Source organism: Patagioenas fasciata, chromosome Z (genome assembly GCF_037038585.1).
Source record: "Patagioenas fasciata isolate bPatFas1 chromosome Z, bPatFas1.hap1, whole genome shotgun sequence".
Lineage (NCBI taxonomy): Eukaryota > Metazoa > Chordata > Aves > Columbiformes > Columbidae > Patagioenas > Patagioenas fasciata.
In genome coordinates, this window is record NC_092560.1 from 60,515,710 (window position 1) to 60,587,798 (window position 72,089).

At 39.5% G+C, this 72,089-nt stretch overlaps 1 protein-coding gene and 1 long non-coding RNA gene across 5 annotated transcripts; one reads left to right on the forward strand and one right to left on the reverse strand.

Moving 5' to 3' along the window:
- Window positions 1–552: 552 nt before the first annotated feature.
- Window positions 553–9,113, reverse strand: LOC139826492 (uncharacterized). Its single transcript, XR_011736586.1, has 6 exons — window positions 8,839–9,113; window positions 7,352–7,551; window positions 6,709–6,809; window positions 5,911–6,099; window positions 5,007–5,111; window positions 553–651 (listed from the first exon to the last, which is right to left on the reverse strand). It is a non-coding gene; the product is annotated as an uncharacterized lncRNA (long non-coding RNA).
- A 3,482-nt stretch (window positions 9,114–12,595) lies between these two features.
- On the forward strand, window positions 12,596–38,090 carry EMB (embigin). Of its 4 annotated transcripts, none has more exons than XM_071802219.1 (11): window positions 12,596–13,142; window positions 18,226–18,309; window positions 20,450–20,539; window positions 21,793–21,891; window positions 24,096–24,267; window positions 25,442–25,530; window positions 28,264–28,391; window positions 29,491–29,770; window positions 30,525–30,558; window positions 33,387–33,461; window positions 36,009–38,090. In XM_071802219.1, the coding sequence occupies exons 1-10, from the start codon at window positions 13,043–13,045 to the stop codon at window positions 33,454–33,456; spliced, it is 1,146 nt and encodes a 381-aa protein (XP_071658320.1). In that variant the 5' UTR covers window positions 12,596–13,042; the 3' UTR covers window positions 33,457–33,461; window positions 36,009–38,090. The 4 variants fall into 4 exon arrangements, with proteins under 4 accessions (XP_071658320.1, XP_065717867.1, XP_065717868.1 ...); XM_065861795.2 differs by having other exon boundaries at window positions 12,597–13,142; window positions 34,636–38,090; XM_065861796.2 differs by lacking the exon at window positions 36,009–38,090 and adding an exon at window positions 34,037–34,612 and having other exon boundaries at window positions 12,597–13,142.
- Window positions 38,091–72,089: the final 33,999 nt, after the last annotated feature.

A 72,089-nucleotide genomic window follows, 5' to 3' on the forward strand; every position in this document is an offset into this window, starting at 1 on the left:
GATATGCATCATCTTGCAGCTTGCTATCAAGAGCAAATGGGACATTCTCAGATGCAATCCAGCATATTTACAATGTCCATTTCTCTTGACTGAAAAAAAAAGTGGGGTTATGATACGCACTGCTTGGTGACAGTTGAAAATCTTTCAACTTTTCAAACTTCTTTTGAAAATCCCCTGTTTAACCAAGCTTGTTTTGTTTCTTCATGGCGGTACTAGTTCTTCAAAACCATGGTATTTCACAGTATCACAGTATGTTTGGGATTGGAAGGGACCTCAAAAGATCATCTAGTCCAATCCCCCTGCTGGAGCAGGAACGCCTAGGTGAGGTCGCACAGGAATGTGTCCAGGCGGGCTTTGAATGTCTCCAGGGAAGGAGACTCCACAACCTCCCTGGGCAGCCTGTTCCAGTGCTCTGTTACCCTCACTGAGAAGAAGTTCTTTCTCAAATTTAAGTGGAACCTCTTGTGTTCCAGCTTGATCCCATTGCCCCTTGTCCTATCATTGTTTGCCACTGAGAAGAGCCTGACTCCATTCTCGTGGCACTCACCCTTTCTGATGCTGATTTGGAATTCTCTGTAGGGTTCAGTGTCAGTTCTGTTCCTTTATTAGACCTCACTGTGAAAGTTATCAATGTTGAAATGGTGTTCACACCTAGGAATAAAGAACCCCAATAAGCACACAGAGCTCATTTCTTATTCTAGCCTTTTCCCTCTGTTTTGACCATAAACTCTGCATACCTCTTTTCAAACCACCCATACAATAAAGTGCTCATTTTTAAAATGTCTTGTACAGTGTATCACAGCTTTATTTCTTATGCAATACTCAGCAGAACAATGTAATGCAAGTCAGAAAACTGACACTTCAATGGTTCAATACTATGAGTAAAATTCAGTTATGAGGAACATTCATGTTACGACTATGACATTTCACTAAATACATGATTTATCATAACCAGTCTCACCTGACTCCTGATTCAAAAAACCCAAAGATCTCCCAAAACAACTGAATGTGCAGTATCTTCTAGCAAGGATCAATGCCTTTTTTTACATTTAAAACTATACAGTTGTTCAGGTATCTTCAGAGAATGATCACCTCTCCTTTTGTCTTACAGGTCAGCAGTTCAAAACTAGCTTGTCTCAGCAGTAAGTGAATGCTGTTACCTTCAGAAAAGTATTCACTGCTCTATATAATGTACTATCAAGTCTTGTTGCATTCTGAGATTTTTACACCAATACATTATTGTGGTATATGGAGTGCAACCATATTGCATTATGTATAGATAATTTTGTCACATTTTAAAACTACTGGAATATTCCCTTTTAGATATGCCCTGTCTAAAAGAAGAAACAGTAAGCTCAGAAAAAGGAAAACAGGCATAGGCTGCTCATATATATTTGAAAGAAGATGGCTTTAAAATGAAAGGATAATGGGACTAAATGTATGAATGTCCAATGCGATAACAAAACACAGTTTTTTCTGCAGTATCGAAGACAAACACAGACAAGGGAACTGCCGTTCAGAAGTGCATTCACAGTGCCTGCTAACAGGGACCAGTGAGGATGGCTCAGCTCCCAGCATCCCAGTGTCCTGTGTCCAGCCACAGTCAGGCTGCAGGGATGTTTGCTGCAAGGCAATGTACCTCTGTTGTTTGGAGCTGGCATTCAGGAGATTCACAATTTACACTGAATATTAGGGGAAGATCAAGCTCCCTTGAGAGTGCTGGCTGTACTCTGAGAAGATTTCTAGTCATAAATAGAGAGGAAACTAGATGGCGTGCCAGGAGCAGGATATTTCTCTAGCTCATTAGAGCTCATGTTCAGACATGCACTTGCCTAGTCAGACAGCGTAAATGTGCCCAATGTAAAGTGCAACAGAAAGTGCAAACCAGTCATAACAAATCCAGTTTTCTAATTTATCCTTCTAATGATAAATTCTTGTAACAAGAATTGAAGAGAAGTCAGAGAATAGCAGATACTACATGATTTTTAGATGAGTGTTACTCTCAGTTGTTTTAGAAGGGAAAGTTTTTTCTTAGGATGTAGTAGTGATTTCTATTATAGTTAACACACCATTTAATTCATGGAATCATAGAATATCTCAAGTTGGAAGGGACCCATAAGGATCAATGGTTCCAGATATGTACACTTTTCCTCTTGTTAGCTCAACAGAGCTTGCGGATTTGAAAAACACAAACTATGATTCAAAGGTATGTTTAGTAGATATTATACTGTGATAAAAGTCACTATTTCCCAGCTGAGCAGAGATCATAATCTTCCTCAAAACATCATAGCTGCCACCACCCATCTACTCTCTCAACTCCACTGAATCCAGTGGAGTGGCAACTCAGTACGTAGCTATCAGCAGTGATGTTGCCTAAGGATAATGAGGCAGAACCTAGAAAGAGGAAGTTTTCTTTCCTGCAGAGTTGTGCCCCAGGGCAGATTACTGTTGTATGTGAAGGGAAACTAATGACTTGTCATTATCATACAGAAAGTTCAGGTTTCTTGTTTTGCTTTAAGCTTGATTTGCATATTCCTCATTAGTTTATTTTATATAAACATTGCTTGTTTTGGATATGTCTACACTATCTTGCAGATACAGACCCAAACCTGCACTCAAGTCCAAGCTCACCCACGCCAGAAATGCCTGGACGTTGGCCTAGATTAGACCATTCCTAATAGGACACTGAATCACATGCTGCCATTAAGATGCCAACCACATTCATGATGGCTCTCTGATTGGTGCATACTGACAGTGGGAAGAACTTCATACATGTTTCCTACAAGCAAGTTTTTTGTGCCTGTAGTTCATGATCTGAGAATATTCTCCAGACAGTACGTTCCCTCTATGTCTATGTAGGAAGATGAGTGAAAAAAAAAATACTATATAAACTTAGCATAAAGGATGTGATAGTCACACTCCTTATCTCCTCTTCTCCAATAAGAAATACAACAGATGATTGTACTTCTTCATTCAAATTATACTCAAATGCATACACACACAAAAAGGCAAAAGCTGTTGCAGGTAGGTAACACCGAGAAACAAACATGCAGATGATAAACATTATTTTCTAGTTTCTGCTGTTAGAGGGAAAAAGTAGCAAACACTGTACAAAGGTATTATCTGTATAAGAGACATAGAAGTGCTACTTGATAGCACTGCTGCTCTCAGTAGAAATCTTCTGGAAAAATGATTGCTCAGTTCCCAGAGAAATTCAGTCCTTTTGTGAGATCTTGCCCTTTTGTACTTTTCTTCCTTTTTAAAAGCACAGAAGTTTAATTTTTTGAAATACAGTGGATGCCTGTTCAGGACTAAATGTGAACAGTCATACTGTGAATCAGATAGGCTGCATACTTGGCATACACACAAAGAATTGGAAACGGTGATGTTTCCGGCTTCAGTTGACTTCAGGTTGCCATTACAAGATCCTGTCTCTTTTGAAAAGCTCCTCTTTTGAAAAGCTCTGAGTGTGTTTTTTATTTTTTTCGTGTTACAAAATGTTACACAGTATGTGCTTTAGGGAAACGTGGACAGGAAAAATGCCCCACTTTCTTCTGACACCACCAAAAAGCACTCAAAAAAAGATTCATTTTAGCAATTTGAAAAAAAAAAATAGTGTGAAATGAGGTAATTGAACGGTCATGACTCAATCTGTTAGTGAGATTACATTAAGTGTTGTATGAACAGTATCATATTCCTCGTTACAAGCCCCCCTACAGATGGGCTTTCTTTGCAAGGATCTTTGTGTTTCAAGTAGTAACACCTGTATTGCTTCTACCCAAGATATCACAGGACATACTTTAAAGATCTGCTAAAGAGTGCAAAGGTTTTCAAGAATAAGTATGTATCTGAAAGGGGAAACTGACAAAAAAAAAAAAAAGAAGCAATAAATGCACACTTTTTTTCCTACTAGAAAGGAAAGATATGATTCATGGAGTTTCATTAGACAGCACAATTTCTGCAGCACACAACAGCTGCAAGAATTAATGTACTGTAATTAGAGCTGCCTTAGAACTGGTTTCTCTTCCAGTGTTCAAGGATAGGGCTCCAGAGAAGCTGTAGAAATAGTGATGAATTATGCTGCACTGATAAACTGGGATGTATTAGATGATGCAGGAGCTTCTTCCATACCTATATAGGATCATCGAATGTTTTTTGTTGGAAGAGATATTTAAAGGTCATCTAGTCCAACCCCCCTTATCAAGATTAAGTAGAACAGTGACTAAGAAATGTGTATGAAAAGAGGATCATGTCATTTCCAAACACTCTAGTCACAGATTTCTGACAATGACTTCTGCAATCTGGATTTGTTAACTTATTTTTCTATTACTAAGTTCAATTGAAAACTTACTGCATGGAGGTTGTGGTCTCTGTGTGAAGTACAAGCTATTTAATGATTACTTTAAAATAAGTAATTAACACCTGCACCACCCCTGGCTTGATGCATTGTAACAGTGAGGCACCATCATCCTCAAGGGTGTATTATCAAGAGAAGAAAAAAAGCCTTAAAGTATTTTAGAATTAATAAGCTTTGTTTTAGCATCTTTGTGAGAAGCTTTAAATAATTTTATGAAACCTTCAAGCATGTTTAGAAGTGTGTACCAACAAGGAACTGTAACTGAATTTTTGTTTCCAGTTTGAATACCCCAGGATAGTTCAAATGTAGGAGTGAGCACAGCACTTTTACAGGAAAGCTGGGCAATATTTATCCGTAAAGCGCAGAAAAGACACCTCTGTAAGAAGCTTCAGTTTAAAAAAATCACGTTTGTCCTAGCCAATATACTACACTAACTGTTAAGACCAGGATGCCTATAACCATCAAGGCCTAGAGATTTACATGAAATTCCTTGCAGAAGACAGAAGATAATGAATCTGTTGCTCAACAGCAAATTTTCAGGCCACTTGTACTTGGAATCTAATTTCCAACATAATGCCAATGTGTAAAAGTGCTCAAACGTTTCCTTGCATCAAAATCACCATGGTCACACAGCTGTCTGCAGTCTTACATGCTCACTTTGCAACCTATGCTGGGTGTTAGAGGTGGCAACTCAAATTCTTCCCAAGCCAAGTCCAAACATGCTGTCTGTACAAAGGGCATGGCTTGCTCTCTCCTAAAACAAAGAAGAGCAATAAAATAGGTCAGCAGGGAACACCTCTGACTTTTTCAGTGCACCCCCAAGTATCCCTTTCTATCAACCCAGCTTTATCCTGAGGAATCAAAAGGAACCTGGCACAGGGCAGAAAAAGCTAGAAAAGGAACAGTCAAGTATAACACTTTTCCTGGGTTATCTCAGGTGAACCACTGAGTGTCTCACTGGAGTTAGTAATACCCACAAGGCTGATGTGAGGACAAACACATTACATGTTGCCAAGCATGGGAATAATGTCCACATGGAAAGATTACATTTTCCTCTGACAGACTTGTTTCAAACTCTCTAAGTCAGTCAGAGGAATAAATGCCTTCTAAACAGTCAGAATGACCCAACATCCTCAGAGCAGACTGATTTACATTTTTCTCTGGAACCTCATTTTCCAGTAAATAATTATGCAACCCTTAGCAAAATTATTACTTATTCTTCTTACCTGATTTATTTAAAAACCAAACAAAATGATTTTTTTCTTCTAAAACCCTCTCTTAGCATTACTAAATAAAGCTTGTGGCTGAATTAATCAAAATGCAAGAATTAAACTAATTCTTATACAATAAACTGAAATTCTACAATACAGTTTACTATTGGTTCCAGTAACTCTCATAACCAAAAGGTGAAACAAGCTGCAGAGGAATCTGCAACAATGAAGAATGAAAATATGCTTTTTTCCCTGGCATTTTTAAGGTTTCTAAAACCTGAAATTAACTTCATAGATCAGCCATGATAAGTTGATATCAGTTATTTTTGAAAAAAAAATTACCTTTGTAGATTTTTCACTACTGGTGTGTTCTCCACAGTCTTTATAAGGAAGCCTTTTTTTTTTTTTTTTTTTTTAATTGTTGTACTGAAAGGTAAAACTCAAAGAGGATAAATTATCTTTGCATGATACTCCCCCATCTGATTGAGTGCAGAAATACTTGGAAATACATTAAAAATTGCTGAATCACACCTAAAAGCAAAAACTACTTATTAGCATACCTTCTCACTTTGAAATTCACATTCTACACACTAATATATTTTAGGCTTCTTTCACTTAAAAATGTATTTTTAATGTATTTTTTTCCTGGAAATGTATTTTTTCCTGGATATATTTTTTTTCCTGGAAATACTGATAACATTGTACAAGTTATAATATAGCTCTGATGAATTCTTTGTGGAAATGCCTCGCAGTACAAATCTGCCGTTATAAAGTCACCTCCAGAAGTTCATCTTTGAACCCTTCTGCTGTGACATAAGCTCCACTGAAAAAAGCATTTAAACTCCATTCTTACTAGTACCAAACAAAATTTATGTATTAATTGGTCCAAGAAGATGGCAGTCTCATACCCTGGCAGTTCCTCTCTCACAAATCCCAGTGGACACTTCTGACGGGGCAGTTCACAGCTCTGGATGAAAATGTTTCCTGTGTAGCAGTTACGTGAATAACATTTTAGGCATCAGAGAAGTGACAGGATTATAATGCCTAGTCAGACTGAAAAAGCCTATCAGGGAAAATGTTTTTGTACAAATAAATATTCCACAAATTCTAGACATGCAAAGCCTGACTCTGGATACTTACTGCAGACAAGTTTCTGTTGGAGTTCTGGTGGCTTTCCTTCCTTCATATGAACTCCATTTGCTACATGTTGTTTCCGCTTCTCCAAACAAAATGTTTGCAGACTGGAAAACAAATCAATTTCTGAAAGAAACTCTGCCACATGTGAAGAACTAGAAAGGTTTGCATGCTCTTTTGTTTTACAATAGTGTTTTCTTTTCCACTCAAAGAAAACTATCCCAGACCACCTCTCTCTGGTTTGACATACTTTACTTTTTTTTTTTTTAAGTACTAAGCTATTCAGTTCTTAGTTTGCATAATTTCAGAGAGTATTTAAATGGTTTTGTACATGTTACATAAATGTTACATTTGAGTGCGTTAAAAGGTGTGAGACTTACCATTGTGGTAAATCCCGACAGTGAATTTTCTTTTTAACAGAAATAGTATGGTACAAGAAACATGGACCCATTCCTGTACTGTGCAGATTCCAGGGTACATGTGCTTACACTGTCTTGGATGGCACAGTTCTGCCAATGTGTATGCAGGTTCTTAAGTTTTAGGAGAGTGAATATTCATATTCACTCAGAGTCACTACCGTTGGGTATTCCCAATGCACATGGACTGAAGTCTCTACCTCTGTGCTGATGAGGACAGGGATGTTTCTTACCTGCATTCCACAAAGTTATGAAGTGATCAAATAACAGCATGGTTCTTCCCACTGCAGTTCTTCAGTTTTGGCTATGCAGCCAGTGAAAGTGCTGAAGATAGTATCACAGCTTTTGCAATATTTTTTCTTCTTTTCTTTTTCCTTATCCCTTCCACACAGTTCCCATTTCTGGAGTTCTTCTATTTCAGTAAAATTAATAGCTTTCATTTAAGACATAAAAGAATTAAAAAGAAAAACACCAGTAAAAACTGTTTAAAACCTCACAATTTCAAAATTACAAATAGCAGTTTTAGTTACATAGCTTTCCCCACTTTTTTTCCTGAACCCCTCTTTTCTATTTCTAAAATAATACATAAAGACTAAGGGAAAAACAATGTTGAAAGTGAAAGGATGCTGTTAGAGGCAGAGTTTCTAAATTTTACTGAAGTTGACTAATAAATACATGGAGTAGTGTTTAACTTGAATGACTCCCTCCACCAGGAATACAATCAATACAGCTTAGGCTACTTTACTTATTACTTATTTTACACTGTCTTATCTTTAGTTCTTATCTTTAGCATTACAAACATATTTCAAAAAAACAAAAATTCAGATAAACTAATTTTGTACCAACTACCTGAAAACAAAACAAAACAACCACAGCAGAGGAAAACCATAGAACAGGTCACTTGAATAAGACAAAGTCTACACTCTGTCACCACACCCACAAAAAAATGGAAAAGCATCATTTCATGTAGCACATGCATTACTTCTCCCATAAGAGCCTCACATAGCCAAATCTCACTAATGTAAACAAGGCCTGTTCCACCAGATGACTTAGTGCTCCCATGTGCTGCTGCAAATAATTCAGCAAATAATAATTCAGCACACTGGAGAAAAATTTTCTGGTATAGTTTATTCTATACAAGGCTTTTCATGATTTTTTATCTTTGCAACAAATGAGGAACTATTTTTAGAAGTTTGAAAGGTTGGAAAATGGAGAAATCATTGGGGGGGGTGGAGGGGGGGGAAGACTTTCAAATGTGATCTTCCTCCTGATATTAAAGCAGTAGGTGAGACTGCATGTCCTCAGCATAATCACAATTACACAGAGTAATTGTTCTCACATTGTATTCACATCAGAGACTGGCTTACTTTTTCCAGGTACATTACTGTAATGAAGATACTGCCTCCCTCAAAATCTGATCCTGCTTGAGACATTTAAAAATGTTTTCTGCACATTTTGAAGCAACAGCTTGCAAAACAAACCCTGTGATGGGGTGGCATGCATTCGCATCACAGTGAACTTTATTTCTACATTAAACTAACAGATTGTAGAAAATTATTTAGATGCATGTACAGAAGGTTTCAATCGAAACTGTGTCTTAAACACAACACTGTTTATTCATCATATTTTCCATTAAAAATGTCAATTTTGTTCAAGCTTCTGAGGAGCTGGGGGGCGGGAGGGTAGAAAGGCAAAAAGAATTGTTTGCCAAAAATCTTACCTTACTGATGTTCAGCTTGCCACTTCTTGATGATGGTGTGTTTCCTGTGTGAACAAAGTCTTTCCTGAGCAGAGCCATACCACATAATCTGAAAGCCTGCACAAAATCAAATCCTACACAATACCAACTGATATTTTATCTTGTATGATCAGCATTGCCAATCTCAATAATTGGTATTGACCTAAGATTTTTAAGAAATATATTTCTAAATCACTACAGCCCAAATTTTTATTTCATCTACAGCTCAAATCTTAGCAAGCAACATTAAACATTTGATAAATGGCAGAATTCTCAATAGAGATCATAGGCTTATTTTTGTAAATTGCCTCCAATGAGGTGGGAGGAGATAGTGGGATTTACAGCCATGAATCAGTATGCAGACATCACACAGCAGGCAATTGCAGAGTATGCAGATTGCATAATCTGGCATGTAATTTTAAATCCACTCAAGAGGCCAGTTTAGTTAAATTCTTCAAAGAGAGCAAGCAGAAGATAAATGTTTGGGGAAGACAACAGAATTCCATTTTGTAGTCTTGTACTAGCATTCAATATATCGCTTTGGTTTTCACAAACCCGTGCATTCTGCATTGTTCTTTTATTTTATTATAACCTGTTACAGTAGAATGAGGAACCCACGTAGACGTCGTATAGCCATGTTTTCTGGCACACCTTTTTGATAGTGGTCTACCAATTAGTAACACATTATCTCCAGCCTTGCAAAATTATTTCCTGGCTATGCTTGCAAGACTTATATTCTACATTGTTTCTCATATTTCCCACTGTTTATTTTCATACTTTTCCACTTAAAAAATTCAAAAGCATAAGCAAATGTTGTCTCCTTGCTAAAGTTCCTTGAATGTTAAAAAAATCTAGCCAGTGTCTAATAAGGTCTTAATGATTCAGCTTCAGATCCTGAAAGCTATGAAACACCATCCTTAAAACATATTTGAACTGGCACCTCAAGAGTTTTTGGTCCCTTTTGACCGCTTCTTCCTTTTCTCTGTTCTTCTCAAATACACGTTAGTTTCTGTTTCACAATTTGAGTGGATTTCATAAAAGCAAGCCTCCAGCCAAGGAAACTGCTGGATCAGGTATATCCTTTGGTTATTTTACTGTTTTAGTTATTAACAGAAATATTAGAATGTCAGAGACTGGGCTTTGAGAACATACACTTGGTTGCCGGAGAAAAGGAGCTGTAAAAGCATGAATTACCATCCAGAATTTTCTTCAGCCAAAAATCAACATCTCATGGCAATTCTGCATTTACTTCCCTTCTGCCATTAAAACTTTTGGCAAAGATCTTTCAGGTGAATAAACCAAAAATTCCCAGTATCAGAAGTTTTATTAAATACAAAAGTTATCTTATAAACCAAAGTATGGTTCAACACATGAATCCTTGTTTCAAAACAACTGTCACATTTGCCAAGTAATTATTATCACGTGAGAATGTCCAAGCTGCTCTCTGGAAGTGAGGAAAAAGGATTAGCTCTAGGGAAGAAGAAAAAATGCTGGATGTTAATAGATGGAGCAGATTAGTCTTAGTATGTGAAGTTTAAATAGAGATATTTTTCCTTAAATTCCTGGTTACTCACCAGTCAGTGTTTCTAAATGCAAGCAAATATGATAGCTCTTGTTGTTGTTTGTTTTTAAATATCCAACATTCTGGTTTTTATAGTTTGTGATCACTAAACTTTTAATCTCTTAAATCTCACTTCTACACTTTCAATGATATACAAAATCCAGAAGTAGTACCTGGGAAATAATTTAGTACTAGCATATTGTGATAGTAAGGCAAAATTTGGAGCACTGAAACCCTTAAAGGCTGTTTGGTTTCTTTGTTCCATTGGTTACTCTAAATTCTGCTTCCTCTTTTCCTTTCCTCCTTCTGCTGCATTGTGACTTCTGTATCTCATACCATGAGTATAGGAAACATCAGCTCCCTCTGGAGTAGTTTAATTATTGTTTATTCCCATTCAGCATTAGATAGGTGGGGGATGTACCATTAGCAGATGACAAGTCCTGAAGAAGAGTTGAGAAGGAATCCTGCAAAGGAATTAATTGTGTCTTCAGACTGCTTTGATGCTCTATCCAAGATGACTTGGTGGAAAACAGAAGCCAGTCCTACACAGGATATAATGCCAAGTCACTCAAAGCAGTCTCCATCAGAACCTCTACGATTTCCACTGAGCAAGGACTGATAAAGCTACAGCTAGGTCCCAGATCAAAATGTCCTAGCAGCTTCACTCCCACCAGCTGGCAGAGTTTAGCCATAGGCTTGTACACAGACTTACCCAGCACTAATCCATCCATGTGGTTTCCAGGTGGATAAAATATGTCTTACCAAAAGGTGCTGTAGACCCACCTGCTGAACATAGGGGTTTATAGTCACCCATTCCAGTAAGAGCTACCTGCAACTACAAACCAGCCCCTTAATATCTTAAGGCAGTTGATGTGCTCTTTTCTTACCCACCCCCAAGATAAGTCTTTTCAGGCCTAACTGGTTCAGACAAAATGGATTTCAAACTCCAGCCCATTTATTTCCCATTAAAAGCTGAAGATACTCTGCCATTCCTAAAGACCCTATCTCAATTGGATTTTCTCTCAGAACACCATTGCTCTGTGCATTCTAGCAGGCTAACAAAACCGTTCAGCCTCTCGTTACAGCACACTAGTACTGTCTATTAAAATCACACCACAGAATCACAGGTTGCAGCTAAATTTCAAAAGCAGTGGATTTACAGCTGTATAGGCATCACTGTGCATTGATTACTCATATATATGACTCCCTACTTTTTGTACATAAGCTAAGCAACTTCACAGCTGGAGCACAGGAAAGTTAATCTCATTGCTACAAATATATGAGTATTTATTTTTTCAACATCAGAAAAAGCTCCTGTCTATACATGGTCCCATTTAACCAGCAGGATCCCGAGCCTTCCTGTGACGTGCAGCAAGGGCTTAACAAAACAATTCTGTTCCCAGTCTTTTGCCATTGGCTATATTTACTGAGAGATCTTATGATGGAAAATTTTAATCTGAAGTGCACAATACTGGTACTGGAGGACATGGATGGCCACATGGATGTCTACAGTGCTGGAAAATCAATGTGCAATGGATTTGACGTGTTCCTGCTCTGCATAAACTCCTACAACTCTGCCAGCATGGGAGAGTAAGATGATGTAAAGGCTTAACTGCAGTGACCTTTTTGTATTATTAATGCAAAACTTATACACAATTCAACTTTTTCATTAACTGAAGTAATCATTCATACCTTGATAGAAGGAAGAAGCAGCAAGTAGCCCATCCTGGAGACTCTCCTTCAGAGAATGACACCCTACCAGATTTCATACTGCAAAATCTAAATTTAGTTATTTATCAAGTAACAAACAGAAACGCAGACATACTTTTATATATGAGTGGTTTTACCATCCATGTACACATATATATATATATATAGGTGAAATCAGTCTAAGCAATTATATTGTGATTTTAAAGGCACCAAGCAGTAGTCAAAGTCCTGGCAAGAGTTTGCAAGAAATGGTGCTCCTCCAGCATTACTACACAAGCCAAGAGATTTAGAGAAGTAGCTGTGAAACGCTGCAGCTCTCATACAAATACACTGGAGCCACTAAGCCTCCAAGCGGGGCTCCCCAGAAAACCACCAGGCAAAGGGCAGTGCCAGCCCCGCTCTGCCCGGAGCAAACCCTGACGAGCCAGTTGCCTCAGGGCTGCTCGGGCAGAGGCGCTCCTGCGGCACCAGCCGCTGCCGCCGACAGCGAGACACAACGCACCCTCCCTGCGGTTACTGCGTACTCGCAGCCGCCCCAGCCAGACTCCCCACCCGGCCAGGTGCGAGGGCCCGTCTCCAATTAGCCCCGGTGCCACCCACCCTTCCGCCCGCCACATAAAGCCGGCGGGGCCGCGCGGGCGGGCGGTGTGGAGTGGTGTCCGTTTCCTGTTAACGGCTTCCCAGCTTTTTCCTAACGGCCGCTGCCTGGCGCTTGCCCTGTTCGTGGCTTCGCGGCTGCTTCGCTTTAGTTTTGATCCCTGTCGCAACGGCAGCAGCCGGCTCTCCCGCAGACCCGGTCCGGCCCGCTTGAGGTTTCCTGAGCCGCCGCCTGCGCGGTGAGAGGCCGAGTCCAGCCCGCTGCCTGAGAGCGGCCGCGGGGAGCGGCAGTGGGAGTGCGGCGGCGGCTGAGACACCATGCCTGCTGCCTTCTGTGGGAAGCGTCCGGGGCGGCTGCTGTGGCTGCTGCTGTGGCTGCTGCTGGTTTGCCCCAGCCTCTCGGGCACAAGCCCCGCAGGTAAACGCTCCCTCATCACCCGGCCCGGGCTGGGCTGCTGTCCATCAGCGTCAGGGTGGGCCGGGGGGGCAGTGGTACCGCTCCGGAGCTGCGGCTGAGTAAAGGGCCTCCCTGCCCCAAAGAGTCCCCCGAGCTCCCCATGGGGGATGGAGTGGTGGCCCGGCAAGGTGGCTGCCTCTCGGCTCTGCCTATTTAAACGACCGGGCGCGCATCTCTACCTCAGCGGCCTCGACCCTCGCCGGGGTCGGAAGCCCCCAGCGCTGCCTCCTCGTGGGCAGACGCTGCGGGGCACCTGCCGCCCTGGCCTCCCTCTGCGCTTCCCTCTTCAGTTTCAGAAAAGCGTTAGGGTTTTTCGTAGACTTGCTGGAAATCAGGGATCCGTTCTCTGCTGTGTTTTAAGGAACGATGTGCTGGTCGTTAGCGTTGCCTTCCCGTGTGTGTGTTCTGGTAGGCAGGTGGGCTGGCTGCAGTCCATGAGTATGTCCAGTCATGTTCAGCCTTGTGGTCTAATATCACCTTCTACTTTCTGCCTCACAAACGGGAGGATTTGCTAGTTCACAGGTGTAGGACTCTGAGGTGTAGTGTTTTATTGCTGCCCTCTCTGTATCAAATAAAGTATTATTTAAGTCCTGAAAGAACTGAAGTTGATAAGTTGAATTACTGAAATATTGGTATGCTTAGCAGGTTCTGAGGAATGTTCATTGCAGGATTTAATACTGCATTTTAAATGTGACATTTAAGGAAGAGGGACTTCAGCCTTCTGGGCCCTATTCTTCCTCTGCTGGTTTTCAGCAGTTCAGGAGCAGGCCAGCTACTTCTGAGGAAGCAGGGGCTTATTTTTAAAACTACTGGATTTCTGTTTTTAATCCTTGTTTTTTCAAGCATCACAGGGTATTAGAGAATGGTAATGGAAGGAAATACCAGGTTGCTGATATTTGCTGTGCAAGATGTGATTGTTAGTGTGTCTTGCCAAGACTGAAAGTTCTGCCAGTACATATATGTGAACATTATTGCTGTGCCTTTAATTAACCATTAAGGCTTTAGCTGTGCTTTCAGTGTGTGATATGTAAATGGTTGTATGTTTGTGCCTCTCTTGATCTTCCTGAGAGGAGCAATACAGCTTCCTGTGTGATAACTTCTGTAAAATTTGCAGTAGTTTCACATAATGTGAAAGGACAGAAAATGTGTTTTGCAGGTCTCAAGGCTTGTTTAAAATACAAAAATATATGTATGCACACAGAGGAGAATCTGCTTTGTACTTCTTAAAGCTTATTTAAAGTATGTGCAGTTATATACACATTCATAAAACTTAAAGTCCTTTCTAACAGTTGATTTCACTAATAAAAAAGTTTTGTGACTGCAAATGGCCTGAAATTTGTACGGATATGTGAATCACATTATGGCAAGTTAGCCACATGGTGTTTTTTTGACTATTACTGCAAAAAACTGTGTGTACTGTTTGTTGAAGTCATTTGCAGTTCATGTAAAGCCATTAGGGAAATTATATCCTCTTCTGGAGAGGGGAAAACCAAATATAACTTAAAACCACAAAAAAACCCACAAAACAAACAAAAAACAACAACAACAAAATGAGCAAAATCCTGTTTGGTTTCCCAAAGTTTGGATAGATCTACAGTCTTCTTGAAGTCATGAATATCAGTGTTTGGTTTTGAACCAACATCAGAAATGAGCCACTGGCTTTAGCACTTTTTATCTGTACAAAGTGAGGCTGCTGTTTTTCAGACTTCTATTAAATGTTTTTATATTTGTATGAACTAGGTATGGAGGCTTCATACTGTGATTTCCATGATGATTTAAATGTGAGAAAAGTGTATTTTATGCTTCCATTGGTTAATAACCAAATGTGCAAAAAGCTACTCAAGCACATGGACTACATGTACAGGTGAAGCAAAGGGAAGTTCATGTTCCCTTGGAGGGGGAGGAGAACTAACAGAGTCTTCTAGTGAAGTCCAGAAACAGGGTGTGCTCTGGGGATGTGGAGGTTCACTGGAGGTTCTTCAATCAAAATAAGTGCTTGCAGTAAAAGCAGCTGGAGGGAGTACTATATGCACAAGGGCTGAGTTGTAGAAAGGCAGGTTGCATAGCCTGCTGCAGCTGGTCAGGCAAGTACCACAAGAGATCTCTTAGATTTTATTTTGTGATAAATACCTTGGAGAGAGTTCTTATTATATAGTTACTTTTGTCTTTTAGCTGTTTATTTAATTGCTTTGAAAAATTTAAACCATCACATTTTTTTTTCTGTATTGAGAGTAATTTTTAAGCAAATGTCACAACATGGTTTTTCAGAGTTTGCTGCTTTATGTGGTTACTGTTGTGGTTGCCTAATTTAGTTACAGCATGTGCTGCCAAATTCCTTTAGGAAATGCAAACCTAGGACATCTTATCTCCAAACTTCTGTCTTTAAAGATACCAGTGAATTTTACAAGTTGAGGATACGCCTCATTCATTACAGGCCTGGCTTCAAGGCTGTAATTTCCTGGTTTGTCCTGAGAGAAGGGCTTCTGTTAGGGCATTTGGAAGTCCTTCATGTGGATCCTTCGTTGCCTCAGGAGTGCCCAGGCTGCAGGAGGTTCTATCAGCTGTTTCTGGATGCTGCTGAATTCTTGCACAGGGTATAAAAATATATTAAATTCATTTACAGTAAATGTTAAACTGATTATGTGAAATTAAACTACACTGTATTTCAGCCTTTTCCTGCTCAACCACTTTTCTGGCTGAAAAAGAGCAAATAGATTTTAAAGCCTGAAATTGCTCTGGCAGTGACATGGATGGTACATCCACACTTTATTCCACAAATATTGGTTGCAGTAGGGGGCAGAAATAAGGTAGAAAAATAAATTAATGACCTCATACTCTCAACTGCTCCGTCCTACGTAAAGATCAGGGCAACAAGAACTCAGCAAACTAACACAATATTGATTACATCTAGTGCAAATCAGTTGTAGGGTAATGCATACAGCCGTAACTCAATAGTTTGGGAAGTTATTCCACTTGACTTGCTTATATCACTGCTTGCTTTGACACTAATAGTGCAGTTCTGGGTCATCCTGTTCTCTGATGCTGTTCAGCAGGTGTGTATAAAAGGAGGAGATTGTTGCCATGTTATCTCTGTGCTAGACATATGGACATGTAAGAGCCAAGATGTGGAAGGAGTGGTGAATAGAAGTAACATTGACTGCTTTCATTTGGTATGTGAATTAAGGGAGAAAGCCAAATTGAGGACCCTATTAGTATGCAAACCACATTGCAAGTTATCTGGCTTCCTTGCAGAGAGATAACAGAGCTGCTGTATGGTTGGCACTGGCACCTTATAAATTCATCATCTTTAGGGATTTTAATTACTGTGCAGGTGATGCATACTAAGCTGACATAGTCAGGTGATCCATGACATCCTTGGAATGCCTCAAGATACTGCAGATGTAAAAATTCGTAGACCTTTCTTCAACCTTACTGTGAGTATCAGAGGCATAATAGCTCTGCCTGCTCTCAGCACCTCTGACAAGTAGAGAATAATAATAGGTCTCCTTACTGGATGGGTTGTAAACCAGCAGATATTCAGAGCAAATTTCTTAAGTTCTTTGCTTGGATGAAAGGCTGGGAGGGGAACACTTGGCCGTGGGACCAGTGGCCTGGTATGAAAAAGTATGAAAAATGAAGAGCCTGTTGTTAAAAACCACTAATACTTATTTTTTTTAAAGCATATCCTTTGACCATCTTGTTTTACTCTTGATACAGATTGGTTGAAGTATGATGGACAGATTGAGAAAGCAGATGGTGCAAGCTGGGCATGATTCTCTGTAGTTTGGAGTAACTGTGTGCTGGAGGTGCCAGTGGGAGGGTCTCTGCGTTGTCTATGCCTATAGTGATGAAATGGGGTAGGAGTGTTGATGGTGTTGTTCACTTGTAGGAGCTGGCAGGGTGCTGACTTTACCTTCTGCTGGAGGCACACAGTTCTCAACAAGTTTGAACACACTTAAAGTATGATGTAGCTTTTCACTTTTCTTCTATCTTGCTGCTGTCCTGGTTGCTTAGCAGAGCTTGTTACCCCTTCCAGACTTAAATTATAACTGCAAAACATGTCTTTTTTTCCCCTGTGTAACTACTGGCCAAATAATTTAAAAGCTGCTAATGTGAGATTGCTGTGAGTCTGAGGAAGAGTGTGTCCTGCTGCTATGGCAGCAGGATGTGTTCTGGAATACCTAGGCATGTGAAGATATAGTGTTGATTTCATGCGAACAGTTCTGCCAACCAAGTGTAGGAACAGAAAGGAAGAAGCAAACATCTCCATTTTCATAAAATAGCTGGGGACCTTGAATTCTTAATAGACAGCAATGACACAGCAACGTACTCTAAGCAGGTTTTCTGCCTTTTCCCCAGTGTCCTTTCTCCAGTCAAGAACATAAATCAGAACTCTGGAGTCTTGCCTGTCTCTTTAGAAAACTGTGTTATGGGAGTAGAATTTGGTTTGTAGTGGTGTTAAGGAAAATTGAAATAATCATTAGTATTACTTGGTGAAGTCCATGTTTGACACACTGCCTTTTGGTTTATTTACCAAGGTGAAAATAGAAAGAAAGGAGGTTGTTCACTGTATCACAAAACAGGGTACGTAAGATTGTAATGAGTTCCTTATTCTGTGAGTCTGCTAATCTATGTATGAAAATAATCAACTAGCCTCACTGTCATAAGCTGTGGTGGTCTAAGCCCACAAACAAGACAGTATTTGAATACAGGTTATGAAGTTTATTGGTGGTCTGGAGCATTCTGAAGAATGGATTTGTCTGACTATGGGCTAAGTACAGGAGAAGATATCTATGCAGAAATTAGAGGTCAAATAAATACTGTGTCTGTTATTTAGGCTTTTATTGCCTAAAGTAAGCTGAAGAACTAATGAGAAGTAATTCTTGCATGTTTTGGTTGTATATGCTCAGAATGTGGGAAAAAATAGAGATAGTAGATAGTAGAGATAGTGAGAAGAACCTGAATTATTTTTATGAACTAGATACTTCTGACTCAGTTCAACTGAGAGGGAATAAAGTTTCTTTAAACCCTTTTTTCTTTTCAGATCCAGCTATGACAACACAAGATGCCAATCAGCCTCAGGCAAACTCTTTGACAAAGATGCAGGCTGGACTTAATGAATCATCTGGTAGTTGTTTTATTTCAGTACACCTAAAGCTATAATATCTTTTCCTAGTGTTACTAAGTTATCATGTAGAGTTTACCTTTCCATGCAAAGCCTCTTGACAAAAGATTTTGATGCTTCAGAAGAAATGGGTGTAAGTGTATCATCTGGGCCTTTTAAAGCCACTGCAAGAGCTTAAGTGTCATAAGCAGCTCAAAGACCATGGGAAAAGCTATCCAAGTGCCACTTTCATGGTATTGTGCTTATGTGCCATACAACCAGACAGTGACCATGGAGATTGGACAATTCCCAAACCAGAACCATTGTGGGAAGTTCTGTTCTAAGAGTTATCTGATAATTTTTCATATGAGGACTCCTCCTTATGCTTTTATGTTAGTGAGAGATACAATAATGCCCTTGCATCACTGTGCCTGGTAGCTCCCTCCATGTATTTTTTTTTTTTTAATTATGGATGTGTCAAAACCTTGTGTCATCCCCACACTTTGTCCACCATATTCTGAACCTTAACTGTGGTGTGGTAGGGAGCAGAAAAAATGTTCCAGACAGGAGAAGATGCTGGTGACTGTTGATTCCCATCCCTCTTTTATCCATACAGATCAGAGCAGCAGTGTATCAAAGTTCATGTTGATTCATACATATTAAACATGTGCAAGTTATACTTCTACATGAACTCAAGTTTTGACAAGTTATTCTGTCTACAGTGTTGTTGGGAGATGATAATGCTATTTGCCTAGTGTTCATCTTCAGAGCTTTTTAACCAAATGTATATGAGCACTAGAGGGAGCACAATAACTAATAAATGCAATAATTCTATCCATACATAATCATGTGTATGCATGAGTTAAAATACACAAGGTATTCTGTATGATATGACCTCACCTGAGTATTTTCATTTGGTATGTGAATGAGGAAGAAAATCAGTATGATGATCTTATTACTGTCCCAGACATTTTAAAGGCTGTCTAGGTTTTTTTGTGGATGGATAATGCTACTGTGTGAACTGATACTGGTGCTTTATGAGTCTATTGTCATAAGGGAATTTGGTAACAAACCAGGTGATGCATGTAGTAGGCTGACATGAACTCAGGTGATCCAGGACAACCTTGGCATGCTGTCAGGTTTTTTTGTACACACATATGGAGGAAGTTTCCTCAAAACTCCTTCAGCCTTCACATGTTATTTCAGGGGTAAACACTTGGACTATTTTTTTTCTCAGGGAGAGATCAAGGCTTGCTTGTACTCTTGTTAAGAGGAACAGGCCAGGAGACAGCTTTGTAATTTTTTATTTTTTTACATAAAGAGCCATTTTGGACTAATAGTTGAGGTTGACAACACTACTGTTCAACTAGCAAATTAAGTAGCCTCAAGCTCTGTTCTTCTGTGTTGTCCACCCTAATATACAGGTTTATTGTTACTTTTACTGCTTGAAGCACAGGGGCATGTTTGAAGTGTGCAGATGGAAGAAGCCAGGCAAAAGGCTGATTGCCTGTGGCATAGCATTCCTTGTGTTATATGCTGACCTGTAGGTAAATGCTGCTTTACAGAACAGACGATCAGCTTGGAAGGCATGTGGTACCTCTTGCTTAGAGACTTCAGATGCAAACCCTAGCAGAGACCTCCTTCAGCAAGCCAGATTCTCTCAACTGTAGTCAAGAGGCATGCATTTTAGAACTTTACCTCAGCATTCAGTATTTTATGTGGGAAAAGAGAAGGAATAATTGTAGGAAGATCTAGGCTTTCAAGAGAAACTCTTTCTACAGCACAGTGATCAACTCTGCCACCTGGTGATTCTCTGTAAGAAGACTGAAGTTGTAGCCCACTCTTCTTTTTATCCTGGCTGTGAGTGGGGACCTTTTCAATTTGTGGACAGAAGAGATAATGAAGCCTCTCTTTACAAAAACTAGAATGATTTTCTCCTATAATGCTGTGTGATTAGGCAGATTCAATCCATAATTACTGTTTATATATTTCTGTGATGCATTATAAAATAAATGGCAATAAAATTACTTTGCAAGCACGTGAAGTATAGCTTAAAACGTTTAAGCTATGGGTGTAGGGAGGGGAAGTCCATTTCTTCTGTTTCAGGACTAATTTGTATGAAAACCAATTTTTTGTAACAGGTTTTGTTTTTTTCACCTTTCAGAGCCCATGACAACCACATATACTGTCAACTGGCAAAGTCAGGGGAGCCCTTCAGATCATTTGACACTTGGACATGATGCATCTACACATGGTAAAAGTGATCATGTGTTGTCGTCTAGTTAAGTTGTTAAATTTCAGTTACCCTAAGGTTATACCTTGATGTTTTTAAATAAAGTGGTTACAGAGGATCTATGTTGATTGATAACTATCAAGACAAACAGTTTGATAGTTAAAGCTGTATAAAAAGTAACTGGAAACTGAAAAAATTGACAATTGTTATAACAGTATTGAGTTGACCTTACCTTTAAACATAATTTCTAATGTTTTCTCCCACAGTGTGGTTCAGTTTACTAGGAACTTGCATGCAGATAGTACAACACTAATGAAACAATTTTGTGTAGATGTGGAAGGATGATGGCTCTTTAGGTGGGCTGCATCTATTTTTAAATCTTTAACTTATTAATTTGCTTTTTTGCTTTATTCTTGAAAGGCACAGAGCATGAGAACAAATATAGTGGAGGGAACAGACTGTTCATGCTTACAGTTTCCTGCCTCATAGCTGTATCAAGCTTTGTAGAGCTTTATAAAGATAGTCTTTGAATACTGTGCTATCCATAGCCCTACAGAAAAGGGATTTTGCTGGCCACATTAAACCTGTTAAATGAAGTTTTCCCTCACAATAGGAAATGAGTGTAATTTAGTCAGGTAGATGATGGTCAATATTGATATTCTTTGTGTGTGGAAGGAAATTCCCTACAGTATATCAGGAGTTTTGTGGAGTGGTTAGGGAGTCTGACCATATTCAGTTGGAGCACAGGGCATTCTTGCCTCCACATTCATTAGAGATGCATCTAGATTAGATAGTCTACCTCCGGCTTTTGAGGTGTGTTGTCAAATTGTAGTGGCTTTGGGAATGGGAGTGTTTTGTCCTTCTGTTTCTCCTTTATTTTTCTAAAGCTGATTACATTTCCAAGCTCTGCTTAGACATTGATGTGGTCCTGTACAGTTCTAGGACCCATCTGTAAGCTTTAGGAGAAGCTGTGTGTATAGGTGACTTTGAATCAGGCTATGAAATAGATAGTTATAACCTTTTTAGAGTATTGACATTCCCAATTACAACATTACAGTAAAGCTAGAAAACATCTTCTAAAAAGGTATAATTACTGTAATAGTGGCCACACAACACTGCTGCTTTAAGATTCTGGCTTTTGACATGCAAGATAGATGAAAGGATCCCCATAGTAGTCTTCATTTGGCAAGGTCCTTTTTTCCCCAAAGATTGCTATAAGAGACATTTGCAATGATTATAGGATCATAACATATCACTTTGCTTCTCCCCCACAGCCTTATTAGGTCCAGATGTTACCACACAAGTGCTCAAGCAGGCAGGACAACTGGACATATCTAATATCACTACTTTGAAGTATGAGATACGCCTACCTGGTAAGTGTGTTATTTTTTCTTCCAGTTATGTTATATTGAATGCCTATGATTGCACAGAATCTTCTGTATAAGTTGTAGAAGCGTGTAGGATGACAGCTTCTTGGTGTTGAGACTGAGTGGAGATGCGCACAGTGAAGAGCTCAGTAAAATAAAAGATTAATAAGTTTACACCATTGAATATTGTGTTTGAGTAACTATTTTGCACTGGAGGAGGAGATTCTTTTTTATTAAAACCATAAGTAAAAGCAACTCATAGCTGTCTATTCCCGTAAGTAAATTCAAGTGACAATTCCTTTGCACTAGTGAATCCATATAAGCTAGGGTACTTGTTAAACAGGAGGTGTTAGTCAGCTTTGCAGCATTACAGGACGTAAAGCATGGAGAAAAGGCAAGATAAACCTATTCCTAAAGTAGACAAAGTTCCCAATTGTCAAATAAGCATTTACGACTAGTTTCTTGGACAACTGGAAAAACTGATCTAACTGAAATCTCTCTCAATAGGAGATTAGAACTCCTTTGCAAAGTATTGTTATGATAGCTTGACATAATTGCTCAGCATTTGTGCTATGTTTTGTTCTATCAGGAAACTTAAGGTACTGTCTGTTTCTTGTTCTGGTATGTGTACTCTTGGTACAGAGATGCCCCAGATAGCAGTCTTGCTAGTGGTTAATCTTCAACAGCATAGGGTTTTTGTGTTCCATTTATTTTTAGTGTGGATTTATTTTTAAAATTATATCAAAAGGTACAGATTCTATTTTTAACCAGTGTATTTAATCTGACTGTATAACTTTTGTTCTGTGAAATGTTTTGCAACATCACTTTGATCATAAAAAGCCTCAACGAGGTGAGTTGTGCCAGGCTTATTTGAGTGTAATGGCTCTAATAAATGAGTTGCAGTAAGCAATTTTGCTCTGCTGTGAAGGACTGAAGTGTTGCACTTTTTAAGTTTAACTGCAGTTCAACAGGTCTGTAATATTTTGGCTGTGACTGGGGGTTCTGGGCATGCTGTTTTGAAGGCTGTAAATGTCTGTTAGACCCAGTGAAGATTAAAAATCGTGGAGGAGGATCTGGTGTTCTATTTCAGCCAGACCTTGTGGCTTCTTAGTTACAACTTGCATTAGTAAGTCAATGAGCTGTACCTTAAAACTTCATTTTTTTTTTCTCAGAAAGAATTTGAGCTGTGAAATGCAGCTATATCAAGCACTACAAGGTAGCTCTAGGACTAAGGTGAGGTGTGGAATAAGTTTTCATGGAGTATTGAGGTGAACTAACCACAGTTGTATTTAGAAGGTATGGAAGAAAAACCCGATTATGAAATAAAGTATCAGTACTGATGCGCACAAAGTCCAAGGTGTTTTTTTTATAAAAGGCTGTTTATGTGGATCAGAGAAGATGCCAGCTGTTGAAACCTGCCTTTTGAATATGCTTGTTTTATGCTTATGGAGCTTGTTAAAAGCAAAAAAAGTGACAGGTTCTTCTACTGTATTGAAATGTTTTCACACTGTAATTCTAGTGGCTTGCCACTAGGAAGGCAGAGGCAGCAATAGTTTGTTTTGAAGATAATTTGGTTTCAAGCTGGGTAGCTGTAGTGCAGAAGGCCAGATCCAGCAGTGTTAAGGTTGTGGATTTTATCAACAACTTCACTAGCAACAGGACCCTATCTGTAGTCTCACAGTATTGTAGAAATTTGCAGCTGGCTAAACCCTGGATATTTATAGATATTTACAAGTCTAACTTGTTATTATTAATATAATTTACTAATATTTTTAATCCAATAAATCCTGGTTTTTTTAGTACCAAATGTGAAGTCAAAAAGTAAGTTCAGACTGAGAACAGACATTTTTCCCCCTGGTGGGAGCTAAGTGCTTAAGATATTTTGGTTTGGGTTAAATTATGTAGAAGCATGAGGCTAGCTTGCTTTCAGTGAAATGACTATGTAAGTTTCAATATGAGAGCCCTCTAGGAAGTTTACCTATAGAATGGAGCAACTGTGTCATTTTTGTAATGAATGTGTATCATAAGTCAAGGCTTAAGAAAAAAAACTGTGAAACACTTATTTTTGCAGATTTTTATACCTTAGAAAGTATAACAGCAGCACACTATATCTACCTGTAATCCAGCATATGTAAAACATAATCTTTGAATCTCTTCTTCCTCCATAATCAAAAAAAGTCTTTCATTAACAATTTTTAAACTACTTTTAGGTATTCATGGTCTTCCTCTGGCAAAACGTATCAGTTTGGACAGAGCAGCTGAAGTTCAACTTTCATGCAGGTTGAAAGTTAAATATTCTCATTTGAAAATTCTTCAAGTGACTTGGAAGAAGGGAAGTGAAATAATTCCACATAATAAAACTGAAAATGGCTGGAGCATCCAGTAAGTAACATTCTTTACAGTTTGAGTTGTAGGTTCTAAGGAGTTGTTACCACATGCATATACACTGCCCAGTATTAGTCATGTGTGTATTAAAGAGCCAAATATTTAATATATGCCCATAATGAACATCTTGAAGCTACAGGAAAGGAAAAAGGTTGCAGTTACCTTAAACCTGGAGAGAGAGCTCCTGTTCTTCCTCTAGTGCTGAAAAAACAAGGTTTTGTTAAGAATATAGAATAAAGACACAGTTCTTTGAGGTCCAGTAACAGTCAGTGATGTAGTAATGTCAGCCTGAGACTAAGATACCTGAATTTCTGTTTCCACATTCTATTTTCCACCTCAGTGCTGCCTTGCAGAAGTCTGAAAGGCATGAATGACAAGTGTTTTCTTCCTTCATAGTTAGCAAAGAGAGAAGTTAGCTTTACAGTAAAGTTGTTTTGGATTGTTTTAAAGGTTTTTTTAACTATTTTGAACCTCGCAGAGACTCAGGAAATGATGTAGAAAACTTTCTTCAACTGTTACAATTCGCTGTTAGACTTTAGTACATTTACATATTTTTAGTTCTAACCAGGTAGTCTCCAGTTGATTTTGGTATTGCTTTTGTTTCTTAACAAATAATATTTATATAAAATTTCTATGATTAAAAAATGTGAGAATGTACTGTCGCTTTTCTGCTACTCCACATACAAGTACGACCATGTAAATAGTTTTCAAAGTGTTTATGAAATGTGTAGTTTGCCAGCAGAGAAGATGCTGGACTTGATTACATTGCAGCTCTTTAAAACTGCTCTGTGGTGAAGCTATGTTGACTGACTGGCTTTAAGAAGAGCAAACCATTTAAATAATCTCTTCTGAAGTACTATAGAGCACATGTTATATAGTTCACTTGACAAACGAATGTCTAATTGGCAACCTGTAGATCATACTGCTTAAAGATGTTTGGCCTTTTGTGAGCAGCAAGGTTGAAAATGATATTTATGTTCCCAGATATGCTTGTGCTATTCTGTTTCTACGTTGCACTAAACCTTAATCCTAGCGTTTCAGTGATGCACGTTCTTTGCTCCACTACTAATTGCTGCTGGTTTCTTTAGAATGTTTATTAGCAGTCACTGTTAGTTGTAGGACAACTTAAAATAAAAGCAAAAAAGCAAATTGGTGAAACTTGTTTTTGAAGATTGATGATCTCGGATGTCAGTAAGCTGGGAAGTTACAGTTGTATTCTGAAAGGTCAACAAGAAATGAGAGCTACGTTTCATTTACAAGGCAAGTAATTTTAAATTTTGCTTTACTTCACCATTGAAAGCCTATATTAATATGGTTTCTGGATACTATAGAAATTGCAACTCAATTTCCTAATATGGTCAGGATAAGTGAGAATAACTATCAAAGGCATTTCTATAGCAAGGAGGGGAGAATAAATTTAAAGCAAAACTAAAAGCCTTATTAAGAAAATCTGCTAATAGCCAAAAGGCATATAAGCCTACTTTTTTCACAAAGGAGTAACTGGTTTCTCCCTCACTGTCCCTCCCTATGGCAAGAATGAATACTCACAACTTTCTGGAGGGTGAGAGGAAAGGATGGTGTCTCAGATAAACTCTTCAAAAAGCAGAGCAAATGACTTTGAGATTTGTCTTACAAGAGGAGCAGTGATTGTCGGAATGGAGGCAGGTTTTTGGAAGAATTCAGTTGTATTTCTGAAATGCCAACTTATTGCTTTAGTGCCTCTTTCATTCTATAGGGTATAAGAAGAGCTCTTACATTAAAGTTGTTTTGCTTCATTGGGCAGTATGAGTGCCCTTCTGTTTTGTATTCTGTTCTCCAGTAATGTTGCCCTTAGCAGTAGTTGGTGAAATCCAGTTGAATGGAAGACATGTGAAAATGAAATAAATAAAAACTCCTGAGAGCTGTCATCTCTAATGAGAAAAATTTCCTTCTCTGTTCCTACCACCTGAATTTTGCAAAGAAGGCAAGAATTTGATCTGTGAAAACTCCACAAACTGTAATATATTAAGATTCTTCCTGAATGCAGGCTTCTAAAAGTTCTAAATTTTCAAATAGCTACCCTAATGTCAGCTAAACTAACCACCAGGGCTTTGTAGTTCAGTGCTGCAACCTGGCTTTGTTCAGCAGGATATCTGGTCATACAATTTGAGGAGACTCTCTCATGTATGTTCGGGTCTTGAACAGTGATGTTGCTATCTGCTTTCAAACCTTCAGCCAAGGGAGACTAGGTTACAATATTGAAGAAAGACAAAATTGTAGTTTATTTGGACCTTTTAATCTCTAAAAATGCTTAGATATTTTTCTTGTCAGTGTATGGGTAAGGTTTAATTGAATGGCTACCTAAGTCTGTTTAGATTAAAGACAAGGGAGACCTTATTCTTTTGAAAGTATACAATAACTATTTCAGTAAGGGCAGGAATGACTCAATAGGGAAGTCATCTTTTCCAGAACAGTGCATAGGACTGGTTGATTTATTACAAGATGTGAGAATTACTTCACAATGGTTGAATGCTGCCACTTGTGATGCCACAAAACTTGCCTTGACACTTCTTAAGATTAGTGCAAGAGTGAAGGAAATTGGAAAAAGTCCTTGAATCTTCTAGTCAACAATGCAGAGAGAACAATTCTCAAACTGGAAGATGAGTAATGTGTTGGTATATACTCAGTGGATAAAGAAATCACTGCTGTAAGAAACTGCAGTAGCCTTTTCCACTAGGCAGGTATTATTGAATGTGTTGCTTTTTCCTTCCCTTTCCCCCATCCTGACTTGATATAACCCTGCAGATATTTAGGAGTTAAGCTTTTACTTGCTACTCCTTAAAAGGATAGTGTTTAATGTTTAGAACAAATATATATGAAGTGAGAAGACTGTGCTAGGTATGAGGCTGGATTGATATATGGTGCAGCAAATTCTGAGGTTGTAAGCAGTATTCTTCTTAGCAACAAGGTTTTATGTATATTTCTGGAATGGAATTTTTGTTGTAATACTCACAAGAAGTGAACTTTTTGGGACAATTAATTTGTGCTCAGCTAGTAAAAGAGGAGAGGGAACAAGAACAATCTTAGTTTATACCAAATGGTTCCATGATAACTGCTGAAAGCAAGTTCTTGGCCTATTTGGTCTAGTATGACCAATATAATTTGAAAGACATACTAGATCTGTACTTACAAGACAGAGCAATGAAACTTGAAATAAAACTTAATAGATCTGAGGAAGACATGCTGGTAAACATCCTGATGAAGAGGTAAGGGGAAATAACATACTCTGTCATGATATTATTTGCTTACCTCTAACTCTGTCTGTGGGATGCCTCAATATATTCAACAGCCTCTTTTGGGCTTTTGCTCTTGGAAGGCTGTGGAGCATCTGCAGTTATAATGGCTGGGACAAGTACCTCTGAAGTTATCATCTGAAGTCTTGTTTCTTGTGGCCATGTTCTGTCCCTAGCAAGTTTGGACCAAAAGTCCTTTTTATTGGCATGCACCTGAAAGTCATTACTTCAGCTGAAAAAATATTTCTTATTAGCAAGCTCCCTCAATCTGCAGTTTTGTCTTAATTACAAAAAAAGTTCTCTGCATACACAACTTGCCAGATACCATTATGGCAGAAATAGACTTCTATTAGTTTCTGCAGATTAAGTGAAATTGCAGAAAAATTACTATGTTTTCCAGTGCACTGGAACTGAAGCATGTAGCTTACATCTGTCAAGAAGGGAAAGGGGAAATGGGCAAGAGGAGAAGTCAGTCTGATTTTTTTTTTTACTTGGTTTTCAGTATTAATTGGCAATTTTTAAATTCATACAGCAACTGAGAATAGAATTCTTGTAGTCTTCTACACAAATTCTGTATATGGAATATCAACCTGAAATGACTTTTCATTTAGACTATGAATGATAGAATCACTCGAGTTTAAGGGAAAGGAAATAAATGGACTACTCTAAATGCATACCTACATATATTTATCTTGATGAACTCTTTTCTACTTGTTCTTAGCACCAAAAATTGAAGCAAGAGAAAAACCCATAATCAGTTATAAAGGAGATATGACCATACTGATCTGTGAAATTTCTGAGTACACTCCTGTTGCTTGGACCTGGTATAGGACCAACGGAAGTGAACAGGTAAGGTTTCCATCTGTTAGCCAAGCAAAACCATGTTGCAAAAAAACAAGTACAAACAAGTATGACTTCTCACTGTAGGCTCTACAAATTACACTTAAATTAAATTTAATGTAAGTCTCTGCACATGGAAAAAATTTGATATTTAGAAGTAATAATTCAGGGGTGTTTTTTTATTCTGGTTTGTATGATGTTTATTTTCCAAGAAGTTCTTGCTGTACTCTTACAGCCCAGATAAGAGTAAAACAAATAAGGTAAGTCTTGAGAGGCTTGTCTTTACTATATTAATCATGGTTATATTGCTCAAATCTTACTACTTGATAATGAAAGTCTTGTCGTAGGAGGACACTCCTTAAACACATGTAAGGTATTAGAGGCTTGAGGGTCCCTTCTCTTCCTCTTCCTCCAGGTACAAGTACTTCCGTTTCCCAGCCCATATGACCTCTCTGGGGCACTGGACCTGAAGGAGGTCGTTCTGTGAGGGAGACTGCTATGCCACTTGATTTTGAAGGAGCTGCAACTTCTCACTTTAGCTCCTGCCTTAAAGGCTGTGAAGAAAAAAAATCTAGCTCAGCAGTTTTCTTCCTTCACTTACCACCTTTCAGGATTCCACTTAGCCTTGGAGTCATAGCCTCTCTGTTTCTGGGGGAAGCACTGTCCACTAAGACAAGGTAGCTAGATCTGTCTCCTCCACTCTTCCTGCAGAGTAGCATTGACTTAGGAGACTATTAACATATTCCCCACTGAAGCAGCATTCCCGGCTCAGCTTCCTTGAAAGTGCATGCTTTGTGCTGTAGGTATCAGATCGTGACACCTAATGCTGCCTTTGTCAGTGAAGAGTCAAGGGTACCTTTCATCTGATCTTAAATAGACTAAGCCAGGTGAGACTGCTTGCTCACTACAAGTGCGTATTTTCTCCTCCATTGAATGTAAATGAACAAGGGTGGTCAGCTAAGATAAATCCTACCCTTGGAGGTGGAGTAAACATGTTTCACAGATGCTTCTTGTTCTTATTGTAAAGCTCTCTACACAGAACTATCTGTTGCTAATATAAAGACTTTCTTGTTGCATTAATAAGACTTGTAATATTTTTTGTTTGCAGATTGCCATTAATGACTCAGTGCCAGCAGACAAGTATGTAATTGATAGAGTATTCGCCAATGTAACCCGTCTGAAGATACTGAAACTCACAGAGGAAGACAGTGGTCTATATTTCTGTGAAGCTGCTTTCAAACTAGGCAAAAGTAGAGGAAAACTGCAACTTAAAGTCTTGACCTACGCAGTGCCTCTCAAACCCTTTGTAGCGGTCGTTGCTGAAGTTGCTATTTTAGTAACTATTATTTTGCTCTATGAATTTTTTTCAAAAAAGAAAGAAGGAGCAGGTAAGTATTTTTCAATGTTTTCTAGCTTTTTTTGAAATTGCAGCCAAAGTTCTTCATGTATGAAGCACTTCACGTATGAAGTTCATTGTGATTTTTTTACTTTTTTATGAAATACTTCCTAAAATGTTGCATTATTTCAGATTTTTAATTACTGTCCGTGAGCCTAGAATTTAGGTGCAAAGTGCTTTCAATAAGCAGTGCTTTCTTATGAAGGGTTTGATATAGTCCTTATGTTTTTTCCTTACAAGACAAAGGAATTTAGAAGCTATACTCTTTGGGGAAATGCTTAGGAATGGAAGCAACTGTTAGTAGTCTTCATGGGAGAAACTTCTGTCAAGAAATTGAGCAATAAGGAAAAACGTATTGGAACACACTGGTTGCTTTACCTAAGGTACACTTAGGTGAGCTGATCTAGATGTGCAGGATGAAACAGAAGTGACAGACATAGGCACATATGTGCACAGATTTTTATATATATAGTACATGTAAGGTGTTATATATACATATGTGTATTTTTCTCTGTATAGTATATTACATGGTATGTATTAAAACCAGATTAATAACACTTGATCAAAGTAATTTTTTGACAAATATGCAGGTGATTCCTTTGAGTAGCAGAATATGATTTGAATTACAAATTTAAGGAAACAATGAAAAAATTCTGTTTTGCTTGTATATGGAGTAAATATAATTAAACAATTTTTCTAGTGTTTGTTAAACTGAGACCTTATATAATCCTTTTTCTGTTTTGCAGAACACAAAAAAGAGTTTGACCAAATTGAGCAGCTGTAAGTAAAGGGTTTTTTTATACTGTAGATAATATTTATACTCTTTTGCATATTACACTGTTGTGGGGACCTGGTCCACTTTTGGACTGGAGAAGGTTCAAAATGATCCCAAGAGTGAGATTAAGACAAACGAGGTCAGATGCTGGTAAACAATGTTATTGTTATTTTTATGCCTAAAACTAGAGCAACAGAGAAAAATGGGGGGAGATTAGGAAGAACGTTAAGCAGGTATGTGAGAAGATAAGGAAGAGATAAGCAAAGATGGGATTGCAGGTCTTGGGTTGTGCTGGTACCAGAGTCCAGGTCCCAGTAGGTGCTGGCAGCGCTCAGGTCTCAGGTCCACTGGTCCAAGGTGACAGGTTTTGGTCCTAGTGGTGGATGGCCACACTTGCAAGTCATAACCTGGGCATCTTATGGCAGTTGGTGGCTCGTGTTGCCTGAGCACACGGCAGACCTGGTCGCAGATGTTGGTGGCTGATGTTGCTGGAGTTTCACTTGAGGTTACACAAGTTTCAAGCATTCTTTGAGTTTTAACAATTCAGTGATCTTCAATTTTGCATTTTAACTCACTGTATCTAGACTGTTACAGCAGGCCCAATTAAGCAAGCAGGCCTTAAGCAAGTATTTTAGCAAGTAAGCCTGGAGACAAATCCTTAAGTGTATTATTTTCACAGTATCACAGTATGTTTGGGATTGGAAGGGACCTCAAAAGATATCTAGTCCAGTCCCCTTGCTGGAGCAGGAACGCCTAGGTGAGGTTACACAGGAACATGTCCAGGTGGGTTTTGAATGTCTCCAGAGTAGGGGACTCCACAACCCCAATGGGCAGCCTGTTCCAGTGTTCTGTCAACCTCACTGAGAAAAAGTTTTTTCTCAAAGTTAAGTGGAACCTCTTGTTTTCTAGTTTGTACCCATTACCCCTTGTCCTATCATTGTTTGCCACAGAGAAGAGCCTGGCTCCGTCCTCGTGGCACTCACCCTTTATATATTTATAAACATTAATAAGGTCACCCCTCAGTCTCCTCTTCTCTAAACTAAAGAGACCCAGCTCCCTCAGTCTTTCTTCATAAGGGAGGTGCTCCACTCCCTTAATCATCTCTGTTGCCCTACACTGGACCCTCTCCAGCAGTTCCCTGTCCTTCTTGAACTGAGGGGCCCAAAACTGGACACAATATTCTAGGTGGGGTCTCACCAGGGCAGAGTAGAGGGGAGGGAGGACCTCTCTCGATCTACTAACCACCCCCCTTGTAATACACCTGAGGATGCCATTGGCCTTCCTGACCACAAGGGCACAGTGCTGGCTCATGGTCATCCTGTGTACACCAGGACCCCCAGATCCATTTCCCTTACACTGCTCTGTAACAGGTTTCCCAACCTATACTGGAACCTGGGGTTATTCCTGCCCAGAGGCAGGACTCTACACTTTCCCTTGTTAAATTTCATCAGGTTATTCCCCACCCAGCTCTCCAGCCTGTCCAGGTCCTGCTGGATGGCAGCACAGCCTTCTGACCTGTCAGCCACTCCTCCCAGCTTCGTGTCATCAGCAAACTTCACTTCATTTGGCCTGTAACTTTCCTTTTGTTTTAAGATGTAGCCAAGCAGTTCCCCTTGTCTTTAGATGAGTCGGGTCTACTCCAGCTTTCTTTCCACTTAATCCACTCTCTCCTCCTATCTCCCTTGTTTTTTTACCCTGAGTAGTTCTGTTGTTCCTCTTGAATTTCTCGCCACAGTGACTGTCTTTGTTTCCCTGTGTTGTATTCATTTTCCCATTCTTTTTCCAGTATTAGCTGAAAATGTATTTTGGTGCTTTTCTCTTTACCTAAACAGCTTGAAAACGGTAATTAGATTATGCTATAAAGTGGGCGTATGTCTTGGGCATATAGTATGCTATTATAGTAAGTGTTTGGAGATATGTCTTGGGTTGAAAATTCAATAATTGCCCTTGTTGCACAGCCCTGCTTTTTATAAACATACTGAAACTGTATTAGAGTAGGATTGTGGCACAGTATGGTGCATTAAAATAATGTTTTCATGCTTGATGAGATGTGGGATGTGGTATGATCAGCTGCTAGATCTGTACTTTAGAGTTTTATGTTAGATAAATGCATATCAGGAAGATTTAGTAAACCATGTACTTCTGCCTAATTTTAATAACTGGAATTTATTTCAACTACTGGCTATTTAGAAAATAGATTTGTGTACCAGAGAGAATGTCTGCAAAGGAACTCTTCGGGTTCTTTATGTGAAGTAATGAGTAATACACAGCTGAACTTGGTTAAGGCTATAATTAAAGTGTCACATCCAACAATGTATTAGGTGGGAGACTAGTGATTCAGAAATAGAATTTTTTAGCAAGAGATTTGTTAATTCAAGTCTTGATTGTGACCAACACCATATAGCTAGTTGTATGTACTCCAGAAAGAGCAACCATATGGCTGTTTCAGTTCTGAGAATGTTGAGCTGTATGTTGGTTGTATATTATTTGGACCTTCACTTCCTATAGAAACTCAATACACCAAATGAAACGATAGTATAACAATAACTTCTGGGAATTCTATTACTGTTATAGCTTCTGCTCAGGACTTTGTGGGATTTTTGAGGGGGATTGAGTTGAGCATTTATTACTTGGCTGAAAGACTTCAAGAGTCAGTAAGTATCTTGATTGCTTAAATTCTGTTTAATCTTTTTCCTTATAACTTCACATACTAAAAGAGAAAATCAAATACATTTTAGATGTACTCTGTGATTAGATTGTGACACTGGAATGACTGTGCTCATCCTAAACTGAAATAGTTGAGTTTTGGAATGTAACTTTTCTTTTTTTTCAGCAAATCAGAAGAAAACAATGGTTCAGGAGGCAGTAGTGCTAGGCAGAGAAGAACTGAATCTCTTTCCTAAAAAGGGTAAGAGATGTAACAAACCAGAGTTTAACTTTCTCTTGAGCAACCTAGTACAAGGACAATAATCCATTGTGCCATCCTAATCTGTGGGTTTTTTTTTCTGATGTGGGAACAACATAGTAATAAACTATTAAGAAAAACAATGTATAGTTATTTATGATATAACATCAGGGAGTCCAAAACCTTTTAATTCAATGCTGTCATCATCGTTGTGGTTTAATAGTTCTCTGTACCCATGCAGTCCTTAAAAGAGGACCCAGATTAACCTGTTTAACTCAGGAAACATCAGGAAACATTTCTGTGAATGCCAGGTAGGTACTGAGACATGTAAGAATTGCTGATGTGTCCAAAATCCTGCTCAGACTATATCTTGAGTTTATAGAGGAAGGATGCAAGTGTAATACAAGTGGGGAATGTGACAGTACCAAAGATAAGAAGCAAGGGATTATGTGAGTTTAGGAAAGAAAAGAAAGCTTAATAGATGGTGACTGAATGTATTAGTGGTAGAAGAAAGCAGAGAGTATGTATCCCTGTGGAAGCTGTATAATGAACTTCCCTGATTCTCTGCCCTTTTACAGTTTAAAGGCTGCTTCTACTTACGCCAGCTGGGGAAGGGTTTTCAGAGGATGGTCTATCAGTTGAGGACCAATTCTACACACTCTAGCTATTTCCCCTTATTATTCCCCTCTGCATCTGGCACCTCAGTCTCTCATCTCAAGATAAGAGGTGTGATTGACTTGGCATTCATGTCACTGCTGGTACTGCTTTTGCTCATAAGCCCAAAGGAAGATTGTTTCCATACCCTTCATTTTAAAGAACAGAAAGTGTCAGGTAAAGTTTATATAAAGAGTAACAAATTGGAAAACAATCAAGAACAAATACTTTTCAAGAGTATATTGTCTCCTATGTTTCCTGCATGGTATTGTACTTGTTGATTGCTGTGACAGAGGTTTCCAAGGATTTGTCCTGTGTTGGATCTGAGGTTTCATTCTTGTAAAGTCCTTTTGGTGCATGACACTCAGTGAATCAGTAAGGATTCAGATTTGCATGTTGGATCATCCAGAATAGTTGTAAAATACGAACTGGAATGAAATTTATTTCCAAATAAATATGAGAAAACATTAAGCAAAATAATATAATTCATGTTATGAGGAGATGTTTATTTTTTTTAATTCAGGAGATTTAAACCCTACAGAAGTGGAAATAATCACAAAGCTACGGAAGATGTATGCAGCTATGCATTTTAAACATCTACTATGCTTCTAAGTAAACTCCTCTACACTTATTTCTCATAAGATGCTTTTAAATTAGCTGTGAAACTGCTTATTTTACACAGATGATAATGTATTCTGATATCCTGCATTTAGACCTTTGCTGTCTGTAACGTTATTTGCCATTTTACTACTAAAAGGCAGTCTGTATGTGATCAGACTTCCTATTGGTTTATGACTGATCTGTTTGATTTTTATGTCCTGAATTGAAACCAACCTTGCATTCACTGAATGAACAGGTAATACAGAATGGGCCTCTTATCAAAGTGTGACAAAGCTGGACTTGTAAGATCAAAACAGTATTTCTGCCAAAGAAAATTAATTTTACTAGCAGATGAAGGAAATGTGCTACAGCCATTTTTTACCAAAGAAATATTCAAAGGGAAACCTTTATCCTTATTTAAATGAAACATTGGCAGTTTTGCAATTTGCTTTGGACAGTAAAATGTCTTTTTAACTTTTCTTTGCTTCATTTAAATAAGAAAAAAATACAGGTACATTCCAAATACTCAAGATATGAATTTTCTGAAGATGTCCTGCCATATGTCTGTGCTGCTATACTGTAATTCTAAATAGGCTGAAGGGTATGCTAATACTGTACCGATCAGATACTTCAATGATATTTTGGAGTACATGAAAGAAGCAAAGGGGATACAGCACTATATCAGAATATAACTGAAAGAGTTCCTTATGCTTGCACAAATTAGTGCAGGATCTGAGAGCTGCGAAATTAGTGTTGTGGTTTTCAGTTACGCAGAAGACAGGAGTTTCACAAATATACCTATATAGTTCTTTTCACATGTCCTGTCAAGTTGGTACTTTTAATTTCTTGCAGCATACTGTACTTTTCCTGAAACTTCTTAATATCTGGTCTGATCTATGCTTTTTTGGTTTTCATAGTTTGTTTTACAGCTTTAACAACCAGAAGTTAAAGCCCAAATAAAAAACAGTGGGAAGTATGTAACTACTAAGTGATTGACTGTCAGGGCTGAACACTGATGATTTCCCTGTACTTACTGTATTTTGCCTTAGAGTTTCTATGCACTGTAAAATGAGAATGCATTTACAGGTTTGTGTATTAATTTATCATTGTTATAACAGCATTTTTGTTACAGTAAGTAAATGTTTGCAGTTTAAAAAGATTTACTTCTCTATATTAATTGTTTGAAAGTTTTTTTGGTAGTAAATAGTTGGTGGGTTTGGTTTTGTTAGGAAATTCAGTAGGAAAAATAGTAAGCTTACTTACAGATCTAAGAGTTATTAATTCTGCTTTGTTCAGATTCTGCCTTTTGCAACAAAAAGGAGGCTAGATACTGTCTGGAAAGAAAAAAAAACACCTTTTAATTAGAAATGATAACTTGTTTCTACCTTCACTGAGCATTCTTACCTGATCCTGAAATTGTGGTATGACGTCTTGGCCAACATAGGCAAGTTACATGAATAGATGTGTTTGCAAACAATGGCTGCACTGAAGGCAGACAGGAGCTGGAGAACCTGGATTAAGCGTATATTTTAGATATATGATGTGTTTGTTATATCAGGAGAATTACAGTTTGGTTAAACTGGCTGCTCTCGTAGTTTTGACCTGCCTGTAGCTTGTTCTGCTTGCTGTGTCTGCAAGGGGTTTGGTGTTTAATTCTAGGTTGGCAGGTCGGTTTTTCATCTTGGTAAATGATTTTATTCTTCATGCTGCCTATGTTCAAACCTTCTTGCATTCCCCTACGGAGGATAATAATAAATAACATTAAATTATAAACACGGCATCATTAATGGTCATAGCTTCAAAGGCATAAACAACCCCTACCACATAGGAAGCTCTGGAAATGTAGAAATGTATATTTTTGAGAAATACATATTGTATATATTCAAAACATTCCTACTCCAGTTGCTTTGTGTATCTGTTTTATTATGCAAACATAGCCTTCAATAGAACAAAAATGCAGCAGCCTTAAACCAAAACTTTAGACAATGACTTTTTTACATCATTCAGCCAAGAGATACCAGAACAATCTTGAAGGTATTTCTGTCAAACAGCAGTTAGAGATAAGTGTAAGGATCCACAAAATTAGTTTTAATAACAAACATTAATCAGTAATAATTGAGTTATGGGTAAGCTGTCTAACCATTATACTTGTTCGGCAAATCTTTTCCAAGATCAAATCCTTTTTTTCTTAAAAGAGGTGATATGTTACTGGTTTCTATGCCAACAAAAGCCTTATCCATTTTTTAAACAACAAGATTAAAGTCTGCAAAGTAACTCTGAAGGGCTGTTTTCCTAATGCTTCAAACTGGTCACTGCAAATTCCTACTTTTCATAGGTCCGAAGTAGACACAAGCAGCTGTGAGACAAGATTCCTGACTGAAACTTGACAATTACTAGAACAGTTTCCAAACTCTGAGCTCAGATATAACTGAATGAATATTTCCTTAGGAAAGAGACCTAAGAATTACCTAACAGTGGGCCAACATAATTAAATAATTAGCTATAGGTCATTGGACACACAGTCCTGAGGAAGAAAGGAAAAACCTGGGAGTACTAATGTTGAGACTGAAACCAGAATTCATGTGACACTTTTTTCCAACCAAAGAAAATAAGGTTTATATTCTGTCGTGAAATTTACCCTCCAAAGCTTTTTAACCCTGGCTACTGAGCAATTAAAATTAGAGACTGATTGGTGTCTTTAGTGGAGAGGGAGTTTTTCAGTCCAGTGGTGCTCTAAGTGTTGAGCCACCTAGCACAGGCAGGCTGACCACAACTAGTCATGTCACATTGCAGTTCTAGCTGGGAACTCCCCAAAAAACAGGAATGGGCAAGGAGTGAGGGAAGAAGGCAGTTTGGAATACTTGTAGGGACATGGGAAGGACCTGCAGGTATTCCATAGGGGTCCTGAGGAACAGACTGCAGGAGCTGAGATGGCTTGCCATTAGTTGTCTACAGGGAAGATAAGATGCAAATGTGTAGCAGAAACTGTTTTCTTAGTTGTGCCATGCAGAGTGTTTGCATAGGGATTTCTGTACAGTGACTGAAAACAATCTACTGTTGCTGAGCAGTTGCGTAGGTGAAGACTTATGTTTCATAAGAGAATCAGAAGTTACGACCATGGAAATTTGTTGTCAGTTGGTTTAAAGTAGTTTTGCAGTCCTGTCACTTTCTTATGCTAGAAAATGTGTATACAAAGCAGGGAAATTCTTTATGGAAATGTAAACCAAGTTCTAAAATTTACAACTTGTTACTGTAATTTGAATTGTTTAAGTTTACTGTTTAACAGAATTCATTTTTCTAGTTGAATTTTGTAAGACTTCAGATTTGTAATGTTGGTTCCATCTTAGGCAAAATAAAAATTGTTCTTCCATACAGAAACTTCATCTGATTTGTTTTTCTATTCAGCCTTTAACTTAACCAAATAAAGGTTTTTGTTCTCATTTGTTAGGGTAATATTTCTATCAACTGACTTTGTGAATTATTTTCAAATTGACATTAAAAGTTATGTAACAGTGCCTTGAAGGAAAGAATTTGTTTACCCTAGTTAAATTCATTTTTTACTTTGCAGTATGTTTTTGAAAAGTTTAGAGGAAACCTGACGTAAAATCTGTTTTTCTAGTGAAAGACTACTGAGCCTAATGCTTTTATCACAGTTGCCTTATTTTACATTCTGACTTGATGCTTTTTGTTTGAGCAGTAGGATGTATACAGGAAATGGAATAGCCTCTGTTTGATATATATGCAATAACAAGAAGAGTAGTTATGAGCAGTGTGAACTGACAATATTGTGTTTACAAATAATTCCAACAAATTTAACCATGAAGAATCCATAAAGTGGAGAGTGAACTTATGCTTGGTGTCTTAGAGACACAAAATCAAACTCTCATTTCTTTTTATTTGTCCATACCCACAGATCTTGTTTTAAACCCAAGTTGCTCATTTGCTTGAGTACCAAACTGTCTTTACTCAGATGTTATCTATAACCTTCTAGGTAGAAATTGCCAAAGATAATGTGATGTCCAGGTAATTAATTTCTAAATGCAGATAATGCATCTGACCTAGATCCATCCCTTCTAATTTGGACATCTAAGTTTGGAACTATCTCCTTTGTTAATGGTTGGGGAATGGGGGGAAGGATTATTTTCCAGTAGAAAATGACAGCCTAAATGGAATCTGGAGTTAGGGTGATTCTCAGCTGCTGAGACAGTCTTAACTTTCTATAAAGCACAAGGCATCAAAACATACTTAGAATGGTGTCAGTATTCATATGAAGACATACCTCTGCGCTTGACTTGGAAACTGAGATACGTACTGGTTTCACCTATCAGTTAACATTTTAAAGAAGACCTAAGGATATATCATTAGGTTGCATTCTACTGGGATCACAAACAGATGTAATATGACACTTAGTACATATTAATGTTGTCTCTACTGTGATAAGTAACACTTTATCTTTGCTGATTGCTTATTTGCCACAAGAGTGGAAATGAAATTAAATAATTAAAATAAACTGCACAGCAGCAACTGTACGTTTTTTCTGTTTTGGTAGTTTTGTTTGTGAGCATCTGTTTTCCCCCTAGCACAGGATAGTAAGACAGGCAGGCAGACTTTAGAAAGAAAATGGAGTCCTTTTAGCTGTAACCCTTTGGAATTTCTTGTACAGAAGTACCAGTCTAGGCAAAAATATCAAAGACTAAAGCTACCTGTTATCAATAAATAACTGCATTCTAAGCAGATGTAGGATGTGCAGCCACAAGGCTTGGAGAAAAACATACTGCCACAGAATAAGAGAATGAAGTCATATGTTTGCAATACCAAGCACTTCTCTGTTCTCCTAAATCTGTCATAGAAATTTTAAAGGCTGTATGTAGAAAAGTGAGAGGGTAATAACAGAGGGAGGCAAAGTTTGCAATTATTCCTAAAGAGAGGAATAAGATTATTTATGTCCTTTGCTGCTGATGGTCACAGAGTCTTCTAAAATGCATGCATACTTCTGGTGGCTATAAAGAAAAATATGTAGAACAATACTGTTTAAAAAAAAATTGACAGCTTAAACACATACAATGGATTGGAAAAAATGATACCTGTAGAGCAAATAAAATACCAATAGCCTTCCCGTATTGTTTAATGAATGTTGTTTAATCCCTGTAGTTCTAATTTTTCTGTGGATAGAGAGATCATAATAATCTCCAACATTTAAAAATATATTAGCCTTTAGATTACTTGATAGATGGATGCCTACACTGTTATCCTCAGCTCCCACTAAGACCATCAGAAGTAATGAGGTCGTGCAGGTACTCTTTGAAACTTAAGAATTACTTTGGTTTTATGGTGATGTGGTTCTCTTGATGAGCTAACCTCACTTTGCCAATAGCTCAACTGTTATGTGCAGTTGCACAGTCAGGACTTGGGGTTGTTCTAGGTTCAAATGCAGTGGTTCTGCTCAGCAAATGTCCATGCGAATCTCTGTGAAAATTAAGTTGTATGACACAGAAATGAAGGAAACAAATTGTAAGAAAGAATCAGAAAAACGCTTTGAAGAAAGAAATCCCAGAAGATAAAACCAGCAATTCAGAAAAGTAGAGTGTATGTAAAAGAATGGACTGGCTTCTTTCCATCCAAATGCATAGCGATATTAGAAAATGTGGTACAATTTGACACAACCTGCTTTGGAGAAATAAAAAAAAACATTTATGTTAAATCAGTTAACTTGGGGAAACTTCTGGATCCATGTTTGTTAAGTCAGGCTGGACAGAAGGAACCACAAGTGTGCATAGCACCCTCAGATGTCATAATGGGGAAATAAGATGCTATGTTTGAAAGCAGTTGCGGTGATTTTCACTTTGACCAAGGCTCAGTCATTGACAGTGCAGGTGTATGCACTAATGAATATTCTGAGTTTCTTCCTGTAACACTTTAGACTTCCAGACGTTTGTAAGAATTTTACATTGCTTGGCTATTTTCTGGCATTAGTAAGTGTGGCAGGATGCAAACCTCCCCCCTCTCCCCCTCCCTCCTTCAGTAGGCACATCTCCCTCTCTCTCTGCTACTTGAGGCTAACAGCTTCTTTTGTTGGGCCCCAGAGCACCCTGGCCAGGGCCATTAGGAGAAGGGAGTGCCCAGGCACCAGTGAACCACTGGGCACCTGCAGCCAGTGTGGGGGATGTTTGGAAGCTTCAGGGGCACCCCACAGCCGGTGTGGGGGTGCAGAGAAGCTTCTGGAATGCCTACAGTCAGGTCTGATCAGCCAGTATAAAAACGGGATTCTCGTCGAGACTCCACCCATTGTCACCGGTCTCTCGGGAGTACGAGTGAGCTGCTGCCGCCAAGAGCCCCCCTCCCCGGGATGGAGACTCCGCTTGCCTTGCCGCCACGTGTGTGAGTAAAACTTCTCACAGCATTGCAAGTGTATTTATACTTTCCGTGAACGTTTGCACGTGTAACTTTCTGTGCTTAATATAAGCACGTGTAAAATTAATCCTCGCATAATCGCGAGTGTATTTATCCTTTCTGTGCACATATGCACGAGTAACTTTCTGTGTTTAATACAAGCACGAATAACTTTCTGTGCACATTTGCACACGTACTTTAAATTATTTCCTCACACAATCGTGAGTGTATTTTCCTCTCGTGCTTCCACATAAGCACGTGTAGTATTTCGTTCACATTTGCACGTGTAAGTAAATTAACCCTCGCAGGATTGCGAGTGTATTATAAATTTACCCTTGCAGAATCGCGAGCGTACACTTTCCGTACTCACTATGAGTACCTGTATCTCTTTAAGAATAATCCCACACCATATTCAGGCAAGTGTGTACTCCTCCGGGACTCAGAGACGGTTCCAGCATTGTTTTGGGTGAAGCCACGTGCATGCATACTGTGGACCTCCTGTTGTATTCCTCAACTGATATCCGAACCTATATTTAAGTCACTTTTGGAGTGCTAAAACCAAGTTTCTCACTGGCGTAATAAAAGTTGTTTTGAACCCTGTTGTTCCTTGAACTGATCTCAGGGTGCCTCCGTGACAAGTAGTAAGTAACAAAGTGTGTGCAGAGAAAGGAGAGCAAGCTGTCTCCTAACTTACATTTTAGAAACGATACGAGCTGCTATTTCAGCTTGTATTGATAATGGAGTACAGCAAACCTAGTAAAGGAGGACATTGTTCATTCAACATGGGTGTAGGTGTTATCTCAAGTTACCTGTGGGCTGCTTTAGGGCACTGTGTCTTACTGCACACAAAGCAAAGTGTGTGTACAAAGGAAAAGGCCCTAGAAAATGAGGGGTTAAGGGGAAGAAGAATTGTGGCTTTATAGAGAAGGGAAAGTTTACTGTAAGATGCTATGCAGTTACCAGCTCTGTGCAAAATTTTACTGCAGAAGATGTGACAGTTTGCTGCTTGATGAAATAGATACCAAGCTATAGATAGTGAGGCTAATACTATTTCTGTCACTTCCCAAATATACGGTTATACCATAGATTAGGCAACACTTACAATAATACATTAGAAAAAGCTATCTTTGCCAATCCTAATGCCCTTTTCTAAGATCATGGTTGTAATATGTATGCTGAGCAGCAGAAAAAAAAAACAAAAACAAAAGCAAAACACGGTGGATTGTTTTACTTTTCCTTTGAATCCAGAGATTTTATGTATGCTTTTGCAAGATCACAGATACTGTCTGCAAAAACTGAATTATATGGCTTTGATCTTGTCCTCCTAGTGACCTCTTTCCCAAAGAACATGTGTGACAAGTATACTCTGTAATGTTGATCCATCACAGCATGGAGAAACCATGGTAAAACTGAACTATGGTGTGAGCCAGTGTCTCAGCAGACAGGTAAGGCAAGCAGGAAAGCCTAACCTACAGGAAAAGAGAGGAAAATGAATGCAGATTTCAGGATATCACAAGTGGTCAGAGTGGCAGAATCGCAGAATCATTTTTGTTGGAAAAGACCTTTAAGATCACTGAGCCCAAATACTAAGGTAACACTGTCAAGTCTACCTCTAAACCATGTCCCTAAGTGCTGCATCTACATGTCTTTTAAACGTGTCTGGGGATAGTGACTCCACCACTTTCTTGGGCAGTCTGTTCCACTGCCTGACAACCCTTTCCATTAAGTTATTTTTTTCTGAAATCCAATCTAAACCTCCCCTGACACAACTTGAGGCCATTTCCTCTTGTCCTGTCACTTGCTACTTGGGAGCACCCTCCATGCTACAGCCTCCTTTCAGGTAGTTGTAGACAGCGATAAGGTCTCCCCTCAGCCTCCTTTTCTCCAGGCTAAACAGCCCCAGTTCCCTCAACAGCTCCTCAGACTGGTGCTCCAGGCCCTTCACCATCTCCTCTGCGCTCTCTCTAGTACCTCCATGTCCTTATGATGGGGAGTCAAAAACTGAACACAGGATTCAAGGTGCAGCCTCACCAGCACCCAGTACAGTGGCACCGTCTCCTCTCTAGTCCTGCTGGCCACGCTATTCCTGATACAAGCCACGACACTGTTGGCCTTTTTGGCCACTTGGGCACACTTCTGGTTCATGTTCAGCTGCTGTCAATCAACACCCCCAGATCCCTCTCTGGCAGGCAGCTTTCCAGCCACTCTTCCCTGAGCCTGTAGCCCTGCCTGGGGTTGTTGTGACCCAGGTATAGGACCCAGCACCTGGCCTTGTTGAACCTCATACAACTGGCCTCAGCCCAATGATCCATCTGGTCCAAGTCTGTGGGAGAATGAAGAATTTTGTAGGCCTCTTTGAATGCAGATGTGCAGACTGGACGAGGGTAAAGAATCTGGCTCAATGTGAGTTTAACATCACAGATTCCCTCCTTCCTGCCCCTGAGTAGATGGACACTCCCACCCAGTTTAGTGTCATCTGCAAACTTACTGAGGGTGCACTCAATCCCCTCATCCAGATAGCTGATTAAGAGATTAAACAGAACTGGCCCCAATACTGAGACCTGGGGAACAACACTCCTGACCGGCCACCAACTGGATTTGGCTCCGTTCACCACAACTCTTCGGGTCCAGTCATCCAGCCAGTTCTTCATCCATCGCAGAGCACACCCATCTAGGCCATGAGCTGCCAGCTTCTCCAGGAGAATGCTGTGGGATACGGTGTCTAAGTCTTAAGTACACGACATCCACAGCCTTTCCTTCATCCACTAAGCAGGTTGCCTTGTCATAGCAAGATCAGGTTGGTCAAGCAGGACCTGCCTTTTATAAACCCATGTTTACTGGGCCTGATTGCTTGATTGTCTTGTATGTGCCACGTGATGTTACTCAGGATGATCTGCTCCATCAACTTCCCCAGCACCAAGGTCAGACTGACAGGCCTGTAATTCCCTGGATTCTCCTTCTGGCACTTCTTGTAGATGTGTGACACATTTGCCAACGGCCAGTTGACTAGAACCTCTCTAGTTAGCCAGGACTGCTTATAAATGATGGAAAGTGTCTTGCTGAGCACCTCCTCCAGCTCCCTCAGAACCCTGGAGTGGATCCCATCTGGCCCCATAGACTTGTGTGTGTCTAAGTGGTGAAGCCAGGTCACTGACCATTTCCCCTTGGATTACTGGGGCTTCATTCAGCTGCCTTTCCCTGTCTTCCAGCTCAGGGGTGAAGCGACGGCATGCCAAGAAGGAAAGCCTGAGAGAACAGGCATGAGCAAATATGTGATGTGTGTCAAAGAAATGGAAGGTGTTCAATAAATTTCCAGGGAGGTGAATGGCAAAAACTGGCAGTGATAGTGAATTCGAGCACACTTCCTTCAGAGAATTTCTCCTTCCTGGTACCAAACAAGCTCAGGAATGCAAGAACAAATAAACTAGGTAAGGCATCTGGACACTGCATCTGTCTCTAAGACACATAAGGCAGATACAGGAACACCTGTGCTGCAGATCAGAGCCTGTCCTGTTCATTATTGAAGTTTGGAAAGCATCGGAAAGAAATCTTTCAGTTGATAGACAGGTCTTCATGAATACATTGGTTGATACACCAGTAAAGAATAAAATCAGCAGACATGAGTATAAATGGTACAATGAGGAAGAGTCAGCAGAGGAGTAGTGTCATCACACAAATCTGTAGGAGTTATTTGAAGGAATCAATACACGTGGAAAGTGTTAAATGGTGTATTGGACTTAAAAAAAAGTCGACAAGGTCCCATACCAGTAATGTATGAAAAGACTAGAGAAAAAAGCAATAGACCTGTTATAAAACAACAGTTTGCTTTAACAAGAAACAAAGAAACATGAATAATGTTCAGCTTTCAGAGTGTAAGGAGGAATCAATGCTAAGATCCATGGTGTTCAGCATATTAATAAAAGCAAAACCAGTGCTTAGTGAGATGAGAAAGTTTGCTGGTAGTTCTTAAGTATGAATCTGAAACTGAATTCTCAGAACTGTAGAAGAATAATATTTTAAACAAGATTAAGTTGCAGAAAACAGAAATTGATAAAAACAAAATAATAGCTGGTTTATGTACATATGGTTAGGTTGTAATTTTCCGATAAGATGTACTTGAACTGAGAACTAACTGCTACAGCACTTAGTGAATACCAAAATCTAGACAAGCTTAAAAAGTAACTATGTAAATTCACAAATTAAAAGTCATCCAGTATCAAATACTGATTAGACCCTTTCTCTCTAATCCAAGACTGGTTCTAATACTGGCAGATATCCCTGAAGCATATCACTGTGTGCTTTCCATGCTCTCATACCCTTTCATGGTGATCCACAAAAGGCTACTAGCAGAATCATGCTAAATTTGTGGTTCTTCTTCTTAGGGTTAGTACTGCAATAATGATAGTAGAACTGGATAATACTAATGTACTTGTTTCAAGATTATGTTTGTCACCACATAGGACTTAAAGACTCTTGAGATCAAGAGAAACTAAGGTACAGTTTGCCTAATTTTTAAATTTTTCCCAGTGAAGAATACTTTGTAGCAATGATTTTTAAACTTTCTCAAACCACCAGTGTTTTTACTAATGTAAGTATGACTCTTCATCCATATTGACTTTAGATTTCAGTGTTCTTTTTATGAAGATAAGTGTTACGTTAAATATTTCAGGGAACACCGTTAAAATGCTATGGATTTTTGATTCAGCTACGTCTCCTGTGTTGGAAGGACTGTATTAGGGGAACACGCCCCCAAAGTCACCCGTGCAGCCACCCACTTGCTCCACTGTCCTGTGAGACAGGGAGGAAGTAGAAGGTAGGCAAAAAGACTCTTGGATCGGGACAGTGAGACTTTAACAGGGGAAGCAAAAGCTGTGGCTGCGAGCAAAGCAAAAGAGGAATTAATTCACCACCTGACATTGGCAGGCAGATGTCCAAACGCTTCCCAGGAAGCAGGGGCTCAGCATATGTTAACAGCTGCTTGGGAAGATAAATGCCATAGCCACCAATGTCCCCCTTCCTCCTCCTCTTCCCTGAGCTTCTGTTGGTGAGAAGGATGCTATACGAGGTGGAATTTTCCTTTGGTCAGTTTGGGTCAGCTGTCCTGGCTTGGTACCCTCCTAATGCCTTGCTTGCTCTGAATTCACTTTGCTGGGGGTGCAAACTAGGAAGTTTTCAAGATTTGACAGATTTCTAGAGCTAAACACTTTCATCCAAGATGAGTCAGCAATATAGCGGATTTAAACCTATTACTTGCTTTTTCATTTCTCTTCCATAAACCTTAGCAGAAGATTATATTTAATCTTCTACTTTAAGGCCCAGCTGGGAGATTGATCTGTGGTCCATCTTGTAATGTAGTATATCCTAAGTACCTTGCTGTCAGTCTGCACAGAAAAGAGCTAATATTTTATCTATATATGTGGGAGGGAATAAAGCAAAATAAACTTCTCATAATTTCGTGCTCCACAGATGAGAACTCAAGGTTATAATTTCCTTTAATACAATTATGCATAAAAGCGAATTACCTCACATTGCACCGTGCTTTGAAGATGTACCTGGTAAGTGGGTTTTCCTATCTGATTATAATTAAATCACAGAAGAGGCACCTGAGGCACTGGTGTAACATGTGTTTGGTAATCAGTTGCTTACTATATCTTGGACATCAAAAGACAAAATCAAGCTGGGAGCTGGGTGATGTGACTCTATTGATTAATTTGTCAATCCAATTATTTCACTGGCCAAAGTACTCTGTGTTTAAGTCCAGGAACAACAACAACAACAAAACCTAAACAAACAAACAAAGCCAAAAACCATTATTGTTGTTCTGGATAAATTGGAGAAGAACTATTTCTGCAATAGTCCAGAAGACACAAAAATTCACTTGTAAATAGAACCGAGACTTTCTCTTCTCATGGCTTGGCCCTGCGAGCCACGAGTCTGAGTAACAGATGACTCCCAACTTCAGAAAAGGAAATTCCTGTAGCACAACACCGAATGCTTTGAAAGGGTACCTGGGAACTCTGCACCCTCAAACTGCAGGGACCAAGTGAGGCAGCTGAGAAGTTACTTTGACAGAGTGAAGCCAGTCAGGAAACATGATATGACATTTGATGTGAATTTCTCAGAAAATTGTTTAAACTGTTGGACAATTCAATGACAAGCACTCGTGGAGGAAATTCTACATCCCGTTTCTTAAAACTTGGTAAGTGAGGAAAAAATAATACCGCCTCCTTGTTAGTACTGTAACACTAATGATGGTGAAGAAAAAGCTGGTGAAATTTCTCCTGTACGCTTACTGTCACTCAATTTCTCACTGAAACCATCCAATACCACTTAAAGACTTATTCATCACCATCACTGTATGGAAGGAATCATAGAAACGTGGTCCAAGGGCAAAAATGCAGCTCAGGATGAGACACGGTACAGTGGTTTTGCTGAAAGAGAGCAGATAGAGAGTATTGCTGAGAAGAATACAGCAGAAAAGATTTCTGGAAGTGATCCATATTAACATAGCATTTGAAAAAAAAAATCTTGTGAAGTGAAATTTCTCTACAGCGATTTGGTGAATAATTTAAAAGCCTCAAGGGGAAAGGCAGATACTGAAATCAAGGGCAATGGCAAAGCACCAACAAACCAAACTAAGAGCATGAGCAATGTCTATTATTTGGTAATCAATACACTACTAAAACTGAATGTTTTACTCTTTCTGCCACTATATGTGGGAAAAAATGAGGTGCCAGTCTGTTTAATTTTGGCTGTTTTTGATGTCACACCTTAGGTCAAGTAATCTACAGAAAATCATTAATTTCCTTGAGTTATTAAGTGCCAGATCATTTTTGAGTAGTATTTTTCCGTTACAACAGTTCATAATGTCTCCGTTGATCTAAAGATACAAAACAGACACATCAGCTGAGTCAACCAACAAAATCGCCTGTTCTTCTATTCCCTCTTCCCTCACCACCAATTCTATTAATCAATATCTATACTGACAGTTAAGATTTCAATCAAGGAAATCTTATGGTGACTTTCTAAAGACTCCAGTAAATTCAGTAGGTAGAAAGAAAAATATAAAGGTTATCTGAACTAGATAATCCTGGGACGCTTCAGACACTCAGTAATCTAACCTGTCCATCCATTTTCAGACAGTGAAAGGCATGGGATGTTGGAATCTGCCGTCTTTGTTGTAATTTATGAAACCCCATGTTGCGTGTGTTCAGTTTGTGTCATGCTGAGCACTTATTTGTTTGTCATGTAGCATTAGGACAAGGTAATAAAGATGCCATTACTATACTTCACTAGAGATGCATTCTTCTCTCCCTTCCCTTAGGTAATAAATATTCATTTTGAGTGGGTTGGTTTTGTTTGTTTTATAAATGGTTGAGAAAAGTGTTTTTCACTTCTCAGGAGTTCATTTATTTAGTTCAGTCCAATTCTAAAACATCAATGACCAAATACTATCAGTAGAGCATTAAGATTTACAGCATTAGGACGTTCAATGATATAAATGGGTAACAATTAAGTATCAATATTTTAACGGTGAGCAGAGACCGCAAGAGAGACAGTAATTGTTCCTCACTACCCCTGCACCACCAGAGCTGAAGTGTTCGGCGTTATGCACATCTCTCCTTTGGCCGGGAGGTGTCACTTTCCTACCGTTGTTTGCAGCCCTTTCAGGTAGGGGAGGAGCCCGACGGCCTTCAGAGCCCAGTGACCCGCCCGTGGCCGTCGCTGGGGATCCGGAGCACTGGGGATGCCCCAAGCAGCGGGATGCCCCAAGCATTGGAATGTCCCAAGGAGTGGGTTGCCCCAAGCAGTGGGATGCCCCAAGCAGCGAGATGCCCCAAGTACTGGGATGCCCCAAGCAGCGGGATGCCCCAAGCACCAGGGTGCTCCAAGCAGCGGGATGCCCCAAGCACCAGAGTGCCCCAAGCAGTGGGATGCCCCAAGCAGTGGGATGCCCCAAGCACTGGGATGCTCCAAGCACTGGGATGCTCTGAGCACCAGGATGCCCCAAGCACTGGCATGCCCCAAGCACCAGGATTCCACAAGCAGCAGGATGCCCCCAGCACTGGGCTGGCCCAAGCACCAGGATGCCCCAAGCAGCGAGATGCCCCAAAGCACTGGGATGCCCGCAGTGCTGGGATGCCCTGGTCGTCGTGATGCCCTGATCACCGGGGACACAGCCAGCTGCCAGCTGCCAGCTGTATGCAGCCAGGCTTCTGGCCAGGAAAGATGAAATGGCCTCACAATGCAAATACACTCATGGCTCTTGGTTCTGACATTTGTAAGGAATGTTACGACTTTCTGATCTGAGAATTATGTAGTACTCACGATTTTCTATACCCATTTTAGTAGCCAGTTTCTTTCTGCCAGCATTCAGTGACTGCTAATGGCAACACGCATAAGCACAGGAGATAAGACTGCTTTCTGTGCAAATAATTAGGTTACTTAAGTTTCTGAATAATCTTATTTTGTTGTCATCTAGAGATGACAACAAAAGAGATAGTGTTGTTCTTGACAGCGGACAGGATGATAGTGACAGCAATGTCACTGAGAAGCAAGCAGGATGTCAGAGGAGTACTGCAGCAGCAGTGAATTCTCAGACCCGAAGTTTTCTTTCCTAACTTGGGACACTTAATGCAGTGTCCTGGCTTAAACATCTGTTTACCTTACTTCCACTGCATTTCACAGAGAGACAGAGTGAGGTGCAGATTTGAGATAGACTCAAAATTCCCTCAGCCTGACCTGATGGACTTTTAGTTTGGCATCACAGTAAGACACTGGCAGTTAGCACTGGGATGAAGCTGGACCATCTTTTTCATCACTGTCCCTTTTAAACAAGGAAGGACAAGGATGCAAGACTTGAAACATCAGCTTCTATTGGTCATAAAATGGGTAGATCTCTTTTTCCCTGGCAAGACCCCTCTTGCTTCCACAACTCTTTTCCATCACCACAGATTTTATCTAAAAAGAACATGGGTATCGAGCAGGAAACCGTAAGCACCAGATCTGTGTAAATTCCCTTGGACATGTTCTGTGGAGAAAGAGTTTTTAGATAATCATCTTCTGCACAGCCTTCACACACTCTCTCTGTCAGATCTGATTAGAATCACTGTGAGGAGTGTTATTCCAAGATTATAACCCATGGTCACTAACCATGCTAGTTCATGATGTACTGATACAAAAGACGTGACCTTCCAGAAGGGAGTTAACAAAGCGTTAGGCAAGAATAGTCATTCTATACAAACAGAAGTATCTAGCATGTTCTGTACAATATATGCAGAAAAACTGATCATTGGTGTGCTTTCACTATTAATGATAAATAACATGGAAGTAGTTCTGTGTGTTTCAATTCAGGAACAACAATGAAGTTCATTGCATATGTCCATTATTTTCCAACATGATGAAGAAAGTGGAAAATTCTCTTATATTAAGACAATATAAAAGAGGTCTTGTAATTCACTATCAATAATGGTTTATAGAAATGTTAAAAGATGTGGAAAAAACACAAGGAAAGTGTTTCCCTTATGCTATATATAAACTATCAGAGTCTCATGATTTTTCCAGAGAGAATCATATAATACCTCGAGCTTAGTTCAGAGTATCTGTTTCTTAAGGTACAATAGGTCAAATCAGAAAAATATTAGCATAATCAAAATGTATTTTGACCCCACAGCTTTCCACCAGGGAGACTGTAAAATGAGAAAGCCACACGCTCCCGAGGAACTCTCAGGGGGTTCTTCCTTTCTGAGAAAGATTGTGGCTCCAAGGGGCTGCCAAAACGGGGCCGCTTTGCAGCTCACTGGGAGATGGACCATGGTGCTGAATGTGCAGTGCCTGCCATAACGTACTGTCAATTGGTACAGCACCACTATAGCAATGTATTTCATGTGAGCTATACCACTTTTATAATTCATTAGCTAAGAATGCATTATTTGAAAAAATCATTATGCCAGTCTGTATCATGGGAACAATATAAATTTTCTCCTGTATTGATGAAGCACGTGTTCTTTGAATTAAATCTTGATTAATTTAACTTTATTCGAGCCTTTCTTAATCTGCAATATTTTTAGTTCTAAAACATTCGTGGAATTTTTTGTTTGCTTTACATATTTTCGTATCAGTTCCTTGAGAGAAACACAATTCCTTTCCTATCTGAAGAAACTTAACACCATGTTTAAGTTTCTGAAAGAAATGAATACACACATGGTGCTTTTATGAATACAGCTTTTGACTTGGTTTGGGCCAAGTATCCTGGCCACAGGTCAAAATATCTTCCAAAAAATCCAAAGTCTCTGCTCTTTTTTCTCTCTTTCCTTCTACTAAATGGACAAAAAAATACTAATACAGCAGTGTCATTGCTCTCATTTCAGGTGAAGAAAACTTTTCTTTATGATGAATATTTATGGACAGTGGAAAATTAAGAAAGCACGTTAAAATGTGTATGAAATCTGTTTTTTATAAAAAAAGAAATGTATGTTACAACGTGAATATCATAGGACCATATTTTGTTCGTAGGTATGGATTACATTAATATTTTCCTTCCTTTAATTCCACTAAAAAAGAGTTTTGCTTTGTCAAACTCTTATCTGGCTAAATATGTTGTTCATGGACTCACTGACCTCCTGTTGGTCTCCCAAATATAATCAGATATTACTGCCTTTTATCATATGTCTACACTGCGATTTTGTTTTTCACTGATGATTAGGCCAGGCAGAGGTTAATGAGGAACACAGTGTGCACAGAACGTGACCTTGCAAAGCTGTTTTATCCTCCAGCAGCTCACAGAAAACAGTCCTTTCTAGTTTGCAGCAAGTCATTAATTTTGGCTGACAGACCTGAAGGCAGCAAAGATATTAGCGTGCAGCCTGCAAGCCACCTCTCTCTGCTGACTTAACTGATGAAATCACTCTAATTTCTACTGTCTTCTCCAATTTACCAGCAGTTCAGAGAAACTTCTCCGCATCCCCGGAGATGCCTTTTCAAAATGACCTGAATCTTACAGCAGTATGTTTGTAACGGACTCCCAGCTGTCCAGCCTAATATGCAGGAATGGTAATTAATATTTTATTTGATGCATCAGCAATTAAAGAGAGAAATATCAAATTAGTAATAATTTATTGAAGAGAAGCTGAAGTTACTCACAGGCTTGAATGTGTTTTTTGATGTTGTTGTTAGGGTTTTTTTTACTGCTGTTTCTCCATGAGGAAACAGAAATAGGACAATAGTTAAAGGACTTTCACCATCATTCTGTAGTATACACCACTCTGACTTATTAGTCCTGATGTCTTATATTCTCTTCCTCAGTGTCCCACCAGGTATCATATTATTTGTTCAAAAGCTGTAATAAAATTACAACATTAATATGCATGAGACTCACTTCAGATAGCACTGACAGCTGCAAGGAGTAGCCTACATTGATTAAGCTGCATAATTGATAGCTTTCTCAATCCAAACAAATGAATCTGGGAAGGACAAACTGAGACAGGAAGTTGAAATCTCAAAATAAGGACGTTATTTTCTGACTGTAGAATTGAAGAGGCAAGATCAGCTGAGATGGTTCAGACAGAAACTTTGTAAGATCAAATTGTCTTTTTGTAAGATTTTTGTACTTGCATTTTGCCATTATCTTTTCCAGTCACTTAAAACTGGAGTTCTGTCTCCATGGGAAAGTTTGTATTACTTCAGTGTAGATATGGCAGTAAGAACAGATATGTCTTGTTGCAGGTCAGAAAGGAGAATTAGGTTGTGGACTGTGTCAATTCCCAAAAGCAGGGGTTGCTTTTTCCTGATTTGCTTCTGCCCAAATTAAACTGATTGACTTAATTTATATGGATGTTTGAGTTCATCTCACTGACTGTTCTTGCAGTTCTACATTTTGAAGATGGTAGCAGCACGTTGCCAAGTACCACTGTCTTCAGTATTTCCTAGCAGAAAGCTTAGTACGTCCTATGGGGTGCAAGTGGTTCCTAACCCAGCAAGATGCATTTTTCTGTGAATTTCTTTGAGTCACGTAACTAAAAAGGAAACATTGCCAAAAAGGAGACATGGCTACATCCAGTACCACAGCTACTAAGCCCTCCTGTAGGTCTAAAATCCCAGGTAGGCTCAAACTGCTGTCTGCAGAAGGAGTGACACCTGTAAGGGCTGTTGTATACATGGTAGTGGAGGTATGCTGAGACATGATAGAAGTGCAATGATGAGGAGAAGCCCTGTCCTGCTCATTAGCTTATGATGTCCCTGTCCCTGAGCACTGTGGCTAGGTAGCAGGCTCATAAAGGCACAGGGAGAAGGAAAGGAGAAGCTTGGGCTTGTGTGGTGGTATATAGAGCTGTCTGCTTCTCTATGCAGGAAGATGCAAACAAAGATGACAGAAACAAGTCGAAGGAGCCTCTGTATAATCTACTCCTACAATGAGGAATGACATTCTTAAGCTTTACCTTGATAGAACGTGTTAATTTTAGGCTTTTAAACCTTGTCTGTACTACACGGCTTTGTTTGGGTTTTTTTTCAGGGAACTCAGAACATACAGATATAATGTATTGTGTCATTCTCAATGTAAATCCCAGCTTTTGGCTGCCTGAAGGTTTACAGCACATGCTTCTGCCAAGATTCAAGGGCTAAGGCTGCAATATCATAACAAAGTACCATACTTGTGGAGCTAGATTTGTCCTGAGAAGAGTTAACTATAACCAATTTGTAAATGAGAAGATGGGAAGAGAGCCTAAAACTCTGGCTGACACAGTTCCTGCAGGAAAGTAGGGTGCAGGCTAGTGATCTGGCTTTGGTGACCCAGGTGCCGCAAATGGGATGGTCACACTTCCCTGTTTCTGATGTGACCCTTCCTGTCCCACCAGTGCTTCTGTGACCTCTCAGTGAGCCTGCTCAGAGAGTTATCCAGCAAAAAGTAATACATCACTTTATTTTGCAGGATTAGTGTCTGTGAACTGACCCACAAGGGCGCTGCTCTCCAAAGTGGGGTGCATGCACAAGAAGGTCCATCGAGGTTTGGGTAGAAAAAAGTTCTTGTACTGTTACTAAAAAAAAATTTTTTTTTTTAATCAAGTGTTTATTTCCTCTTAGTTTCATCCTTTTAAGTTCTGGTTTTGTGCATGCTTTATAGTGTACATAATATATTTGTACAGTACTAAAGGTACATAGTTTATTACAATGTACATATATGGGAGGGTTAAAATTTTTTTACTGATGGAGTGTGCAATTTAAAAAGTTTGGAGACCACTGCATTAGGGAGTCAAACAGCTGATGAACATCAGGGGAATGAGACTGCAGCCTATGCGGACAGGTTGGCACCTCTCTTGACAGCTGTCACATCAGTCCTCAGTCGTGATAGTCATCCATTACTTCCTCTTCTCATTGGTGAGGTCAACGGAATAATAAAAAAAAAGTCACATCCATGGCCTTGACTTTTTAAATGACAGACTTTTGAGACAATCGCCTCTAAAAGAATAGCTTGACAGACGTGGGAATTGCAGTCTCTTAAACTGTTCTGGCATAAATAGCTGTAACAGGTAAGTAAAAGATTTTAACATTGTTCAAGTAAACCAGCTTTAAAATGCACTCTTATTTGGAAAATAATGATGTTCGTTTTGCTTCGGGCTTTTGGACATTGGATTGCATGTGCCTCTTTGGACATCATTCATTCTCTTCTCTCTGGACTGGATCTGCCACACTGAGTGCCAACTATAGTTACAGGATCGGATATCTAATTTAAAATGGACAAGGAAACAATGCTTAACAATGTCAGCCTGCAGAGTTATATTTAATACATGTGCTGGAAGAATCACCATGCAAATTGCAGTTTTAAGAAGACATAATACACTCATATCTACTTGATGGCTTCATAGTATTTTACAAATGTCATTTTCTATCTCAACAACATAGCTGGAATTGAAAATATTAGGCGAATATTTTCATAGAAGGATAAGGCTAAAAAAATACTCATATGTACATTATTATCTAGTAAAACTTAAGAAATAATACAATTAGGTACACAGAAAGAAGGATTTTCCTCTATATTGAGAAACCAGCATCTGTATTTGGATTTGGACATGTTCTAGTTCTTGCTACCCAGGTAGGTAAGTTAAAATGCGTCCCATTTATTTTAAAATCTTGGAAAAAATATTCACTAGAAGCAAGATGTATTTGAGCTGTATTTGCAAACGAGACTTTCTAATGGGGAAAATTTTCATTATAAGAAACAGTAATGTTTGCTGCAGTTATTCCGAAGAGCAGTTTTGTTTCAAAGATATTACTGTCAGAATCCATGCTGGACAGGCCACCAACCTGGCAGACAGAGTAGCACATGTTGCTAAAGGGGTTTTTCATTTAAAAACCCTCACATTAACTGTGCAAACAGCTCCCACATCAGCTAGAAGGTTATGCCCCCTTTTTGAGTCAACAAACTAAACCAATTCTGTAATCTTTAGAAGGTAATCATCATCCTAGATGTTTTGATAGAAGACTATGATGTTAATCTGAGTTCTCATATTTTCTTGATTTTGGAAATTCTTACAGAAAGTAAAGTCAGAAAAAATTAAAACTATACCAAACTAAAATAATGAGAGTGCTGATTCAAAGGGTTGGATGGATCAGACATCCATGCAACCCATTATGCATGGTCTAATATCTGACTGTAGTGGACACCTAAGGAGGAAAATTAGAAAAGAATAAGCATACAGTACTTTTTCCAAATGCTCTTGTAACCTTCAAAAACATGCAGGTCTAGGGCTTACTCACCAAATGCAACATTTCTCTATTAATAGTTTGCATGGGATTTTCTCCTCATTGTTTTGTTCATAAGCTTTTTGCATCCATGCAAACCTCCATTGTCCACAGCAGCTTGTGGCAGTAAAGCCCCATAGTTTAACTGAACATAATGCGAAAATCCTCCTCCTTTGGTTTGTTTTCAGTCTTTCCACAATAGCTTCATTCAGTGTTTCCTAGCATGTACACGGGAAAATAAAAAGTACAGTCATTCTTTATTCACTCTTTTTCATTATTTCACAAACCCACCATACATTCTCCATAGGCTGGAGAATTTTAGCCTACTTAGTTGTCCTTGGGATACCCCTTCCTGGATTTCTAACTATAGAAATTATTTACACTAGGTGACTATTGATCATGAGTGACACAAAGGTGAATACAGATTTTGTGATCTATTCCAGTATTAAAATTACGGTCATTGTATAGTTGTAGTTGATCATTCAAACTTCTTGATGTAAGATGCTGTAGATGCTAAAAGCTTATGCAGGATATGTAGCAGATGAACAAATATTTGTTCAAGAAAAATGCATGAAGATGCTATATCAGAATGAAACATACCTTTGGTTATGAAACATTGGGAGTATATCCTGGGGAACTGCTACCCAGTCTTCATTCTCTTTCTTCTTTTCTCCCCTCAGCACCTGTAGTCGAGCTAGGATTTGCTATTTTCTCAGAGGGGAAAAAAGATGCTAGGGTAGAAAGTTAAACATATATCTTCTCTAGTTATTTGTCTGTCTGGTTTTCTCAGTTGTTTCTTTTCAGAAATAACTACCTTTTGATAACCTGTGTTACAGGGTTATGACCTCTTTGGGGCCTCAAATAATTTTGAATTACTCATATGAGTTTACTAAATAGTGATTTACTTTGACCATTTTTCTCTTACTTTCCTGAAGTAAAATATGGTAAACCAAGGCAGGTATGGAGTAAAAGTACCAATAACCTTATCAAGAGCAATAAAGCCTAGAGCCTAATCAATCGTAATTTTCTTAATCACTTGTAGGAATGGTGGGCAAAATAATAGTAAATAAGTAAAAAACTATGTTCCGTGTTGTATGTTCTCTCGTATCAAGTTTTTCTCAACAGGAGGGAGCTCTTTTCTCCCTGGAAGGGATTATGTCAGAGTTCTTTCTTTATATATCCCCACTGAGTCATTAGGAGACCACATAGTTCTTGCACTAATTGAAAGTTAGTAGAGAAGATATATAATAACAAATATAAACATAATATTTTAGTCTTCTTTTTATTTTTTTTCCCCCAATAATAATTTTAATATGGAAGTTAACATAATATGCTTTACGGGAGAGAAAATACTTCAATGGTCTGTGTAGAAACAAAACCACCCAAAGGCTAACTTTCAAATTCTCTCTCCTTATAGTTCTGCAACTAGGACAGTAGATTGTTTAGAGATCTATATTCTTTTTGTATCTCTTTTAGAACTACTGTGTGACTCAAGCTCAAAAGCAGAAGCAACTACTTCAAATCAAAGACCTATTTAAAAGCTGATGAGCTATAGAAACGGAGTCATATTTTTTGCCTGTTTTCTGAGAAGCAGCTAGAATGTACTAAGAACATGTCTGGTAGCTCTGAAGAACCAAATTTTTAAATAGAACTCTCCTGTTACATACTCTTTTGTTAGGAAGTGTAAGATGGTGAGGTAAGAAGTCCTGGAGGAAGATTACTGATGGTTAAATATTCTGCAAAACAGTTGAATAATAATCCTACCATGAATAAAGAAAATGAGAGGGCCACTTCAGAAAGAAGTTTAGCTAAATCACAGGCAAATACATGGTTTCATAACAGATAGAGAATTCCCCTTCCATAGTTTCTCTATGATAAGCAATAGGTAGAAAGTCTGGGTGTGACCAGTGCCTTTATTTATTCAGAGACAAAATTGTATCATGTAATGAAATTTATACTGAGAAGGTTTGTCTGATGGGAGATGTGATACAATTACTTTGTAATTAATCACTTTAATAGCCTGTGATTAAAAGAACATGATGTACACTGGGTAGGTTAATGCTCAAATATAAACAGGCTGAAGTTTCTGCTAAATGCAGCGACGCTGAAACAGACTGTGAAGGTGGAGGATTTTGTCTGGAAAGATAGCATAACTTCAAATATTCCTAAAATACAGAAGAACTGGATGATCTCTAGAAGTGAAGTAACAAAAATGTGAAGAGTGAGGGTACTCACGTAGGGACTGAAAGATCTAGTATCTTGGAAGTAAGAAAGTAGAGGAAAGATTTCAAATCAGGTGGTATGAAAGCTGTAGAAAAGTCAAAGATCAAGTCTGAATAGATCATGTTAGGTACACTCAAGAGAAATAGGAAGTATGACTGTTTTATAAAAAAGCCTCACATATTCTTATGAGTATTCTCAAATATTCACCTTACATATCAAGAGAACTTTGGTCACAAATCCACACAGTTTCTAGGTGATGTTTCTCTTTATCTCACAATCATATTTACTAAAGATACTAGTATTTTTAAGTTCTTCCAAAGTAAGTGAAAAAATCTCCCAAAACTATGTTAAAAATATTACATATTCTAGGAAGCGATTGCTACTGCTGGCAAATTCGGTAATAGAAGCATGGTTGTAAATATAAAAGTGCTAAGCAAAAACAGGATCAGGTCAAAGTAATGCATTTCTTAAGCATACAAAATGTCTTACAGGTACATTGATCTGTTATGTTCATAATTCAGTTTTTTAGCTAATTAATCTCTTTATTTATACACAGAGGACAAGCTGCTATATATTTAAATCTGTCAGTATATTCTGTTCTGTATCACTGGAATAAGACTTTATTAAACCACTCAGCCACCTTGCTGAGGACAAGGTTGTTTTCAAAACCAGTTCAACAAAACATCCACAGATGATGTAATTACAACTTCAAGATTGCTTAACATCTCAAATCAATTGCCAAAACCAAAGTAATATATTTTAACTTTTGCATGCACAGGTATTGGAAACTTCTCATGTAAGCGCATGCACACACAAATCAACAGCAGATCTCTAGGTCAGTCAGCAAAACTATGCAGATTTACTCTCTGTAGCTAGTCTGACACATGTAAAACATAAAAAATCATTGCTCTGTACAGAGGACAAAAAAAAAGGCATATCTTGTGCCCTGGGTATTTTCTAAAATTCCTGGTGGAAAGATAGGGAGGGTAAATGACTCAATTTAATTTTTTAAATACTATGATAAGACTTAAATGCCTAATCCTAATGCCTGCTTAGAACAGTAACGTCCTGAAGTTGTATGATATAAAGATAAATGAAGGAAAAACAAGGAGTGGGAAACTGACTTTGTCATCCATTGCAGATCCTCCTGTACAATATATAGCAGAGTAACAGTGCAATTTGTGAGACATCACAAATCTTTCTGCAGGCATGTTATCATATTCCCAGTGTCCATAATGAATCATGGAAAGAGCCGTCACTGATCCCTAATAATCTACAATTAAATTCCCTCTATACCACAAAGCTCACAGAACATAAATACAACTGAAGTGGAGAGCCCATTAGGGAGAGAGCATGGGTGAAGGACAATTGACTTGCTGTCAGAAGTCCCATTCACTGCCTTTCACCCACAGAAACTGTTACTGATTCCTGTGAGGACATCCAAGGATGGTTGATCTGCCAGTCCCCACCAGCCTCCAGATGGACAGCACCTACTGTCTTTAACAAATCACGTTCCAAATGGCTGCTCCTGTGCATAACCAGCACGTCTGTCTGCACTGTCTTAACCAATGCTGGAATTCTTAGAAGAAAGCTCATTTGAGAATGTCATTCATTTAGTAAAGAAAGGTTACTAGACAGAAACAATTACGGTTTCATTTTTTTACTAAACAGTGTGACAGTACTTGTCGCCACTTGCTAGGGACTAGGGGTTTTGTTTTCAGTGCAACTTCCCTACTTTTAGATTATGATAGAATTTAGCTATTGTGTGCAAGCTTTGTATCTGCAACAAGATGTACATCAGTCTTTAGATTATGTTTATTTGACTCCTGGGAACACTTTGGAAAGTGATGGAATAACAGCAGGATGACCACGAACCAGCACTGTGCCCTTGTGGCTGGGAAGGCCGATGGCATCCTGGGGTGTATTAGAAGGGGGTTGGTCAGTAGGTCAAGAGAGATTTTCCTTCCCCTCTACACTGCCCTGGTGAGACCACACCTGGAATATTGTGTCCGGTTCTGGGCCCCTCAGTTCAAGGACAGGGAACTGCTAGAGAGAGTCCAGCGTAGGGCAGCGAAGATGATGAAGGGAGTGGAGCATCTCCCTTATGAGGAAAGGCTAAGGGAGCTGGGTCTTTTGAGCTTGGAGGAGACTCGGGGGTGACTTTATTAATGTTTATAAATATGTAAAGGGTGAGTGTCACAAGGATGGAGCCAGGCTCTTCTCAGTGACAACCAATGATAGGACAAGGGGTTCAAATTGGAACACAAGAGGTTCCACTGAAATTTGAGAAGAAACTTCTTCTCAGTGAGGGTGATAGAACACTGGAACAGGCTGCCCAGGGAGGTTGTAGAGTCTCCTACTCTGGAGACATTCAAAACCCGCCTGGACACCTTCCTGTGTAACCTCATCTAGATGTTCCTGCTCTGATGGGGGGATTGGACTAGATGATCTTTGAAGTCCCTTCCAATCTGTAATATTCTATGATTCTGTGATTTCCAGGCACATGAAGAAGAAGAAGCTGATCAGGAGAAGTTAGCACAGGTTCACAAAGAAGAAGCCATGCCTGACCAACCTGATAACCTGTGATGAAATGAATGGCTTGGTAGATATGTGGGGAGAAGCAGACATTGACCACTTGACTACCTAGACTTCATTAAGATTTTAAATTCTGTCTCCCATAAGATCCTCACAGATCAGCTGCTGAAGTTTGGGTTAGGAGAGCAGATAGCAAGGTGGATAGAAAACTCTGTGAATGGTTGGGCCCATGGGATTGTGGTCAGAGGCACAAAGTCTAGTTGAAGGCCTGTAACTAGCAGTGCACTACATCCAGTGCTGCTCTACATCTTCATTAATAATCTGGATGTTGTTGCAGAGTGTACCCTCACCAAATTTGCTGATGATACGAAATAGGAGAAGTGGCTGATACACCAGTGGGTGGTGCCATCCAGAGGCACCCTGACAGGCTGGAGAAATGGGCTGACAGGAACCTCAAGAAATTCCACACAAGGCAGTGCAAAGTCCTACACCCAAGGAGGAACAACCCCAGGCACCAATGTATACTAGAGGACCAACAACTGGAAAGCAATTTTGCAAAAGAAGTACCTGAGGATCCTTGTAGACACAAAGGTGAACATAAGCCAGCCATGTGCCCTTGTGGCCATGTGCCCTTATGGCAAAGGCAGCCACTAGTCACCTCAGCTGCATCAAGAGGAGTCTTAACCATACATCAAGGGAGGTGATCCTTCCCCTTTCCTCAACACTGATGAAGCCACCTCTGAAGAAGCATGTCTGGTTCTGGGATCCCCAATACAAGAGAGAAATAGAGCTACTGGAGAGAGTCCAGAGAAAGACCACTTAGATGATGACAGGACTGGAGCATTTCCCATAAGAGGAAAGGCTGAGAGAGCTGTGTCTGTTCATCCTAGGTAAAAGAAGCAGCAGAGGTGATCTCATCAACTTATACAAATATCTAAATGGAGGAAACAAAAACAACTGAGCCAGACTTTTTCCACTGGTGTCCACGGACAAGTCAGGAGGTAATGGGTACAAACTGAAACATAGCAGTATCTTCGTAAACCTAAGGAAAACCTTTTTCCCTGTGAGGGTGGATGAGGACAGGAACAGGGTGCCCAGGGAGGCTGTGGAGTCTAAATCCTTGGAGATCCTCAAAAAATGTCTGGACATGGTCCTGGGCAGGTGGCTCTAGGTGACCCTGCTTGAGCAGAGGAGCTGGTTGAGATGACTTCCAGGGGTCTCTTCCAACCTCAATCATTCTGTGATTCTGTGAACTTCATGAAAGGGACTTGTATAATCCATTTGGTTCTATTTTTAATACTAGAGCTTTAATTTTGTGCACTTAAGAAGAGGTACAGAAGTTCTGAATTCCATGCTGAAAGCAGAAAAGCACTGGCAAATAAAGGCATCAGAGGTCTAATGTTGTACTTAGCCAATATAGAGTTCCTTTTTGTTTCTCTCATTAAAAAAAAAAAAATAAATTGAAAATAGGGATTTATCGTCTACTAACCTTACTGACTTAACTTTTCTCGTTGAGTATTAATCATGCATGTACTAAGGAATAAAATCTTCAGTATAGGTAGTACCTTTCGGCCCAGCGAAATCACAAATTAGCCCTCTATAGGATAGATTTAAGGATTCCTTAAGTGTAAATACTGTCTTCATGAAAAGTCTCTTATTAGTCTCGTGAAAGAATCAAATAAAACTATTGTACCGATTTGAAACTGCCAATAGATTGCTGAATAGAATGTAAACACTCCATGTGTGATTTGGTCAGGTCACTATGACAAGTACTATAAATTTTACAGACAGGAGCATAGTCAGAGTAACATGTTCTCATAGGTTAGGAAACATGATTTAAGAGTTACCCAACCTTAAAATAGTTATATCTTTAGTAACCACAAGTGTTAAAGAGCACAGATTAATCCATCATGCAAAAAACAGCAAATTATGTATGGCTCCCTGCCTTATGCTGATGAAAGTATTAGGTTTTGTATATCTCAAGGGAAGTATGCCACCTGATACATCACGGATTCCTGCAAACTACATCTTCCCATTCAAGTCCTGGGCCAGCTGGGCTATCTTGCAAGCATCCCAAAGAGCTTGTCCTAAAGTAATCTGGAATAGCATTACTCACGTAAGCTTTTGCTATCTGAAATAAATATACCTGTGTATTAATAAAAGAAAATACTACACTGCTCTGATGGTCTTTTATCAAGATGAGACTGACAGGAGCCCTCAAAACCTAACAGCATAAGCCTCTGCTACTGCAATTGTGGCCACACTGGGTCTGTGTACAACAAATGTGCCTCCAGGTGACAGGGGAAGAGTCCTGAGGTAGTGGAGGGCAGCTGCCATTAAAATCTACCTTTTCATGAGTCATCCAGAGAGCACAGGATCCCACTGGAAGGCCACCTGCTTCACTCACACAGTAGTATTTCCCTGCTCATGGACCGTACATGTTAAGTAGAAAATGTGAGAAGCATCATATTCAGAAAATTTACTAAACAGACATGCAGAATAAGGAACACGAAGCATGAATTCTCTATTGGTTCCACTGTACTAATAGTTTCCATTACTCCTCTAGCCTCTATAGAATCGAATAGGTAAATTTGTGTGTGTGTTTGTTTGTTTTGTTATGGTGCTTCAGTGCTTCTGGGGGTGTAAATCATACTTTCTTTACTGTTGTTTTCTCATTTTACCTTATTTGTCCTCTGAGTATTACCCTAGTTTTGTTCTCTGAGTACCTACAAGTAAGCTGGGTAAGATCTGATTTGATTTGTTCAAGATCACTAGCTGTATGCAGATTACAGATTCAAAGTTGTCCATTTCCAGGTAAAACTGTATCTTGAGAAAAACACAGTTTAGGCATTTGGTCGGTGCTTGAGACATGATCTTAATTATTTCTAACTCTCACAATGATACTGTCCATCCTAAAACAAACTGGAAGTCTTTGGATAACTAAGATAAAGGCATAGAATCTGATTTCTTTGACAAAAAATGAAGAGATTTCCTTGCAGGATTTTGCTGCCTCCTAATCAAATGAATCCTCATACAGACACCTGGGGGCAGTGAGTCTTCACTATCTGTCTTTCTAATTTATTCTTCTAATAAAAAGACTGAAAAAGGAAACTACTACATTATCCATAGTCATTTTGCATACAGGATATAGAGTGCTGCAGGCTTTATATCATTGCTAAATTATGCACAGCAGTCTCATTATTTGCAATAACTCTGCTGAAGGTAGATATAAAATGTTTATGCATTCTTTTATTGCCATTGAAATGGTTTTGGGTGGTTCAAATATATTAGGGCCTATCATAAGATCCACAAGCAATTACCTCATATTCCTTTAAAAGTTACATGTCTTATTTTTAATTTTAACATTCCTGACAGATATATATGCCCCACTGTGTTTTAATCATCACCTTTCCCTTTAGATACATTGCACTGTCTTCCTGCTAAAAATAAGGTGATGTGTCAGTGTACTCTATATGCTGACATGGAAGGCACCATCACTAGAGGATTGCCTCCTTCGAAAGATTTTGTAGTTATTTCTATTACAAAGCTTCATCTCCTTACAAACCAAACTGCCTTGTACCATTATTCCAGACACATAACAAATAAGAGGAAAATCTGTAATATGCTTGAAGTGTCTTTAGAAATTACCATTAGTAATTTTTCTTTGACTGTGTCCTTTAGATCTGTTACAGAATGTACTAAGTCTAGAAAAAACTATGAATCTTAAATATGTTACTCCATGTATTTAATCCCTGCAATCATACAATATGATTTATAAATGGAGGAAATCCCTGTGGCATAAGCACTTAGATGCAGTCAAAAGAAGCTTAAAGTTCATGTAAGAAATGGAAAAGGTGCAGCACAAATAACTTTTAGGAATTAATATTAGTTAATATCATATTATAGTTTGTTGTAGTGTATCAATTTCACCACCTTCTGAGTCCACACACAGAAAGCAATAACAGACAAGTTTCCGGAGAATTTGTGCTATAAAGAGAGAATGTCCCATTTGAGTATGATCTAATATTAAAATGCCATTCATTCATCAGCACAATTTCTCACTGAATTTCTAGGCAGTTGCTTTGTGTGTTAGTTTTGTTTCTATTTCAAATAACCAGGCTCAGACAATTTAAAGAATGATGTGAGAAAGCTCCCAAGCTCTGAAACAACGTATCGCTTATTCAGTCTGCACTTGTTACTTCTTCCAAATTGTCTATGCCTTTGATTCTTGCACTTCTGATATTTTGTTTGTACATTCTCTGATGAAATTATTGCTAGCCTTGAGAAAATGTAATTAATAACCTGATAAAATGCAATTTAAAATTCTTGCCATTATTTAAGAGATAACCATATGCAAACAATTAGATAATTAACAACAATCACCAATATGAATTTATAGCTATTCTTTGTTGTAGCAATTACGTAGAATGGTAGAGAAATTATTGAATCACTGAATCATAGAATAGTTTGAGTTGAAAAGGACCTTCAAAGGTCATCTAGTTCAGCCCCCTTGCAATGCGCAGGGACGTCTTTAACCAGATCAGGTTGTTCAGAGCCCTGTCCAGCCTGGACTTGAATGTCTCCAGGGATGGGGCATCTACCACCTCTCTGGGCAACACGTGCCAGTGTTTTACCACCCTCATTGTAAAAAATTTCTCATGTCTAACCTGAATCTCCCGTCTTCCAGTTTATAACGATTACCCCTTGTCCTATCACAACAGACCTGTGAGGGTGAAAATCACAGACTCCATGCAATCCAATGTGAATTCAAGGGGAGCCGTTTATTGCTTGTTACAATTTTCCTTAAGTATCTTTTTGACCTGTCCACGCGCTATCCATGCACTTAAAGGCTGCATGTAGTTGGACAATATCTACTGTTCAGGTGCCGCAAACCACCAAGTGATTGGATTTTACAAATCTGCACGAGCTATAGTCCTAAGCAAAAAGTTTCTACAAAATTGCTGACTTGCTGACTCTTCTTTTCTTCACTCAGTCAAGGCTGCACAAAGTCATGTAAGGCACATAGGCTGCTCGACTCTTGCTCTCTTGCTGGACACATAGGCCTTCCATGCCTGTTCAGTTCAGTTCAGTTCCATTCAGTTCAGTTCAGTTCCATATAATGTCCATTAACTTTGAGAAAATCCCTCAAATCTCTCACACATGCCTTACTAAAAAGTCTGTCCTCATCCTTCTTAGGGGCCCCTGCTAAGTGCTGAAAGGCTGCAATACAGTCTCCCTGGAGCCTTCTCTTGTCTAGGCTGGGCAAGCCCAAATATCTCATCCTGTTTCACAGCAGAGCTGTTGCAGCCCTCTGATCATTTTCGTGGCTTCCTCGGGCCCCTCTCCAACAGGTCCATGTCTTTCCTGTGCTGAGGGCTCCAGAGCTGCGTGCAGGACTCCAGGTGAGGTCTCACCAGAGCAGAGCAGAGGGGCAGAATCACCTCCCTTGGCCTGCTGGACATGCTGCTTTTGGTGCAGCCCAGGACAGATAAAGGAAACTTAGAAGAAAAGAGAGAAGGAAGCCTTAAGGACAGACCATCACTGGAGACAGTAGAAACTCAACTGAACAAGGCCCTGAGTAACATACACAGTAAAATGCAGAAGTAAGTCTTGCTTTAAGCAAGATTTGGACTAGATGACTGTGAAAGATCCCTTCCCATCTCAATATCATATCATTGTAATCTAAAGATACCATCATAACTTGTACAGAACCCATAAAAAATGCCAAGATCTGGAGGTTACTCTGATCCAAGCTTTAGGAAAAGATGTTGAGTAGACTGCCAAGGCTTGAAATAACTCCTCAGGCACTTCAGCAACATAAACTTTCTGTCTGTGCAAGGTGCTGGGCACTGCCTGCCTGGGCAGCAGCTCTGCAAAAGAGTCCCCAGACCTTCAGGGACAGCAAGCTGCACAGGAGCCGCCCTGGTGCTGGTAGCAGTGAGGGTCAGTAGCATCCAGCACTGTGGGAGTAGGACCACAGCGAGGAGATGGAGCTATGTGAGGATCTCCCTCGATTCCGTGCATCTTAGACCACACCTAGATTCTGTATCCTCTGGTGTGGGGTGCCCAATCGAAGAAAGACAGTGCCAGGTTTAAGTGACGCTCATCAGATGCCGATCAGGATGCTGAGGGAACTGGAGCACCTTGGTCTGCAAGGAGAGCTTGAGGGGTGGGGATGGTTCTGCCTGGAGAATGGAAGGCTTTAGCAGAAACTTCAGAGCAGCTTTCTCCTGTCTATGACTTTGCACATTGGGAAGACAGATCCAGGCTCTCAACACAAGAGACAGTGGGTATACATTGAAATCAGATGAGTTCAGACTGGACGTAAAAGGAAACTTTTTTCCCCATGGGAACAGTCCAGAGTGGAGCAGGTTGCCCACAGAGGCTGTGTAGACTGCCTCCTTGGAAGTTTTCAAGACCAGGCTTGAGAAATCCATGAACCACAAGGTCTGAGCTCCTCAACTATGTGCTTTGAGCAGATAGTTGTACTGGGGACCTCCTGGTGTCCTTTGAACCCTGAATTTTCCTATAAGTCTATGACTACTCTTCTCAGGTTTGATGAAAAAGACCTGGGGATCCTGGTAGACACAAAGGTGAATATAAGCCAGAAATGTAGTCTTCCCTCAGAGAAGCCCAGCCGTACCCTGGCCTCCATTAGGAGGACTGGTAGGTTGAGGGAGCTGATCTTCTGCCTCTCCTCAACATCAGTGGGGCCACCTCTGGAGCAGCATGTCCAGTTTTGTAATCCCCAATAGAAGAGACAGATGGACATACAGGAGATGGAAACTAGAAAAGGGCCACTATGGTGATGATGAAAGGACAGGATAATCTCACATCAGTGGAATGACTAGGAGAGCTAGGACAACTCAGTGTGGAGAAGTCTTGGGGAGATCTCATTGAGCTGAGTAGAGGGTGCAAAGATGACAGAGCCAGACTCTTTCCACTGGTGTCCAATGACAGGTAATGGGCACAAACTGAAACACAGGAATATCATCCTGAACATGAGAAACCCCTTTTTCGCTGTGAGGGTGAATGAGCAGAGTAAAGCTGTGGAGTTTCCATCCCTGGAGATTCCTGAAAGTTGTCTGTACATGGTCCTGGGCAAGTGGCTCTAGGTGATCCTGCTTGTGCAAGGGGTTTGGACCAGATGATCTCCAGAGGTCCCTGAAAACCTCAAGAATTCTGTCATCTCTGGTGATTTCCCACTCGTGACATGGCGTGAGTCCTCCACTGTCCCAGAGCATTGCGCTCAGAGCTCCTGTGGCACACACATGTTGTGCACACTTGATCAGAACCGTGGGCTTGGACCTGAGTCTCTACTTGAGGAGAGCAGGAGCTCTGGGTGTTGAGCTAAGGCCACCTGTTTCCCTGCTCCTCTCCACACTGCCAGCTGTCCCAAAGCTGTGGGTCCCTCTGAAGACTCCCAGTGAGTTCCTCTGTCTTCCCTGCGCACCTCCTCCTTCAGGTACCCTCTGGGAGCTGGGGTGGGGCCCTGGAGCTAGTGGTCAGCATATCTGGAGGGACTTGAGGTGGCAGGTGTGGAGGGCAGCCCATGGGCCTGGCTGCTCCATAGGGCTGCTGCTGTGGATGCTGCTTTTCAGTCCCCTAGGAGACACTTTGGGAGGCCCTGACCTTCCCTTTGCCACCACTTATGTGGGTTCACTCTGCTTTGCTCTTCTCCTAGTGTGAGGAAAGCTCAGGCACGTTGCATGTCTGTCTCTGCAGGCCATGGTGCTGGATGCTGAGGAAGCTCTGGAGGAGTGTGGTTCTACAGTGACGGCCAGCGGGACCCAGCTGCAGGGGGCAGGGCAGTCAGAGGCATCAGAAGAAAACCCATGCCCCATTTGCCTGAGAAAAGTCACCACGTAGCCAGCATGGCCTTGTGTTTCCATTGCTTCTGCTTTGGCTGCATCCAGCAGTGGGCTGTGACAAGAGCTGTGTGCACATTCTGCAGGAGGCATTTTGATTGTGTCCAGCAGGTGCTTCCAGTAGATGGAGACGATGAAGATGGCTGTCCTGCCTGCCACCAGAGGAAGGTGGCCATGGACAGGTCCCGGAGCAGATCCCCACATTGGTGCTATGTCCTGGACAGATACACCATGAATGATGAGCCCTGAGCTCAGAGAAGGAGGCCTGTGGGGAGCAACCGAGCATCAACAGGTGACAGCATTTCAGTGCCCCCAGAGACCACCCCTGAGCAGACCTCTGTGCGCAACACTTCTAGGCCATGACCCCACTGTGCACAGGGGAGCACATGGTCACCTCTGGGGATGGTGCCTACATCCACATCGGCTCATTGGTGCTGACACCCCTGCACATGCAGCTCTTCTTTCAGACAGCCCAATAAACGTCCAGTGGCTTTTTACAGGTTGTTTTTCAAAACCAAAGAACAACCCGTTGCAGCCAATACTTTTCCAACATTGTCTCAACAACACAGGAAATCCAGTCATACCAACCTGAGCCTTTCTGTAACACCTCTCTACAACAGCAGCCCCAATATCTTTAACTTCAAACCCCATGGCTGGTTCCCAAAAACCACTCCAGGAGAAGGAGGTTTTTCTGTTGAGCCACTTGCATTGGCTTGATTCCTGCCAGTGAAAACAAAGCTTCAGGCCCCAAGCATCCTGTATTTCAGTAGTAATCACCATTTGATCACCATTGAATGTGAATGATTAGACACTATGTACAAATATATTTAGGCCGGATTTGTCAGATATTGCTATTTGACCTCAAGTATCTGGTGATTTGAAGAAACACTAGAGTTTTTTTCACATTTCTAAAGCCATTCACACTAGGATCTAAAGTTGTTTTTATGAGAACTTTCTGAATATTTTTTAAAACCTCAAGTATCCTTTTTTTTTTTTTTAATTTTTATTTCCCACAAAACAATAAAGTGACTTTTCCATAACATTGCAAACTATCTTGACTGTAGACTCTACAATCATTTCTCAGAGCTGTTCTGGAAAAGATGACTAGGACACTGGACTGATGTTCAGCAGATCTAGAATTGTCTACTGATTTTCAGAGATATTCTGTGACATGGTCATGGGCAATTAATTCACTTTAACCTTTGATTGTCCGTCTATAGAATGGGAATAAATGATACTTCCCAATTGTTCCAGCAGATAAGGAAGAAAAATCTACTACTGCTTGTAAGGTACTCAGGTAATACTCAAAGAACACCTTAGAAAGCACTCAAAGAAAAGCAGTTGTCTCTACAATGCAATTTGGAATATGCAAAGTACACTGACACTGTGTATCAAACAATACAGTATAGATCAGTTGCCTCATTCAGTGAGTAGGACTGCTCTTCATGGGACTGTGACATAGGGTTGCTTCCTAAATAATGACTACCAGAAATAGAATAAAATATTTCATAACACATACACCCACACAAAGAAGAGTTACACATAAAGATGATCAAATGACAAGAAGTGCAGAAATCCTCTATATATTCAGAGGGAGCCTCTGTATATTGACATGTGACAAGAGAGATGCCATCAAGTATCTGACTCACTTCAACAAGAATCCCACATGGATTCCTCCAACACACACACCAGCTGCATGGATGAATGCTAATAGAAGTTTATGGAGTAAAGGTAGTAATAATGTTTTGAAATCGTGGGCTAGGTGGACAAACCTAGTTTAGGTCCTCAAACCAGGAGGACAAAACAAGACCCACTTCTCCAGGTGGCATATGTATGGGCTGTTTCAAAAAGATGGACACAATTTCAAATTTGAATTGGTTTGAAATTGGGTCCATCTTTTGGAAACGCCCTGTATTTCTTCACAAACCAGACCCGACCCAGCTATATCTTCTCTTATGCAAGATTGTTTTGCTGATGAAGCACTTTGAATTGTTGGAAGAAAATACAGAATGAAGGTCCCATCTATGCCATATGACATTTGTATTATGTAGTTTTGGGAAATACGTTATGTTGTCCTTTTATGATGGATGATGATAGCTTTCATAACCATAACCGTCCTGGTTTCGACTGGGAGAGAGTTAATTTTCTTCTTAGTAGCTAGTATAGTACTGTGACTGGGATTCAGAATGAGAATAATGTTGATCATACACTGATGTTTTGGTTGTTGCTAAGTAGTCAAGGACTTTTCAACTTCTCATGCCATGCCTGGTTCACAAGAAGCTGTGAGGGGTCACAGCCAGGACAGCTGACCTCTAATGGCCAAAGGGATGTTCCATACCATACAACATCATGGTCAGTATGTATTATGGGGGAAGCTGGCCAGGGCATCCTCTGCTTGGGAACTGGTTGAGTGTCAACCGATGGGTGGTGAGCAATTGCATTGTGCATCACTTTTGTTTTTTTTTTCCTTTCTGTCCTGTTAAACTGTCTTTATCTTAACCCACAAGTTTTACCTTTTTGCCAGTTCTCTCCCCCATCCCACTGGGGGCGAGGGGTGAGCAAACATCTGTGTGTGGTGTTTAGGCCTGATGGATTAAACCACAACAGTGATGCTTAAAGCTTTTGATGCATCAACCTTCTGTAAATAGCAAGTAATTAATGCTCACTATATGCATATTCTATAGAACACATTATTTTCTGATTATATACATACCATGAGAGATAAACTGGACAAATATTGTCAATTTTCTTACTTCTATCCAATCTGTGAATATTACATTTAATATTTCACTGCTTTTTGTTACATGTAAAGCATTCACAGTTTACTTATGTACATATCCAGATGAATAGGCTGTTTATTAAGTTTGACACCTGTGATGCTTGACACTGCATTAAAAAACATCTATAAATTTCCATAGCAAGTATAATAGTTACCATAATTAATGCTAAAAATGTACTGTGTAGTATTTTTTGGTTTAGGAAAAAATAGTTTAAGAATCAGGAAGAGCTGATGAGACAACAGGACTACCACGTATAAATGCATTCTATAGCCAATGATCCAAGTTGACTTAAGTTATTCCCATTTACTGTTGTGGAAGACCATGCATTAAATCCTAAGTCTAATAGCTGTGGGCAGCATATGTTTTATTGCAACAATAACAGCATATAAATTTCAGCTTATTTTCTGTTGCCGGAAATTCAACTGTTCCAGATTCTTTTAATGAGGATTTCTGTATCCTAAACCAAAACCCTTTTGGATGAAAAACAGCTTTTTATCTTTCTTATGGTTGGTTAACTGAGAGAGACAAACCAAATCAGGTTAGGAAACTATTCAGTCAGCTTGACCCTGCTACTTTTTGACACATACCAATAGAACAGATCAGAGAAAAGAAAGCTTGCACTGGTGTATTCACACTGAACAGCTGTTTGAAATTTGAAATTTATAAAAATATGCATAACAGCTACTGATCACAAGCCTGATTTCTGCAATGCTTTTTCCACAGAACACACAACCACTCCCACAAGACCCTATCCTGGTCTCCCTGACCACTGCAGCTCCTGCAGAGCTTCTGTTCTTAATTAGCTTTTGGTAAATACATACCATGAGGTCTGCCCACAAATG

Excerpts from the sequence above, each read along its gene's own strand:
- EMB (XM_071802219.1), top strand. The coding sequence starts at position 13,043 with ATGCCTGCTGCCTTCTGTGGGAAGCGTCCGGGGCGGCTGCTGTGGCTG. Across the intron at positions 18,310-20,449 it reads TGGACTTAATGAATCATCTG|AGCCCATGACAACCACATAT; the intron begins GTAGTTGTTTTA and ends TTCACCTTTCAG. Across the intron at positions 28,392-29,490 it reads GGACCAACGGAAGTGAACAG|ATTGCCATTAATGACTCAGT; the intron begins GTAAGGTTTCCA and ends TTTTGTTTGCAG.